The following is a 72,089-nucleotide window of genomic DNA, read 5'->3' as shown; positions in this document are numbered from 1 at the left end:
CAAAGTCTATATAGCAAAACGACTTTTGTCTCAAAATAGGAGATAGAGTAGATAGACTTTTGAGTGATAGATAAGTTCAATTCTCCACATACCTTTTAGTCGATGAAGTTCCACCATTTCCTTGAGTAGTCCTTCGTCTTGTATGATGATTGCCATGGAGTTCTTGAGCTCAACTACGCTTTCTATCCTAGTCCGAGACTTAGCTATAGTAGACTAGAAATCAAGACTTATAGTTTTGATCACTAACATTGATAAACATGCTTGAGATAGCAACACATGCGAGTTTGACCGAGCAATGCTCTAACAGATACAACTAATATCAGGGAAATTTTTCCAAAATTCTATCCTTGAGGACAAGAATCTTTTAAGGAGGAGGTATTGTCATGTAACGGGCTAGCTCCGAGTAATAATGTGGGGTGCACTCATCTACATGGTTAGGGCTACGTATTAATTAGGAGTAAGTAGTTTAATTAATGTTAATTAGTCGTTTAATTGGGTAGTGAAGAACGACCAGGATCTGCGCATCGTGTCGGTCAGATTAGGGTTTGAGTTCTGTCACTACTTAAGTATAAGTTGTACGCATTGTTTTGGACAGATAATGAGAAGATAAGAGTACGCTGAACTCTCAGGAATGAGCCAGTGAGCTTTTGTGAATTAGGGTTGTTATTTCAGTGTTCAAATATCATCATATTTCTATACCATCTTGTTGAATCATAACAAATACCCTCACCCATATAATATTTTTCTTTATTTCAAAATGGAACAGATTCCTTCCTCTACCACTTCACCACCACCACTAGCACTACCGCCACCAACATTTAACTACCATTTCACCACCACCGTTCAACGACCACCACCTACCAACCGCCATCACCACCATTCAATGACCACCACCTACCAACCGCCACCACCACTAATATTCCACCACCAACATTACACCACCACCAGTCCTCCACCATCACTAGTCCGCCGCCATCACTACTAGTCCGCCGCCGCCGCCACCGTCACCACTGGTTCAGATATTTTTGTATCAACAACAGTCTTCAAATAAAAATAGAACCAATAATAGAAGTTAATCCAATTTAGGGGATCAACAATGGTAGTTGATCCAAAAAAAAGGATCAACAGTAGAAGTTTATCCAATTTAGGGGATCAACAAGTTGATCCATGTAAATGGAGTGAACTTGGCGTGAGTCGAACACGCATCATCTGACATGGAGTCAGTCATGCTACCATTGCACCACAAGTTCAAGATTGGAAGAAATTTACATGATTTAAACTACAAGCATGATTTAAACTACAAGCATGATTATACTTATTCAAGGAAATATTGTCAACAATAGGAATTGAAAGGACCGACAACAGTAGTTGATCCCATAAAAAATTGGGTCAACAACAGGAGTTGATCCCATAGATGGACCCCTTTTTTACAAAAATGATCTTGGAGATCGTGTCAACAACAATAGTTGATCCCATAAAAAATTGGGTCAACAACAAGAGTTGATCCCATAAATAGGATCAACAACCGTAGTTGATCCATAAAAACCGAAGTCTATCCATTTACTTCTCACTTCCAACATGCATCTTCGGTGTTCATCACCTGCAACACTCTTATCTGCAGCTCAGCCATTTCCTTGCTACTGAAACACTACCAGCGTACACAGCATCACAACCACCATAATCTCTGTAACCTTCTTGTTCCCGGCTCAACCAATTCTCAATTCACCATTTCCAATCAAATTCATTAACAACAGACCATCAAAACTCCCATTCAATCACCACAACAAGACCTCAATTTCACATCACATTCATCATGGCAGCAATAACTGGTCTTGCAACTTCATCACCACCACCAGCTACAATCAAATCCATCTGAATCTTCAAACAACAAAACCACTTCAAATCCATAATCATGTGAAACCTTAACTTCCACAAACGAAATTAATTCCTTCTGAATCTCGAAATGAACCAAAACCCATCCTTCAATTTCATAAACCTCTTCCTGTTAAACCTTAATCTATCTCAAACCACCATCAATTTCTTCCCAATCTGTAGCAGCAAAACTCTTCCTTGATTTCTTGTTCAAATCCTTTGTAAATACCACCGAACTTCATCATCTTCTTTTCCAATATCATCTACAACAGCACACTCAAAACCCATATCAAAACCTATATCCACCACCACCATCTTCAATCACTTGTTAAATCTAAATCGACTGTTTAGGTTGTGGTGGATTTAATGGAAGTATATAAGGTGATGGTGGAACTGGTGATGTTGGAATGTGGCAACGATCGAAGATGGTGGCGGTGGCTATCGTTGGGAGAGGAGCAGAGAAGAAAAAATACGAAACAAGTGATTTTCTTTCGGTGGGGAAAGTCTTAGATCTAATTTACATTGTGGGTAAATTTGGAATTATTAGTTAATTAATTTCCTTCTCAAAAAGTAGGGATATAAATATTTTTGGTAAGTATATTTATGAGGGCCATCAAAAGAAGGGACAGTTGTACAATTTCCACTAACCCTTAGGGCATACTGAAAAATTTCAAGGCATACAAAATAGTTTTCCCATCCTAGGTGACCTGATAAGGAGTATCTATTAGGTATCCCAATTACCCATATACCCTTAAATGTTTAAATTACTTATATACTCTTACCTTTAATATAAAAATTCAAAACCAGTTTAACAAAACCCAAAATCAGTTGCTATCTAAACATCTCTTATTTTTCCTCTTCTAGCCGAACTCCTTTTGCAAAGGTTCTTTTTTTCATCGCCGTGATTAAACGTCGATTCGTGAAAATTTGATTGTCGATTAAACTCAACTACATAGTGGTTCACACAAAGAAAAAAGCATGGAGTAGTCATTTTAATCGTCTTCCAAAAGAACAAAACAACATGGAGATGAAGTTGTAGAAACTAAAATCGAATCAGAACTTCAACCAAGTGAAGCACTAACTCCTGAAAATGAGGATAAGAAAGTAAAATCTATGAAACCATCTCTTATTTGTTGTTTTTCATCGATTGAATAAGTTTAATTCCTGAAAAATTAGGGGTTTTGACGGTTACAGTATTGGGTTCGGCTCAAAATTGAGTAATATTATAAGCCGAACTGCTTTTGATATTTCACTCTGAAAGTGTGTATGAACAGTTCGGCTTAAAAGTTCATATGAATTTTATGCCGAACCTACTTACATATATGAGGTATATTTGTTGTTTGGCTTATAAATTTGCGTCGAATATTGTTCGTCTAGTTTATGAAATGTATATAGGTTTAGAGGTTCGGCTGATTATGATATTTTAATTATAAGCCAAACAACTCTCTATGATTCATAGTCAAATGAGAGTTATTAAGTTCAGCTCATGTTGGGTATTTCGGGTAGCCAAACTCTTTGATTTGCTATCTCTAACAGTCATAGACTTGAGTTAATTCACCATTTTTCTTTTTTATTCAATCTATTAACCAAGATTTACACTTGTTTTAGGAATATCAAAGTTAAAAAGAGGAAGAAGATGGAGGTTACGCCTTCTAATTCTAAAACTCCCGATCCTCAAGGAGGAGGCAACAAAAAATTAAAATTCAAAGACAGAGCAACAGATAAAGACGTCGCTCTAGAAATTCGTGAACCTCTGCCGGAGATACTAAGAGAAAAACAACGAACACTTGGAGTTCAAGAAGAAGAAGGAAGAGTTGGAGGAAGAGATGGTGATGGTGATGATGAAGAGAAAGGTGATGATAATTAAAAACCTCAACATCAATCAAAACCACATAAAGAGAAGAAGCTTGTTGAACCACGGCTTACATGTTTGCATATTCCTCATAAGTTAAACGTAATGGAAGCTCGAGAGGATGGTTTCCCCCATGTCTTTCGGAAGATGGAGGAAGGATGTTGATCGGTTACACCAAAATGATCTTGAAAGGGAAATTTCTTTTCCTCGTCTTTGTCCTATTCTTTCACCCAGTCTTCCCAATATATACAGAACCCGTTCTAGCCTTGCTATCTATGGTTCCATTTCTCTCACAAACCATTTCAAACCGATCTTATCGGCTTTGTTGTCCACAAACTAGTACGCAATTTATTTTCGTTGCGTGTTCCTCAGCCCAAGCCTTTGCTTAAGGGTTCGGTTGACAAACTAAATAATATGGTTCGGATGATAAACTAAATATCGAATAAGTCGAACATAAAGGTTCGGCTTATTCGATATATAATGTATGATCTAAACCCCAAAAAGTGTATGGACTTAAAATTTTTTTATCAAATATCCAGTAGGGGTTCAGTTGACACGATAATCAGTATATAAGCCGAACCCATTGGGATATATGGTTCGGCTGATTCAGTATTCAGCATATAAGCCAAACAATTTACTTTTTTTTTTCCTATAACTCTCAGGAAAAGGTTCGGCTTATTATGAAAATTTAAAATAATTCGAATATCTAACTAGCAATTAGGCGGGAAGCTATAAAATGAAAGTTCGGTCGATAACTTTCAATATTCGAGTGAGCCGAACTGTTCATCGTATGTAGCATACCAGTTAGGTTCAATTGATAATTAAAAGCCGAACCTATACCTGGTTCGCCGAACTAGGGTGGAAAAAAATTAATTTTTTGATGATTTCGACTTACAAAAATAAAATTAAACATAATCTAGAAATATACATGTGCATTACTAGTATTGGGTTCCTCATTGATGTATTCATCATCTGTATTTGGCTCGTAAAAATCATTATTATGAGTTTGAGTTTGAGTTTGAGCTTGACTTTTTGGATAAAATCATTCTCATAATCTAAGAAATCAGCCGTTTCGGATCATTGTTGTAGTTGATGTGTATTTTCCGATCTTTTTTAGATGAAGATTGTCCCTCATAATCCTTTGAGATTACTTGAATCAAAATATAAGTTTTTTTCCCCACTTTCCATTCTCCTTCTCCAAAAAGAACGTAATTTATTTTGTCTTCCCCCACATTTATCAACACAAAGTTTTATAATTACTTAATTATCCTAATCACCAATCATTAACATTAATCACTAATTAAAATTATTAACAACTATATATTTTTATTAACATTAATACTAAAAGGGAATATTTTCCATTACAAAAAATATCTGGTCAAGGAGATTTTGGATTTACTATTTAGTGACCCAGTTTTGTCATTGCTTGATATGTCTTGAAATTTTTTGGTATGCCCTAAAACAAGTTTCTATTCCTAGGCACCATTGTAAAACTGTCTATTTGATATACCGGGTGGCATGGAAAATGAGTTGTGCTACTATGGTAAAAGAGTGAAGCTATGGAATTCCTAGCAAACGACATTGTCAATAACGACGGCGGTTAAGACTTTATCGCTGGATATAATGATAATATCGTTCGATTCAATGACTAGCGCCAATGGCTAGTTCTTTCTCGCCTATAAATAAGAGATTTTCAAATCGAAATTTTTACACAATTTTATTCTCTATTTCTCTCTTTCTCAATTTTTTTTCTTTAAAGTTTCTCAACTGGCAGAGCTTCAAACCCAACTTGATTCGGCAATGTAGCCTGAATTTTCTGGGGTAGTACTTGAAGGTGTTGTTAAGAAGATATGTGATAGTTATACAAAAATAAGTAAAAGAACAAAGAAGTCTTCAAGTTTTGGAGATTAACCAACTCAAACCTACATCTAAGAAAAGGCAACGAAAATCAAGGAAAAACAAATTTGAAGGCAAAGAAGAAGAAGAAGATTAACAAAGGAAACTCAGTTCATGAGCGCATTGATTGGAAGTTATGTGAAATGAAGAAGATAAACAAGATGAAGAACATTGTCTCATATTTTTATTTTTAAAGTATTATATATTTTAAATTGTTATTGTCTAGTTTTATGTCTTGTAAAATGACTATTAATGATTAGCTCAAAGTGTAATGAATTTGAAATTTTGACTCGTGTTGTTGAAAATTTAGCTTATATTCTATTCTTAATTCGGTTTTCTGGGGTAGTACTTGAAGGTGTTGTTTACAAACCCTCATAAAAAAAATCTATCCATGTTAACTAAACTTTCTTGGAGACTTTTACATTATCACGATCAACTTTGGGCCATTATTCTTAAGCACAAGTATTTTCCCAAAACCGATCCTCTGGTTTATTCTAGGAAATATAACAACTCTTGGATATGGAGCAGTATAAAAAAGGGTCTTAATATTTTAAACTCGAATTGTGAATGGCAAGTAAATGACGGGTCTAAAATAAAAATTTGATCTGATTTTTGGTTACCAAACCAAGAATCTCTCATAAAACATGTTGTCCTTGATAATAACATTCTTATAACTGTTAGTCAGTTAACAGATAATCTAGGGAACTGGAATGATGAGTTGTTGAAAAAATACATTCATCCGGATATGCATAATATGATTAAGGCCATAACTCTAAACCCTGATAATGTTGATAGGATAATAAGATGGAAATTTCTACAATTTCAGGAGAATGCCCTACTAATTCTGCTTATCATTTTCTTTCAAATAATGTAAGTAATAACGCAGACATGAGTTTCTGGAGAACCCTTTGGAAAATTGATTGCATTCCTAGAATTAGATTTTTTGTTGGAAAATCGTCTTTAATGTTCTTCCCTTAGGAAAAAAAATGTCTTATTATAATGACATGCTTATCCTTGTTGTAGTCTTTGTAATGATAGTCAACTGGAAGATGAATTTCACCTGTTTTTAAACTGTGGATTTGCAAAACGAATTTTGTTTGCTTTTTCTTATTCCAACTTAGTTCATAGTTGTAGTGTTACTTATTTTAAGAACCGGTTTACGGATATGTTGAATAATGTTGACCTAAAGTATGAAATTCCTAAAAAAATAATTATTATGTGGTCCATTTAGAAATTTATAAATGATGTTGTATTTTAGAAGGTTAACCCAAATCCAACTGTTTTAATAAATAAAATTTATCATGACTATGTGAGCATTTCCACTTACAGACCAATTCAGAATGTTAATCCCATTCAGCTTAACTCTGCAGAAGATATTTGCTTGGAATATGACTGGATTGTGAAATTTGATGCTACTTTTAAGGAACATAATCATTGTATGGATTTTGCTATCTCTTATTGTTAATAAATCAGGCAACAGAAAGGACCTCTGAGCAGGCTCAGGATGGGGAACCAGTCCCTTAGATACAGAGGCCAAAGCATTTCTTGAAGCACTCAAGTGGATTAAAGAACTGAGGACAAACACCTGTTGTTTTTCAATGACTGCAACAATCTGTCTCGGCTATTAATGGAGATCTTACAACTTAGTGTCATTGGAGAGAGCAAAATACTATCTTGAAATGCAGAAACTTATTTAGTTCTTTCAGCAATGTTTGTTTTATTTTTAGAAATAGAAACTTACTGTTTTCAGTAGATAAAATAGCTAAAGAAGCTAGAGTGTTAAGTGTTAAATGATTCTCTACGGAATCTCTCCCTAATGAACCAAAAGCACAGTTTTTGGAAAAACTGAGAAGGAACCTTTTCCCTTGCCTCAGTATTGTAACCTTTGCTTCTTCTTAATAAAATCGGCAGTTATCATTTTTTTTAAAAATTTTAACTAATAAAGTAAAAAAAATATTAATTAAAACTTAATACTTATACTTAAGTTGACAACTAGGAAATTAAAACATAAATACTGGATTATATCAGGGCAACCTTCTTAAAATCTCAAAACAACTTTCAAATTGGAAATCTTTTCCATTGATCTGACGATGTTCCGCACGAGACTTTATTCAAGGTCCATCATGGTTTCACCATCTCTCGTGTTTCGACCCGCTTGCTGAATTAAATCAACATACTTGATAATTTACTTATTGATTGTATTTAAGCGCTGATTCAGCCGGTGGGCGTCGCGACTGTTGTTGTTCATTGATTCTTCTTGAAATCTCTCAAATATATTTTTTCAAAATGGTTGGGAATGGAGTGCACTACCAATGATAGGATGATCAGTAAAAAAACATAATTCCTGCAAATTCATTCATCTTCCGCAATAGTAAATTTTCGACTTCGCCTTTTTATTTGACGCCTAATGTTTTGATGCCTTCTTATTTGATTTTGCACATTGGCTCGATTAACAACTCTTTGATTTTCGACAACATGTTGGTTTACTATGAACTCGGCCATGTTAAAATTTTCAGTTATGCTCTTTGAAAAATTTGAAGAGTAATGAAAAGTATGGAAGATGTGTGAATTTAAAAAGTCCTAAAGAGATTTAGAAATTCTGGTGTGAGTTGAAATGAAGTACAAGTGTATATTTTATAAAGGGGGAAATTCTAACCGTTGGATCATGAACGGTTGAACGATGATCAAACTGACGAGCGCTAAAAAGACTAACGCTGGCATTTTTCTTCCCTTGAGCGATTCGACTTTCTATCGCTCGATGGAATGTATGTCGCGTATGCTTAAGTGGTATATTTGACACTTTGACACATACATTTACCACTTTGCCATAATAGGTGCAAAAGTGACAAACCATTATCTCTATGATTTCAGCAGTTTTTCCTCTATTGTGGTACTTGAATGTTGGGAATTCTCTTGATTCTCGGAGCTTCTGGCCCCACTTTAAGAAAATTTAGACCAATAAGGAATCATGGGACAGAATTTAAAACAACATAAAAATCTTTGTCCCCTGTGACATATAATTTAGGCCAATAGAAAATTACTAGAGAAAATTTAAACCAACGAGGACTTAAATGTTTTTATCCCCTTAGATTTGTTAAATCTTAATCCCCAAAATTCCGTAAATACCACAAAAAAAACCTATTTAATAAAAATGAAGGTTTCGTATTACTGATATTTGTAAATAAAAAAAAATACCATAGTTATTAAAAAAGATAACAAAAGAAAAACGTACTTAGGAATATACCTATGCACATGCCAAAAAAACCTGTTTGGCATACCAGGTGGCATGGCAAACGAGTTGCACCACTTTGGAAAACTACGGAGCGACAGAGTTTCTATCGACCGTTATTATCCAGAAAGCTGGCGATACTTTGAGTATCGCTTGATTCATAGATCCCATCGCGCGTTATAAATAGTATCACTAGCGATATTAAGATTATCGACCAGAAGTTATTTTGCAACGGCTATTTCCCCCCTGCTGGTTCATATATATACGCCCTTGTACTTCTCCAAGTTACTCACACCTACTTCACCAATTTCTCTATCTATATTCTCAATTTTAAATTTCGTAATCATCAATGGCGATATTCAATGAAGAGATGAATGTTATTATGAATCGGTTTAGATTATATCAAGAAATGCATCAACGGAGGTTGCAACAACTTGATGATGAGGAAGAGGAAGGTAATAACCTAATCGACACTTTGATTCTTTTACATACGGGCCAAATACCTAGAGTTCCAGAGCCACAAGAAGTACTCTCAAAAAGGTATACGTGTCGAGGGAGGGAATTTTACCATCAGAAGTTGGTGCACGATTATTTTCTTCCTAATTGTGTGTACTCTGATCAAAATTTTCAAGGTCGATTCCACATGCCTCGTCATCTGGTGAAAAAAATTATTGAAGAGCTTTGTCGATTAAAACCTCAATTTAATTATCAGTTTGATGCACTGAATATTAAAGATCATAGTCTTGAACAAAAAGTTACTTCGGATTTAAGGATTCTAGGTTATGACATACCAGCGGATGCAAAGGATGAGTACCTTCGTATGGGTAAAACAACTTCATTCACATACCTTTCATTGTTTTGTGAAGTAATGATTAATCATTTTGGTTCAACATATTTACGAAACCAACTGAGGAGGATGTTAGAAAAATATTTATGGAGAATGAGGAAAGGGGATTCCCAGGAGTGTTAGGTAGTCTTGACTATATGCATTGTATATGGCAAGGATGCCCTGTTTATTGGGCTGGTCAATATAAGAGTCATTATCCTAAACCAACTGTTATCCTTGAAGTTGTCGCATCTTATGATTGTTGGATATGGCACAGTTGTTTTGGTCTTCCGGGTTCACAAAATGATATTAATGTTTTGCACAAGTCACCTCTGTTTGAAGATCTGAAGTATGGAATTTGTCCCCAAGTCCGTTTCACGATCAACGGACATCAGTACACTCATGGGTATTATCTTGCGGATGGTATCTACCCAAAATGGTCCACCTTGGTTCAATGTTACCGCCAGCCTCCTGTCGGTGCATTGGGCCGTTCACACCGGCATTTTAACACCGCCCAAATGGCAGCGAGGAAGGATGTGGAACGCGCTTTTGGAATTTTGAAGAGGAAGTTCACTATCATTTGTGGCCCATATCGTGGGTTGAGTCCTCGTGAAATGCGCAAGACTATGCTCATTCTTCATAATATGATCATTCAGGAAACCCGTCGTGATTCAGAGTGGACTAACTATGAAGATGAAGATTTGAGACCGGAGATTCACCCACAAAGAGGCGTCCCTGCAAGGAATTATGCTCAAATGACTAATTACATTCAGAACCAGAATTTGTATGACAGTTTAAGAGATGATCTGAGAGTGAATCTTTGGGCAGAGCATGGAAGACAATGATTATTAAGTTATGTAATTTGTTTTAATTATTAAGTTATTTTGGTTAATTATATTTAGTTATTTTGTTTTAATTATATTTATGTTTTTTGGTTTAATTATATTTAAGTTAATATGCGAAGCTTATTTAAGTAGACTTCAACAATATCCAAATTAATCAACTTTTTACTTCAAACTAATATTAAGTAGAATTCAACAACAACATATCAAATTAAAATGCAATACTTCAAATTAAAAATTAAATTAATACATCAATCATCTAGAGGAACTACTACATCGAACTCATCACTGAACTCATCATCATCACCACTAGGTTGGTTGTTAGTAAATTCAACTTGTTGTTCAATCTGTGCTTGAATCCTGTCGAATTTGATTTGCATACATGTTTTTGCTGGGCGTTCATAATTGAAGTGTTAGCTTGAAGAATGTTATGCTTGTCGTAGTCAAACCCAAAAGTTTCTTGAGAAAGACGACTTTTTTACTCTCATTATTTTGAAATTTCCTATCAACTGCTCTTTGCTTCTCGACTTTTTTACTCTCATTAAATCCATCGAAACTTGCTCCTTCTTGGGCTAATTTTCTAGCCAGTGTTGCATTGTTCCTCCCTGGAAGTTTTTCTTACTACCATCATCATCTATAACTAAGTTCACATTTGGGTATTTTAGGGTATTTGGTGAAGAATTTGATGGACCCGGTGAAAATGGTGAAGAGTTTGGTGTTGAGGGAGAAGAATTATATGGTGACCTTTCAGGTACTTGTTGATTGCCTGCTAACACTTCTGAATTATATTTTTTCATCACCTTTAAAATATGATAAAAACTTTCAAAACCATACTATTTGCCATGTTTTCGGTGCCAATCCGCACAAACCTTTCTTTCAACATCAACATCCACAAGACCACTCTCCCGACCTCTCTTGGCTTGCCTTATCAATCCAACATAAGTGGTTAGTTCCATGTTGATTACAATGAAGTGTTCTGCCAACCCTTTTGCATCACGAGAATTGATGTTCATGGTATCTTCTTCATATTTACGAAATATATTCTCCCACATGGTGTTACCATGTTGTTGTGCACCATTGATACAATCTTGGGTAAAAAAAACATAATTACGACAAATGCATTCATCTTCTGTCATGGTGTATTTTGCACCCCGGACTTTGACCTTTTTACCTTTACCTTTGCCCTGGCTTTGAGATTGTGAATCCATATTACAAGAAATTAAGAATTCTATAGAAGGTGTGATTGTTTTAGATTTGAAGAAGATTGAGAGATTGAGAAGAAATTTTGGTGTGAGTTGAAATGAGTTTGAAATTGGGTATTTATAGAGGGGAAAAATTGTAGCCTTTGGATGAGGAACCGATGAGCGATGATCAAGTCAGCGAGCGATCTAATGACCAGCGTTGGCGCTGAAATGACCAACGAGCGATATTATGACCATCTAGCGATGGACACTCTATCGCTCGCTGGAAACTCCATCGTGTATGCCTATATGTTATAATTGACATATAGGCATACACGTTTGACACTTTGGCATACCCACAGTGGATGCGTATATGGCAAAATCTGATGTTTGCCATATGCATAGGAATATGCCTTAATAAAACCAATATTTACGGGAACAAATACCATAATTATCTTTTATTCAATTGTGGTAAATATAGGAAACCAATATAAAAAAATAACAAAAAATAAAAAGTATTTAATAAATATAGAAAAAAGAACGTGTTTAAAAAAACTGAAAAATTCCGTAAATTAAACAAAAAACGTATTTAACAAAACCTACAAAAAAATGACAATTTTTTTTTCTTCAATAAAACCAATATTTAGGAAAAAAATACGGTAACTATCTTTTATCTAATTGGGATAAATATAGGAAACCAATATAAAAAAATAGTTATCCCAAGTCTAAGAAATTGCATGGGCTCAAGTTCAAAATAATATTCCACGGGATCAAGTTCATATTATTTTGACATTTTTATTAATAAATATAATCAAACAATTACAAATAGTTAAAAAAATAAAACTTCATGGGCTCAAGTTCATATTTAAAAAAAATGCACAGACTCAAGTTTTAAGAAATTGCACGGGCTCAAGTTCATATTAAAAAAAAACTTCACGGGCTTCATATTTAAAAATTTAAAAAGAAATGCATGGCCTCAAGTTCATATTAAAAAAAAGACTTCACTAGCTCAAGTTCATATTAAGAAAAAAATTCACAGGCTCAAGTTCATATTATAAAAAAAATGCACGGACTCAAGTTTTGTTTACATTAGTTATCCCAAACCTAAGAAACCGGATCGACACAAGTTTAAAAAAATAAATAATTGCATGGGCTCAAGTTCATATTAATAAAAAAAGACCGATTCCTAAAGTTCCATAAATTAACATTTTTTTTCTAATAAAACCGACATTTATGGAATTTTTAAGGACTTAAACTAATTATTTAGGCCCGTGCAGTGCCCGGGCGCAACAACTAGTGTAGTTTTCTTTTTCTTTTTTAATCAAAGGATGAACATATATTAAACATTATGAAAATTTATATCAGAGTGTAAATGAGGAATTGACAGGTTAGGCGGGTTAGACCACCATTCCTCATCAAGACGCAACCTTCTAGCAACTTTAACTAATGCATCAGCTGATTTATTACAACACCTATAAACATGAAAAAAAGACTAAACTAGATTACTATTATTACACAGTTTTGTACATTTCCTTAAGAGGGGTAAACTCTTCCAGGGAGGAGGAGGTTGCTGATGTTAAACAAACTTACAGAGATTCAAGTTATCTAATTCAAAGATAACTTTATGCCAGCCATGGGAAAGAGCTAGATGCATAGCTTCAATCAGATTCCAAGCCTCTGCTTGAAAAGCATTTACAGTCTTCTTCAATGTTCCTTAGGAGGCCACAAATCGCCCTGTATGGTCACGAATTAAAATTCCAGTCTCAGCTAAATAAAATTTAGGATGAAACGACGCATCTATGTTAATCTTCAAAAAAAAATCGGAGGAGGAGTCTGCCAAGAAAGATGGATTCTAAGCTTATGTCTAATAGGCCGAGCAGTATTTCAGAAATATTGAGATGATGAAAATGCAAATATGCAGTAATGTTATGTATGACTACATTATGATTAAGAATAGTATTATTAAAGATTATCTGACATCTATGTTTCCAAGTGGAATGCAAAATACAAGCAATGATATGAATAATTTGAGTAGATGGTAGATACTAATATTAGAGTTTAAAGATTTCCAAGTCTGAACCCAATCTATGAAATGTTGATGCCGACTTAAGTCTCGATATATATGAGGAACAAAATATCTCCATACTGTAGCAGAAAAAGGACATTGGTAAATCAGATGATCCAAATCTTCAATATGATGGTTCTTGCAGAGAACACATTGAGAAGAAACAATCGGATTGTGAAATAATTTTACCTTGACCGATAAGTAGTTCTGAAAAATCTCCACGAAAACATCAACACTTTATAAGGTATCCGTATTTTCCGAAATTTAAGCCAAAATTTAGGAGATAAGAAAGTAACATCAACTGTATGAGAATGTTGATCTTCACAAAGTTGATTATAAGTAGATCTTGAAGTGAAAATGCCGGCTGCAGTGAGAGGCCATATTAAACAATCTTGTTGATCTAGCTGAAGAATAGTAAAGATGGAATCAACTTGAGAAGAACTGAATAATTTCCTGAGTAAAGGGATATCCCATTGAGCTATAGAAGAATCAATAGGTTGAGAAACCCATTGATAATCACTGAGGTGTAAATCGGACCAGTCTTGCAGGAGAGAATCAAATTCCAGTATCTAATTGTGAGTCCAAATATTGACAGTAGAACCACCACCAATTTGCCATTTTTCTTTTTGAAGAATTATTTCTAGATTATGAGCAATGCTTTGCCAAATCCATCTGTTGTTTTTTGTAGAAGAAGGTGGATGATATCTTAAATCATGAAAAGGAAAATATTTTCCTTTCAAAACTCGAGCACATAAAATATCTTGATTATGTAACAGGTTCCACATTAACTTTTCCAAAAATGATGAATCGTAATTCTTAAGATTTTTAAGACCTAAACCTCCAAGTTTTTTAGGCAATCTTACTTTATCCCAAGATATTATGCGAGGAGACCTATGATTGTTTTAATTATTCCACCAACATTGTCTTTGAATTATATCCATTTGATTAATGGTAGTTTCAGGTAATTTGAGAACCTGCATTTGATACATTCTCATAGTACTAAGGACAGAGTTAATCTGAGTTGTTCTACCTGCCTGCGTAACCAATTTACTGTGCCAACCCTGCAATCTAGCATCCATGTTGTCTAGAATTCCTTGACAATTTCTGTGTTTTGATTTGTGCATAAGTAAAGGTATTCTCAAATACTTTTCTCCGAGACCCATTGTTTTCATTTGTAAAATGTTACTGATGTTATTCTTATGAGAAGGAGAAGTATGCTTACTGAAGAAGATTGTTGATTTCTGCATATTAATGACTTGTCCAGATGCTTGACCAAAATAGATAAGAAGTTTTTGAAGATTACGCATATGAGCTGGTGTAGCTTGCAAAAATAACAAACAATCATCTGCAAAAGACAGATGGTCAATAGAAGGATTATGTTGAGCAATTTGAATACCTTTTAGATGACCAGAAGAAATATTTTGTTGTAGAAGTCTCGAAAAAGCCTCCATGATGAAGAGAAACAGATAAGGGGACAAAGGATCCCCTTGTCTAATGCCTCTAGAAAATGCAAAGGTGGTTGTGGGAGAGCCAATAATCAACAAGGAGATGTTTGTAGTAGAAATTCACTGCTCAATCATTGCACTCCAATTTGAATGAAATCCAAGTTGCTTGAGAACAGAAAGTAAAAATGGCCATTCAAGTCTGTCAAACGCCTTGGACATATCAAGTTTCAAACCAACTAAAGCATCTTTGTTTTTCTTAGTTTTCATTGTGTTGAGAATTTCATGTGCAATGATAACGTTATCATGAATGTATCTGCCCTGAACATAAGCTGTTTGAGTTGGAGAGATTATTCTGGGAAAAAAGACTTTTAATCTGTTGGATAAATTTTTTGAAATGACTTTGTAACTGACATTACAAAGACTAATGGGTCTTTAATCTACCGATGTTTGAGGTAAGGAATTTTAGGAATTAAAACTTGATATGTATGATTAATAGCTTTGAGCATATGATGAGAAGTAAAAAAATGCCGAACCATAGCAGTTATCTCTGAACCACCCGTGTCCTAACAATGTTGATAAAAACAGCTTGGAACCTATCATTACCAGGAGCATCCCAAGGTCTCATCTGGAAAATTACATCTTTAATATCTGCAACATCAGGTATAAAAATAAGTCTTGAATTCTCAGCATCTGAAATACAAGAGGAAAAGTTATTTAAGATATCCAGATGTTGGAGAGGCCTTATAGTGATAGTGATATCAGAAAAATGTTTGAAACATTTCTTCAATTTCTGATCTAATATCATACCAAATATGAAGAGGACCTTTAATTGCTTGAATACTAGATTTCCTCTTATTGAAATTGTCCATAGAACGAAAATAATTTGTATTTCTGTCTGCCTCATTAAGATGAGCACCTAATTGTTGCATATAATAATCTTTTTGAATAGTTAACCATTCTTGAAGAGACGTATTTAATTGTTGTACCTCAGGATGATTGGTAGACATATTATGATCATGACAAAGCTGTAGACGTTGATGCATATAATGAATATTGTTAGAGCACTGCTCGATTGAACCCACTAGTGTTGGTATGTCAAGTTAGTTTTCAATTTAGTTTCCAAAATGCATTCTTGATTTAGCATACTAAAGATAGTTTCGGACTAGTTTAGGTCTAAGAAGTTGAATCGAAGCTATCCTTAAAAGATGAAGATTGAAGATTGAAGGATACAAGAAGACATCAAATAGAACTTTATCAACAAAGGTATGTGATTGATTTCAATTGTATTCTTGTACAATTCTACCTTCCTAATCTATCGAGATAAATGCTCACTCTATGGAACAATTCCTATGACGGTAAATATACATTTATGTATATATACTTGAGGTTATTTGATTCATGACCTTTGTGACAATAACCTTTGTCCCTATAAAGTATCTCATGTTATAGTGAATGAACTTGCGAATCCAATGAGCCAAGAATCACTCAATTCCGAGTTATAACGACAAAGTTATGAGTGATTTAAGTTCATTAGTAGGAAACATTCCATGGGCTTTGGAGTGGTCCGCGAACTTGGGCCCAATACGTGACTAAAATGGATTTTTGGTCAAGTTGGTGATGTTTTCTTATCTAGGCAAGTTGGCTATTGGTCCAAACACTTTTGATTACCATATTAAAGTGTTTGTGATTCCTGCCTAAGTTAAAATGTGATTTATTCACATAAATATAATTTTTGCTAAATAAGTTATTTATTTGATTATTTTGGCAAGAGTTTTAACTTAGGAAAGACTCCCATATTTAGAAGAGTCTTGTAAAAGGAAAATAGCTTTGCTTAGCTTCCAAGCTATTGTTCATTATAAATAATGAGTTCGCGAATTTACACGTTTTTTATCCCTTCGGAAAATTGGCGTAAGCTCTGCAGGTTGATTTCCACGTCTTCCGTTCTTCGTGAACGAGAGTGAGATAAAAGTCTTTGTATCAGGGATCACAAAGCCAAGTTGGATTTAATATTCGTGATTGATCATAAAACTTGTAATCTAGGTTTTTCACCTCTTGTCTATTCTAAGGTTTTCTCTTCTGATATAAAACCATTCAAGAGTTGTTGATCATAAACCCTAGGTTTTGATAGATTTCAGTTTCCGATCGTATACCAACACTTGTTAGTCGAAATCGAAGACTAGAAAGAAAAACTTCTTTTGAGGCATCTCGTAAAAATCCTTGAGAAGTTTTAAACAAGATATCTCTAGATTTATTCTAGTTGTTCTTGTGGTAGATTTATTAGGGTTTTCTTAACTTGGAAATTGATCTTTGGAATCACCCAAGTTTACTTACGAAAATCAGGTTCACGGACTCCTTGTGTGTACGCATACTGATTGTAAGTTAAAACCCTAATCTACAAGTTTGTTTTGATATTACTTTTACCTAGTAATTGTTTTTATCAAAATAAACATAAGATTTCCAAAACCTTGATTCACATCTAAAGGGAAATCAAACTGGTGTTTTGTGCAAACAAAATATCAAATCGTATCGATCGTTGTGGTGTATCTTCTAAAGAGAACTTTGGGTTCTGCTAGAAGATTTGTGTGAAGAGTTCCTAAATAGAATCGGTATTCTGCTAGGAGTTATACAAGTGCTGAAGAAGGTATTACATCTAGTCCGAATAGGTAGTAGGAATTTGGTGTAACAGCTTATTAGCAGTGTGTGTTTATTCTGGACTAGGTCCCGGGGTTTTTCTGCATTTGTGGTTTCCTCGTTAACAAAATTCTGGTGTTTGTGTTATTTCTTTTCCGCATTATATTTTATTTATATAATAAAAATATCACAGGTTGTACGTTAAGATCAATCAGTTCTTGTAACCGGCCTTAGGGTTGTTGAGTGAATTGATTGACACTTGAACATTGGTCTTTAGTACCGTTCAAGTTAAACCTCTTATATTCAATCGGGCTCGCAAATCCCTATTTGCTGATTGCGGATTGAATCAAGAGATAGAGATATAAAACTCTTTGATATACTTTTGATAGATTGAGTCTAACTGTCTAGTTGATTCTCTTGAAAGTATATTGGAGTTTGTCTACTCAGATTGTTAAATGATAGATGTCATAAACACTTTCATTTATATCTATAATTTATGCTTTCTTTGTTATTTTTCTTGTGAATTATGTATCTTATGTGTGAGTTTGAGTTTATTAGGTGCAATGAACTCATTTGGAGCAAAAGAAGGAAGAAAGCACTCTTTTGGAGCATAAAGGGCAGAATCGTCGTTTCACAGGCAGGTGTTATCTGGAGCCAGTCACAGGTTAAGGGGATACTACTGGGTGGCTCGTATCATCAGTGGGTGCAAATAGCAATCCCAGTTCACTACACAACCCTATATCGATTCTCTTCTCATTACAACTCACCTGAAATTCAGAGATGAAATTTGAGGTAGAGAAGCATACTGGTTGCAGAAGAGGAAGAAGAGATGAAGGATTCGGTTTGCTGTGGCTGGTGGAAGAGATGATGACACAGAAAAGGGGATCTGAGATTGAAGAATTAATGGAGGCTGCTGTGTAAGTTGAGAGAAGGAATCGACAATTTATGAAGAATTAACAAATGGGTGTTTTGAATTGTTGATTTGTGTTGATTATTACATGAAGTTGCAGATCGATTGAAGGGTTATGGAACGATTTTGATTGACTCAGATCGAGAAAGTTAGGGTTCTGTTTCTTTTGATTGAAGTTTCTTGTTTGATTTGATAAAGATAATCATGGGTTTTGTGGCCGTACAGTTGGGAAATAAAGGTTCCAACACATTTGAGAAGATGGGTGAGCTGCTGTGAGGTGATCTGACAATGGGGTTGCAAGTCAGATGAAGAATAGTATGGTGGTAAGGTTTGGTTTGTAGTTGAATCTATGTTGGAAACTGAAGATGGTGAAACTGAGTAGTGTTGTTGTGTGGAGATGGCTGTTGGGATTTTGCTGGTGCTGCTGTGTTATGAAGCAGTTGAAGGCCGAGATGCTAATGATAGTGGTTATGAGATTGTTGCAGGTGATGTTACAGCCAATGGGAGAAAAGAAACTGATGCTGAGTTAGACCTGGTGCCATTGGTGAAGGTCAGATGCAGGTGGTAATGAAACTGAAGAGGGAGCTACAAATGGTGGTTGAGTTTTGAAGTGAGTAATGGGGTTGAGATGTTGTTGTTGGTGCATAAGACAAGGAAGTGATGGTGTTGGTGGTGGTATCTGTTGAAGAGAAAGTGGAATTGAGGAGTTGTTACCTTGATATTTATGGGTCTGTAACTGGTTGTTGATCTGATGCAAGTGGTGTCTGAGTTAGTGATTGCAGCTGTAATATGGTAGCAATGGAATGGTTCTGGTGGATGGCATGTAACCTAGATGTAACCTTGTAGTGATGGAGAAACAATATGTTTCAACATTTTCGAAACAATGAGATATCCTAGTGATGTCCACTCTTGTTTCTCCATTGATGTTATGGATACTTTGGCACAACAAGTGTTTGAATTGAATGGTGTTGATGCTTTGGAAACCGTTTTAACTACATCCATGGATAATGGTGTAGAGTGTGGTAATGAAGTCAAGGAAGCCCTTGGTGATCTTAATTCACTACAAGGATGCCCGAAAACTCATAATATCTCTTTCATTCTTTACCATGCAGTGATGAAAAGCTTGTACCTTCCATTGTTAAATCTCCAAAATTAGAATTGAAACCTCTTCCCGATCACCTAAAGTACTTGTACTTGGGTGACAAGGAAGACTTACCTGTGATTGTTTCTAACAAGCTTAGTGAATTACAGGAGCAAAAACTTCTAAGGGTGCTAAGGAAGTACAAGACGGCCATAGGATGGACAATTACTTATATCAAGGGTATAAGCCCTGCCGTGTGTATGCACAAAATCCGTTTGGAGGACGATGCAAAGACTACAAGGGAAGCGCAACGTCGTTTGAACCCTCCCATGATGGAAGTTGTGAAAAAAGAGATACTAAAGCTTTTGGGCGTTGGTGTTATCTACCCCATATCCGATAGCAAGTGGGTGAGCCCGGTACAAGTAGTACCAAAGAAATCAGGTGTGACGGTGGTGGAGAATGATAAGAATGAACTTGTCCCAACTTGTGTGCAAACCGGTTGGAGGGTTTGTATTGATTACAGGAAATTGAATGCCACCACTAGGAAGGATCATTTTCCATTGCCTTTTATTGATCAAATGCTTGAAAGTTTAACTGGACACTCTTACTATTGCTTACTTGATGGCTATTCAGGTTACAATCAGATTGTGATAGCACCGGAGGATCAAGAGAAAACCACTTTGACTTGTCCTTTCGGTACTTTTGCTTATAGAAGGATACCTTTTGGCTTGTGCAATGCTCCAGCTACCTTTCAAAGGTGTATGGTAAGTATTTTTTCAGAATATGTTGAAAACATAATCGAAGTGTTTATGGATGACTTTAGTGTCTTTGGTGATTCATTTGACCTTTGCTTGCACAACTTGTCACTAATCCTTGAACGATGTGTTGAAACAAATCTTGTGCTTAATTAGGAGAAGTTCCATTTCATGGTAACTCATGGCATAGTTTTAGGCCATATAATACCTTCTAAAGGCTTGTAAGTAGATAAATCTAAAATAAACCTTATTCATGCTTTAACCCCTCCCACTACGGTGAGGGAGATACGCTCTTTTCTTGGTCATACAGGTTTTTATCGTATATTTATCAAAGACTCTTCCAAGATAACATCACCACTTTGCAACTTATTGCAAAAAAATGTGGTTTTTAACTTTGATGAAAAGTGTATGGCGGCATTCAATCGTTTGAAAGAACTTTTGATTTCATCCCCTATCATTAAACCATCGGATTGGAGCAAGCCTTTTGAGCTCATGTGTGATGCAAGTGACTATGCGGTTGGTGCGGTGCTTGGGAAACGTGTGGGGAAGATAGCTCATGTTATTTATTATGCTTCTAGAACGTTAAATGAGGCCCAACAAAACTACACAACCACTGAAAAAGATTTGTTGGATATTGTTTTTGCTTTGGAAAAGTTTCGCTCTTATCTAATTGGTACAAAAGTTGTTGTCTTTTCTGATCATGCAACATTTGGGTACTTGCTAATGATGAAAGAAGCGAAACTGAGGCTTATACGATGGATCTTACTCTTGCAAGAGTTTGATATTGAAATAAAGGACAAGAAAGGAATTGAGAACACCGTTGCGGATCATTTGAGCCGTCTTGCTGTGGACAAGGAAGCTATCCCATTGCGTGAAAGTTTCCCGGATGAGCAACTATTCTCAATTGCCTTTGGAGAACCATGGTATGCCGTTATTGTCAATTACTTGGTGTCTAAACAAATCCCAAAGAACTTGTCTCGTGCTGAGAGGGACAAACTTAAGAGGTTAGGGAACCAATACATATGGTATGATCCATACTTATGGAAACAAGGTAGTGACCAAGTATTACGAAGGTGCGTTCCCGAATCTGAATTTAATTCTATCTTGTCTTTTTGTCACTCCTATGCTTGCGGAGGACATTTTGGGAGTAAGAGAACCACTCACAAGGTACTTGAAAGCGGTTTCTATTGGCCAACCTTGTTCAAGGATGCATATATATTTTGTACAACTTGTGATAGGTGCCAAAGAACAGGCAATCTAGGTGCCCGAAATCAAATGCCACAAACTTTTATTCAATTTATTGAAGTTTTCGATGTATGGGGTATTGATTTTATGGGTCCTTTTGTCAACTCTCATGAGAATTTTTATATCTTACTCGCTGTTGATTATGTCTCCAAATGGGTGGAAGCTAAGGCCACCCAAACTAATGATTCTAAAATGGTTTAAGATTTTGTGCAAGCTAATATCTTTGCAAGGTTTGGAATTCCAAGAGCCGTAACTAGCGATGGGGGTTCTCACTTCAAAAACAGGATCTTACAAACTTTATTGAAGAAGTACAATATGTCGCACAAGATTGCAACACCTTATCATCCCCAAACAAATGGACAAGCCGAGGTTTATAACCGGGAGGTGAAATCCATTCTAGCGAAGACGGTGAATCCAACAAGGAAAGATTGGAGCATGCGACTTAATGATGCTTTGTGGGCTTATAGAACCGCATACAAGACACCTATCGGGATGTCTCCCTTTAGGCTTGTGTATGGTAAACCTTGTCAGTTACCCGTTGAAATTGAGCACAAGGCGTTTTGGTCTATTAAGCAATGCAATATGAAGATGGATGGGTCTGGAAAGCAAAGGAAGTTACAACTCCAAGAGCTAGAGGAGCTTCTCAATGATGCATTTGAAAGCTCGCACATTTACAAGGAAAAGACGAAAGCATTTTATGATAACAGGATTTCTAGGAAACAATTTTGCATTTGGCAGAAAGTGCTTTTGTTTAATTCTCGTTTGCATTTATTTTCGGGTAAATTAAGGTCACGTTGGATTGGACCTTTTATTGTTACTAATGTGTTTTCTCATGGTGCAGTAGAAATTTGTAGCATAGCTACAGGCAAGGAATTTAAAGTTAATGGGCACCAGTTGAAACCATATTATGAGAATTTCACTTCCAAAGTGGTGGAAGGAGCTAATTTTGTGGATGCACTCCCTCTGGAGGAGGCATAGAAAGCAAGGAGATAGTCGGGCTGACGACTTTAACCAAGCGCTAATTGGGAGGAAACCCAAAGGATGAGTATTTCTTGTCTTGTATTTATTTCTTGTCTTGTTTTTAGTTTTTCTTGTCTTGTTTTGTTTTTATTTTTTTCTGATTTCTTGTCACATGTCATGTTAGAATTTCCCACCTTGACTTACTTTGGATGACTCAATTTACATTGAGGACAATGTAAAGTTTAAGTGTGGGGGAGTGGTTAAGCATTTCCATTGTAAATTTTTCATGAAATTTTCAACTTTTTTGTAAAATAGCGAATAAGAAAACTCCAACTTGTAGTTAGTTTAGAGTCACATAGTATACATGTCGCTAAGATTACATCGAGATTCTCATAAGAGTCACTGAACTTAGAGATGATAGAGAACATGATCGGGTTTCTTACTTGTACGAGAGTTAAAGTTGGATTTAACCATCCCAGTGGCAAATGAGGTGCAGACTAAATTCGGTAGTAGAGTAGTGATCCCCTATAGTGGAGACTACCCATGTTACATCATGAGAGGCACCGACCTTCAATTCTTTGTACCTGTCTAAATTTGTGCTTTTAGAGTGTGTGTCACCGTACGTAAACTCCGGGTAGAATGGTGAGCTACCCAACCTCCCACCAATAGAAGCACTATTTTGATCTCTTGAGTGCTATTTTATCAATCATGAATGGTGACATCGAATTGCTAACTTACATACCACTTATAATCTTGTTCGCAGTTAGCACCATCCACTTTATCTCTGTCTACACCAACAGGTCCATAGGAACACCATCATCATCAACAAGAGGAGCATCACAAATTCAATGGAAAGTTGAAGACGTTTAAGGTTTACAAGCAACGGTACAGAAATGAGCAAATTTCAGATTTAAGTATAGCAACAAGACAAGGAGCAGAATTTTTACAAGTTGAAGACTATTGTACGGGAGCAAATATTATCAAGATGAGAGTCAAGAAGTTTATGATATCGAGACATACAAGTTGTGAAGAATCGAGCGGTAAAGTACTTACACCGTGGCCTTTGTATTTTATTTTATCTTTATTTTTATTTGTTAATTTGTATTTTATTTTCTCTTGTCTCAAAAAAAAAAAAGACAAGAGAAAAGTTTATTAGTTCCATCATTAGTTTTAATTTTTTGTTTTTACTTTATTTATCTTGCAACTTTAAAAAAAAAAAAAAAATCTTTGCATCATATTTTGGTTTGTTTAGTTCGTTTTTGGTTTTGTATTCATTCAATAAAGCCAATGGAAGAAGAAATATCCATAATGAGGTTTCAAGCAACAATGAATTAGAGGAAAGAATCACATTGTCAAGATTCTACGAAGTTCAAGATTTCATCATCAAGAGTTGAAAACCGAAGACGAAGATGAAGACAAGGATTGAAGACCGAAGACGTTTCTATGGATGCTGTGAGAGTGGTGCTAACTGCACGCCGAACGGATAACGAGGTAACTAAGCGTATTCCCACCTTCGTTAAGTGGTTGATTTCCTTTCTTAGAGATCGTCAAAAAAAAGGGTTTTCAAAAATATTAAAAGATGTGGGTTTTCAAAACAATTCGGAGGATTTTTCCTTCCTACCATTCAACGTGTCGCAGAAATTCTCTCTTCAATCCTACCTGGACACATGTGTGACCCATCAAAAGCTATTTGTTATTGAGAGCAACTTCATAAAACCCTTTCTTGTGAGGCAGAGTCGAGACTTTTGATCACTCCGAACCCGAATTTCTTTCGAGAAGGGATGGCTATTTCTCTCTCAACTTTTAAGGATGAAATTGTGTTCATTTATGTGTCTAACTTCTTATGCCTAGTGTGCAGAATTTCTATGTCTTCTTAGCGCGTTGGATGCTATCATTACGGAGAACTAGTAAGTTGGAAATGTAGGTTTTGTGGGTATATCTCTAGTAAACCCTCGTGTGAGTTGTTTGTATCCTTTAGAATAAGTTTTATTTCATTTGCTCGAGGACTAGCAAAGTCTAAATGTGGGGGAATTTGATAGGTGTCATAAACACCTTCATTTATATCTATAGTTTATGCTTTCTTTGTTATTTTTCTTGTGAATTATGTATCTTATGTGTGAGTTTGAGTTTATTAGGTGCAATGAACTCATTTGGAGCAAAAGAAGGAAGAAAATACTCTTTTGGAGCATAAAGGGCAGAATCGTCGTTTCACAGGCAGGTTTTATCTGGAGCCAGTCACAGGTTAAGGGGCTACTACTGGGTGGCTCGTATCATCAGTGGGTGCAAATAGCAATCCCAGTTCACTACACAACCCTATATCGATTCTCTTCTCATTACAACTCGCCTGAAATTCAGAGATGAAATTTGAGGTAGAGAAGCATACTGGTTGCAGAAGAGGAAGAAGAGATGAAGGATTCGGTTTGCTGCGGCTGGTGGAAGAGATGATGACACAGAAAAGGGGATCTGAGATTGAAGAATTAATGGAGGCTGCTGTGTAAGTTGAGAGAAGGAATCGACAATTTATGAAGAATTAACAAATGGGTGTTTTGAATTGTTGATTTGTGTTGATTATTACATGAAGTTGCAGATCGATTGAAGGGTTATGGAACGATTTTGATTGATTCAGATCGAGAAAGTTAGGGTTCTGTTTCCTTTGATTGAAGTTTCTTGTTTGATTTGATGAAGATAATCATGGGTTTTGTGGCCGTACAGTTGGGAAATAAAGGTTCCAACACATTTGAGAAGATGGGTGAGCTGCTGTGAGGTGATCTGACAATGGGGTTGCAAGTCAGATGAAGAATAGTATGGTGGTAAGGTTTGGTTTGCAGTTGAATCTATGTTGGCAACTGAAGATGGTGAAACTGAGTAGTGCTGTTGTGTGGAGATGGCTGTTGGGATTGTGCTGGTGCTGCTGTGTTATGAAGCAGTTGAAGGCCGAGCTGCTAATGATAGTGGTTATGAGATTGTTGCAGGTGATGTTGCAGCCAATGGGAGAAAAGAAACTGATGCTGAGTTAGACCTGGTGCCATTGGTGAAGGTCAGATGCAGGTGGTAATGAAACTGAAGAGGGAGCTACAAATGGTGGTTGAGTTGTGAAGTGAGTAATGGGGTTGAGATGTTGTTGTTGGTGCATAAGACAAGGAAGTGATGGTGTTGGTGGTGGTATCTGTTGAAGAGAAAGTGGAATTGAGAAGTTGTTACCTTGAGATTTATGGGTCTGTAACTGGTTGTTGATCTGATGCAAGTGGCGTCTGAGTTAGTAATTGCAGCTGCAATATGGTAGCAATGGACTGGTTCTGGTGGATGGCATGTAACCTAGATGTATGCATAGGATTGCAGGTGCAGTTTTGTTAGTGATGCATTGATACAGGTAATGAGCTTCCGGGTCGGAGACTGAACTGTGAGAAGTGGAGCTGAATTGTTGGATTGCAGTGACTAATATGGCAGCAGTGTAGCAGGGCATTGCAGGTTGCTGTGATGTTAAACTTCAGGGATGATTGTGGTGATGGCTTGATACAAGAAAATAAGGGGTGATTGAAGCTACAGTTCAGGTGGTTTGCAGTTATGGCATAAAACTGATGCTGAGATATGGGAACTGGTGTTGTTGTTGGATTTTAAAAGAGAGAGTTGCAGGTGGTAATTGGTGGTTGCGGTCACTGAAGCTGAGTTGAAGTCCTAAAGCAGCTAAACCATGTTGCAGGTGGCCTGTGATGGTGCAATGGATCTGGTAGCTGATGGCTTTGAAGTGTTGGCTGCAATGGAGCAGCTGGGAGTGTGGCAGAAGTATGGCAAGAGACGAAGCTGTTGGTGGAGTATGGAGTGACAAAATGGTGGTATTACTGATGATAAAGCACAATGATGGTGCAACAGCAGGTTATGGCATGTGCAATGTTGCAAAGGCACATGCCTTGACAGCTTTGGCTTAAAACTAATTCAGCTGAGTTAGCTTGAATGATTCAGACCTGACTCGGTTCTGACTGGTCTGACTTGAGTTGACTCGCCTGACTCACTGAGCTTGACAGGGTTGACTCGTTGACCGGTGACCGGCTGGACTTTGCCTGTCACCTGAGACACTTTTCCGGTCATTTCCGGCCGGTGACCCAGTTTTCCGGCAACTATCTTTTGGCTAAGAATTTTACTGGGCCATTTTCTACATGGCTATTTTCTACATTATGGGCTTGGTGGACTTCTTTTTATTGGATTTTGGGCTTTGAAGACCTAGTTTTGGAAACAAGAAAAGCTACAAAAAGAAAGTTTTCTACTTCTTTCGATTATCACGTATTTTCTACTTAGAGTTTGGAGGAGAGCGGAGACTAGGGTTTGCTTTCGTTTATTTTTCATCTTCTTCAATTTATTTTTGATTATGATTATGATGAACTCAAAAGCTATGAGTAGCTAAACAACTATTATTGGTTATGGGATAAAATGGATTTCACAAATGATATTTGATTCAATGAATTAGTTTTGTCTCAACTTTATTGTTTATAATTCATGGTTTATATTGTCTTATGATTTGATTGTTTGTTTGGTGGAATCCGGAATCAATCCGATTTGCATTCATTTCTAAAGCTATATTAGGGTTTCAATACGAAAAAGTTGTTTATCCTTGATTCTTAGTAGCATAATTGTGGGTAGTGCTTCTAGTGATATATCCTACTAGTCACAAATGAATCATAACCTTGGTTAAATCGAATTAGTGCTTTTACACATTTGATTGCCTTGATTAGTCTTATTCCATAGAACTTAGTGCTTTTAGGGAGTTAAACTTAATTGTGCTTTTACACTTTAGGTTGCTTTCTAGGAAGAATTCACATATGCATCTTTTAATGTGGTTGTGATGAAATCAGGGAATTAGCGGGATATACTTGCGATCAAGGTATCCTAGGACTTTTAATAAATGAGAGATTAAAATATCAATTCTAGTCATTGATGAAAATACATGTTTGTGAATGATACTATTCCGTGACCAATATCTTCCTCTTATTGATTACTTTCATATTTTATTGCTTTCAATTATTTTTATTGCTTTGCTAAAGCAAAAAAAAAAGTCCCCCCTTGGTTACTAAGAAACTGAAATTTTATAACAACAAAAGCCTCTCTGTGGGAACAAACTTTTTCTTACCACGTACTTCATTTATATTAGTAGAGTGAGAAAGTGAAATTATATTTGACGCATACGACAACGATCACCAAACGAAATATTGGGTGGTGTTGTTATACCCCCGCTTTTTCAATTGGTATCAGAGCAGGCAAACACGCTAAGACCTCATAAGTCTGTGTTTGTAGCAATCTGATTCTATGGACAGAGGTGCTATCTCTATAAACGTACCACCAGCCTTCGATGGCACTAATTACTTATGGTGGAAAATTGTTATGCGAGCTTTTCTTCAAGCACGTGATTTTGAATCATGGGTATATATAGTTAATGGCTATGATGCTCCCATTGTGGCAGTTGGAGATGTAATCGTTCCCAAGAACATTGGTGAATACAGTCCTGCCGAGATACTTGCTGCAAAGAAAAACTCCGGCGGTTTGAATGCTATCATCCATGCCATTATCCCAGATATGCAGCACCACGTGACCACGTGCAATAAGTCTAAAGATGCTTGGGATATCTTAGAAACCGTATTCGAAGGGAATGCCGCAGAGAAAGAAGCAAGGCTTCAAAATATAGCTTCTGACTGGGAATACCTTCGCATGTCTGATGATGAAACATTTGATGAGTTTAACCAAAGACTTTCTCAAATAGTTAAATCCTCTTTTTCATTAGGAAAAACTATTCCGGAGAAAGATATTGTGTGCAAAATTCTCAAGTCTCTACCATCAAGATACGAGTCTAAGAAACATGCCATTGAAGAAGGAAACGATCTTTCCACACTCTCCAGAGTACTCTTGCTGGAAAGTTAAAGATCTTTGATAATGAACACACAAGAAAAGAGGTGATTTCTCTTAAAGCTGCAAACAATTCTGAATCCTGTAAGGATAAATCTGGTTCGCCAGATACTAAGGATGTTACTCCACGACAATTTAGAAAATTCTTGAGAGACAGGAAAAAGAGTTTTTCTAAAAGTGTAACATCTCCTAAAGATGATGCACAATGCTATAACTGTCGTGGTTTCAGGCACTTGTCTGTAGTATGTCCTAGATGGAGTCGTAGAAAATCGGCATATGCAGCAGACTTGCCTATTCTTGATGATGGACCTGAATATTATAATCCTCAAGAGCTCATAGGCGAGGTTGCATTAGCTTCTAGAAAAATTCTTTCTGATACTGATTCTGATTCTGACGAAGAAGTGTTCCATGATGATCCAATAACTAATAATCTTCTTAAAGAAAGTCACCGGAAACTCTCGGAGGCTGAAAGCACCATTTTCAGTGCGAAAGTTAAATATGATAGACTTCGTAGTCGGAATAAAGACTTGCAAGACCAACTTGATTCTATTGGTGCAAGAGATTATCTCAACGAAATACGAAAGCTTAAAGAAGAAATTGCCGAAGGTCGAGATCGGGAAGTTACTCTTCAAGCAAAGCTAGATAACTTGGAGAATATTGAGATGAACTTGTTATTTGATTCGGAACGAGAAGATCTCAGAGTTCAATGTGAATCATCAAGAATGATCTAGTTATTGCACTTGAGAAGGTCAAAAGTTTGGAAGAAGAAAACTTGAGCTTAAAAGAGAGTTTGTCTAGAAATAGCAGCTCAGATAAATTAACCTCGATATTGGGAGCATGTAGAATTCATCGTGATACACGAGGATTGGGATATGAAGGAATAGACGCTCCTAGTATTTGCAAAGAGGTAAAATTTGTCAAAGCTAAATATTCTTCTCAACCAAAACCTTCCACGGTTGACAAAAGTAAAGTATCTCTACCAACTACGGATGGCGAAAAGAAAAAATCCTGCCAAGCTCCAAAGCAAGCACATACACATTCAGGTAATACTAAACATAACTTTTTCCATTATACTAAACATTGTTTTTATTGTGGAAAACCAGGTCACTTGCAACGGAATTGCAGATTTCTTAAACGAGATAAAACCAGATATGATTCTGTTAGGATGACAAGATCTGATGTTCCAAACTGGAGAAAAACTGAGTCTCATAATATAAGTTCTTTTAGTATTCCCCCAAAGAAGTTTCACAATTATATTGGGGAGAAAAAGAAATACGTTGCTCCAAAAGCTACTCAAAAATGGGTACCAAAGAAGACCAATAAAGTAACGAGTTCTATTAAGAAGCATATCCCAGACAAGAGTTTGACAAGGGATAACATCTTTAAAAGGTATGGAACATTTATTGAAAGTTTCAAGGAAGTTTTTAAATTCCTAGAGTCCATGCATGATTTTGTTTCGAATACCTGTAGTGAGCAAGATTTTGCTCACCTCAGCACAACCTGATTGTGTTGAAAGTGCATCCTCGCCAAGAATCCCTAACAAATGCGGTGAGGATTGCAAAAGAATTGGGGCGGACATATTAAGTTGGGAAAATTCTGAATATGTGGAACAATTTATTGTTTCGAGTTGAGTTTAACTCGCTTATATATTCCTCGAAACATGTGTTGGTAAGCTTTCGCTTCAATCAAGTTTATCTTCACCTAGTGACGAAAGTCATGAAAATTTTCAATTACTTTGAGAATTGTTCTGACGCGAAACGTTCTATGAATAACGGCTATATAACGTCATCTGAGAATGTCTCAATGATTGGAATGAGAGTTTAGATTACATAACCATGTATTCCTTAATCCGAAGTTTTCGAACTTTGTTGATTGAGAGAAACCGGGGGAATTGGCTTTGCCAAGTCCGCGAACTGACGGAAGTTCTCGACCGAGAATTTCTGCTGGGATTTTCCAACAACTCGTTTGCGTGTAAGTCCGCGAACCTAGTCCGCGAACTAGCGAAAGTATCCTTGCCGAGATTTTCTGATGAGTTTGGAAAACTCCACCAGTTGTCTTAAGTCCGCGAACTTGTTTGTGAGCTTAAGTGGTTATGATCCAAAGATGTGCTCTGAACATGAAACTTAAATTATTAAGGAATGCTTTATGCAAACCGTGGCTATAAAGTTCATGAGCCGATTCATCGAATCGAATCATCTTTTTTTCAATTGTGTCTTGTGTAGATACATAAGATCTCATAGCAATTGAACAACTCTCTAACTAGTTCATTTGAGTCAATTGAACTAGTTATGGTGAAGAAGAATATGGTTTATATGGAAGTGATCATATGGCTAGATACCACATGTATGAGTCTTAATTACCTAACTTGATTTGTGATTGAAATTCCTAAATTTAACAGGTTAGAAGCAATTATCAAAGCCATGGATGTTGGTTTTTATTGTCAAAGAAATTTTTTCATACTCTTATGGTAACCATTCTTGGTGTAAATCCTTGTGGAAAAGTTTATTCTTCCTTCTAAGCATACAAAGTCTTGTTTATACAAGTTTGTATCTTAGAAAAGATGATCACAATACTTGATCTTCATGATCACATATTGTATATTATTACCATGAGATAGTTCTAAACTTTTTTAGTAACAAGATCTCATGAGAGACTTTCAATGATTGGTTCTTAAATCATATCTCCTTGTGGGTTTTCTAAAATCCAATTTATAAATCCTTATCTCTGGAGTAAGGTCGCTCTTGTTGTTCTTCATAATATAAAACCAAGACAAAGGGAAAAATAATATTGAAAAATCCAATAAATAGAGAAGTAAAAACTAAAGGAAGTAAAAGAACAACGAAACCAAACAATATCAAAGATAAAAATTAAAAGGATAAAAACAAGTAAGTTTGAGGATATGTTATAAACAAGTACTTGTTGTCCATTATCAGCGTGGTTACGATTTAGAAATCGGGTCTCTTCAGCAATGTCCGACATAGTTGACTCAAAGTTCACATTAGTATGATCTTGGATATTATGGTCAGTAGTCTGATGATTAGTCGAATCTGTAGCAGCAACATTCAGTTGATGGCTTGTAGAAGCTTGATGACTAGTAGAATCTTGGACAAAATCATCGTCAGATAAGACAACAATGGTGAGATTACGAGTTCTTTTACGCCGAATGAAGGTACGACTACCAGAACTAGTGGTTGCACAGGATGCCGAAGATCTATTGTGAGGAACTGCTCTATTAGTAGGTGCAATCAAAGAGTCGTGTTGCGTATTTGTAACTGTAAAATATGAGATATGCATACCATCAGTTCTCGCAAATTAGATCTTCTTTGGTGTCCATGTTGTATAAAAAAGTTTGCAAGTTCTTGAAGATCTCTTTCTGGCAGAATAACAGGTTCAATAATAGGACCAAAGTTTCTGATAGTTCTTTCCATATTGAGTCGACGAGTCTTCTTGTCACTGCAAAGATTAGTATCATGATCAGGAACTTTGCATTCTTCACAAAGTTTATACAGCTGCTTTTTAATAAAGAATCCCACCCATCTAGATACTCCTGCAGCGTTAGCAGTATGCATACCCTTGATCATAGGAGTAGTAACATTCACTAGTGCAGTTTGACATGTGCATAAGAATTGGCCTGACGGGATGGACATTCTTAAGTCAAGCACGGAAGCCGCTGTTATTATTTTAACTTTCAGTAAAATTAAGAGCTAACCGTTGGTTCCAGTTAGCTGCGAGAGATATGAGTTGTCAAAAGAAGTCTTCGATCTTCGAAACTTCTAATCAAGAACACTACAATACAGTCCAACACAGAGGTAGGTAAAAATAAACCCTAATAACTACTGCTTTTACTCCTTCAAAACGAATCAAGCCAAATCAAGTCAACCCGATTAATTCCTTCTCTCCATATCTCTCGAAACCCTAAATTCCATCATTGTAGATCTTAATTAATGGCTTCTTCAGAGATCGAGATAGTTGCAGATACTCAAAACAACCACAACTCAAATCAAACCAACGGAAGTGCTATTAATGTAGTTGAGATTAATGATGTCTTCGCTGCGTCTGCTTACGGTGATTTAGAAAAATTAAAGAAATTTGTGGGGAAAGATGGTTGTTCTGTTTCTATACCTGATGGAAATGGTTATTATCCACTTCAATGGGCTGCCCTAAATAATTTCCCAGAAGTTACGCAATACATCATTCAGGTAGTATATATATTGATTGTATCATATAATTTACCATATTTGATTCCTTTTCTTGATTGCTTTTAACATTTGCTTTATTTTTGTAAAGCATGGGGGCGATGTCACTGCGGTTGATAATGCACAGCAGACGGCATTACACTGGGCAGCAGTTCGAGGAGCTATTGCTGCAGCTGATGTGCTATTGCAAAATGGAGCACGGGTTGAAGCTGCCGATATTAATGGATATCGGGTAAAGTAAATTAAGATGGGATTTAGAAGGGGATTGATGTGAATTTTGATGTTTGTTTTTTCTGGGAAATAGTTGTGCTAGTTGAGTTGATTGATTATATATGCACCAGGCAGTTCATGTTGCTGCTCAATATGGCCAAACGGGATTCTTAAACCACATTATGGCGAAGTATGGAGCTGATTTTGATACTCCAGATAACGAAGGGAGAAGCCCTCTTCATTGGTGTGTGTCACTAACTTTTTTGTTTCTCCATAGATTGAATAACCTCTTTGTATTTGCATAGGGTTTTCTAGTTTTCGTTTTGTTTATAAAAAAAGTTCATATGTAGTTTGTACTTCTAATTTGTTTCTTCTCCTTGCGTCATGTCACTAAGATTATTACCTTGTATTACAAGTTCTTGAATACATGATGCTTTAGACTAATTTGAACATTACCTGCCATTTGAAATGTGTACTACCTATAATTCCAAAATACTCGTATGATATAGGGCTGCTTACAAGGGATTTGTGGACACTATAAGGCTGCTTCTGTTTAGAGATGCCTATCAAGGGAGACAAGATAAAGAAGGTATGCCGTACACTAACTCTGTACATATTCGTCTAATTTTTTTCCCCCTGGTCTTTTAAAAGTCATATTCATGATCAATACTGCATGTATCTGAAGTAAAAATGCACAATTTCGCTTAGTTACCAACCTAGGGTCATGTTCATCAATCACAATTGTGGCATAACATGTCTCTTTATGGCACACAAATGCGATTTCATATTTGGCTGGAAATTCTTAAGCCTAGAATTCATGAGTTACAATCCTAAACACTATTAAGAACCTAACCTTAGTGTACTTTTAGATTGCCTTCTCTTTTTTGTGAGAATTTTTCATTAGAATACAGTTCACCCTGACCCGCATCTCATATTTCGTCACGATAATTTTGATTGTATTTCCTACATGAACCGCAGAAGAAAAACCAACTGTGCGTAAATTATTTGGCTACTTCATTAGTTCTTCTGCACTAACAGTATTCTAATTTTTTGTTTAAGGTTGTACACCTTTGCATTGGGCTGCATTACGAGGTAATGTGGAAGCATGCACCATACTTTTACATGCTGGTACAAAGCAAGAGTTAGTGGTGAAAGACAAAGCTGGACTTACTCCTGCTCAACTTGCTTATGATAAAGGTCATCGAAACGTCGGCTTTATCCTTGTATGTACTCTTTCCTTGAAATAAAATTTCTTTTATGTGTTTCGCACAAATAATAATGCAATGCATAAAAACTTTCATCTCGGTAAAAGCAAAAGAAGATAAGAGAAAAACGATCGATAATTCATGAATAGAACTATAGTTTGTTTGCATAAAGGCGGTCTTTTGGAAGAATCTTGCTTCGCCTTCCAGTAATTTGCATAACATGATTTGAATGTGCTGTTTAGGTTCTCTAGAGTTTCTAAACATGCCTTTCCGATCACTTTTCACTATACAGTAGCTCCATTTCCCTTATAAAAAATTTCCTAAATTTAACATTTAGTTGACTCTTCCAATGTCTTTTTATTGTGATCTTGGGTCATTTAAGTTTCTGTAATTGGTGTTGTCAACTTGTCACCTTCTTAAATCAGTTTCTTGAAAGACTCATCGATATCTTTTACTAGTTTTCATTTCTGTTTTTGATCTTGCTCACAATTATTGTTCTTTTCTTTGTTCTAGTCGAAGGCACAGAGGAGTGGAGGCAAACTCTGCGGAGGCAAATTTTTCTTGGGGAAGATAGAATCTGTAGGATATGCCCCTTTTCTAGTGCTCATTATAATCACTCAAGCCATTCTCTTTCTCAACTCAGTTCTTTTAGGTGCGTGGCAGTATGTTCAAAATCGTATATTAATATGTCTGGTACCAGTTCACAATATTTCAGAAATGGATTCCAGATTCCTAATTTATTCGTACTCGTTCTAGCTCCAAATTTCAGGAAAGTTACTGCTGTCGTCGGACTATGGGGATGGACTGCCATATCTTTTGCAGTTGCTGCACTTTTGATGCTTCACAGATGTGGCAGGTAACTCGCAAGGATTATCCATCACTCACAATTACCTTAATTCAGTAGCTTTTCAGGTCAAAGATATTAGTAATATTATTAAGAGACGCTGCAATTGTGTAAACTGTTTCTCAATGAATTCCCTTATTTTCTTGCAGTAAGGATCCAGGCTACGTAAAGAAATCTTCTGGAAAGTCAGATCCTGCAGATACAGAGGTATGTGATGGTTTCTGTATTGATTTTAATATACTGAAATATATTATCAAGCTCTAGATTACTTATAAGTACATGTGCATGATAAACACTGTGAAATATTTGGTTCTTTCTCAAGTGAGTACGTTGTAGCTGATTCGTAATGGTTTTCCTTATACTGAGGGTAAGTCATGTAAAGATGCGTGTCTCTTATACCAGGGTAACACCAATAGAAAAGTATATATCCTCTGGCATTGTTTGTTACTTCTCCACCATTTAATATTCAAGCCTCAAATTAGTGCACTAACTTATCTAAGCTAGGACCATTTTAATACTGAAAACGAAGTTCCTAAGCTCAAACTATTTGTATCTTATGAATGTCTATACTTACGAGAATTGTAATTAAACATATAATGTCTGACGACCCATTGTGCAATTACAAACAAAGTATTTTAAAAGGGAGAAAATATAAAGTTATTGATTATAGATCTCGCTATATTTCATTGGTTTGGGAGATCGAGGAATAGAGCTAATAAAAGTGACATGGCTATTATTCTGAAGGACGACGGTGTCACATATTTCGTCTATTTTATATAACATCCAATGACCTTCTATAGCAGGCCAACTGTCATTGAAAAGAAACCTTCTATCAATTTCTGATTCAGTATATTCACCTGATCTACCTTAGTAATAGATATTCATAGATATTTAGACTGAGATATGTTTGTTGTCTTAACGTCCATTTTCCCTTACCTGTGTAATAGCTTGGATTTTGTTACGGTTCCACACCTTTATGCTTTTAATGGTAGAAGTACGTGTTTTATAACATTTTTGAATGCATCTTTGACACGTCTTCAGACTACACATACAGTTGATTTCCTACTTTTGATTCTTGAATGTTCCAGGATCCATTGTTGAACATTGACCTAAACAGTTCCTCTATTTGGACGGGAAATTGGTCTCAACTTTGTCCTACTTGCAAGGTTTTTTCATTTAGCTCTTACTGTTTGGAGATATTTTACTTTTGAGTTTACTGTAAGTTATACGTCCTAAATCCCAAATTGTTTTCTCTACTAACTATTATCAGATAATCAGGCCAGTTAGGTCCAAGCACTGTCCGACCTGTAAGCGCTGTGTGGAACAGTTTGACCATCATTGTCCATGGATATCAAATTGTGTGGGGAAGGTAAGAAGCGGCAACTACAGTTTTCTATAAAATACAGCATTAATTTATTATGGAGCTGGAAGAGTTTATAGTAAGTGGTCAGATACAGTTGAGTAGAAAATGCCACATAAAATAGATGTCTTTTAGTAACTGATTTAGTGTGGTATAGAGCGCCCATGCTTAAAATCGACCATTAAAATCGCCCATGATTAAATTATGAAGACTAGCTCTTCTTTCTGGTTCTGTGTTTGCACTTGGATTGATGAACGATTCAGTGGGTTTCACTGACCTTGTCTCGCTAAATTGTGTCCGGTAGGAAGATATAATTCGGTTCCTTCATAATATTATCTTTGGGTAATTCATATCCGCAATTTGCCAACTTTGCATCATTTACTGGCTCTTTTTTTCATACTTGGTGTGATCATTTTGTTTAAGAGCTATGCATTATGGAATTGATTTCTAGAGAATAACCTTGTATTTTTCTTGACGGCAGAGAAATAAGTGGGACTTCTTTATGTTAGTTTGCATGGGAACCATGACAGCACTGATCAGTACTGTTGTTACAGTTCAAAGTACGTCCTCTTAAATAGAACAGTTTTCAATGTAACACCTGTTTGTTTTCACACGAACATGCCCATTTTAGGCTTATTGAATCGTACCCTTGTATTGTTATAGGAATTTGGACAGATGTACCTGCATCACCAACATCCGGAAGCTGGGTTCATCATGTGGTAGCTACACATCCAGGTGCTGTTGGGTTTCTCGTGATGGACTCTATTATTCTGATTTGTGTCCTGACACTGACTATATCTCAGTCATCACAGGTACATTGCTTTGAATCTATGACTTTTTTTTTCTCATTAAGCACTGTTAAATAGGGTGTTTGTTAGATATAATAAACCAGGTAATTTTGCAATTTATTTGCATGTTCTCCCTCTATATCGAGAAAACAAGCTGCACTTTTCTGACAGGCGTTTGTTTTGGTCGCTGTTAGTAGTTTTGCATAGTTAATGAATGCAGTAAAACAAGTATATATGCTAGAAAACCTCGGTTTTTAGTTGCTCTGATGTAAAAGTACATTGCATCTGAATTAGTTACGGGGTTTGGCGGTTGAAAGATCAAACAACAAGGTTGACTGACATTGTATGTTCTTGAAAATGAACAAAAGCAAGACAGGAAGGGGATTCTTAGAACCCTGAACTCCATCAGATGGCCTTATGCAATGTGCACAATTGAGATCATTTGTGGTCAGTTGAGTGCATGTAGCTGCGGTACTCATCTTATGTTTTCCAGTACTCTTGCATATGACCATGTCAATCAATCTCATCTTAGGAAACATGAGAAATATGGGAATATCTGTCATATTTATGATTATGCACTGCCCACCTTAATGAGGAACTGTAAATGGCTTATGCAGGTAGCACGGAATATCACCACCAATGAGTTGGCAAACAGGGCTCGCTATGGGTATCTTCGAAATCCTGATGGGAAGTTCAGAAACCCTTATAACCATGGATGCCGGAAGAATTGCTCAGACTTTTTCATAAATGGATATACTGAAGATGACGAGATTGCATGGCCGACTTTACAACAAGCCACCAATTAATACCACCATTACCAAGAAAGCTACTCAGATTTGGCAATTAGTAACTTACTCCATGAGAGGACCTCCCTTTCAGTTTGGAGATGGTCCCAAGAAAGTGACGCATAATCCACCAATACGTGGTACAGAGATTTGACAACCATTTGAGTAATTCGTCTTCATTGATAGCCAGCTTTGACTTGGGTGAATATACGATGTTCTGCTGCACGATTAAGGATGTTTGTAAATGTTATTCTTTCAACAGTTTCAGTGTTTCAGAGACTTGCTTATGTCAGGAACTGTTCAGGAAGCTGGCCGTGGGTTGTTAAGTGTCTATGTACCCTGGCATATGATGCTTCTCATCATTCTTATTGTGTAAAATTGTAATTCTTAAAACTGATACAACTCAGTATATCTCTATACTATAAATGTACCTTTGAAAATTCCATTTTTTAGTCACTGTGCTGATATTTTGTTACAGTTTGTATCTATTCCATTTCAGAATTATCCCAGTGAGGCAATGGGTTTCTGTGGATATGGTTGAATCTGTTCTAGAAAAACTGTGCGGGGGCTTTTGTATTCTGTCCAGCAGTAAGTAACGCCCTTGAATTATTGAGAGAGCACATTTTTTTGTATGAGCCTGAGAAGTTTCATTAAATTTATTGTATTAATGGAAGAGCGACTCAAGTCCTTGTCAAGAATCTTTCAATCTCACCACTGCTTAATTATAATACAAACTATCGTTTTTGGGCTGAAAAGATTATTCTAGGAAGGCTGTATTAGACAGATCATCCGACAGTTTAGTTCAAACTTTTTTTCGTTCTATATCACCTTAACTTGAATGAAGCGATCAAAGTTCGGAAGCATGGGATGAGTGAGGATAGGTACACATTATATACAGTCCTAGATATATATAACAGGTTGCCCGAAATAAAAGAAATGCTTTCTTTGATGTGTTGAACAGAGAATGCTCTTATTTCATAGGTGCCAACTCTTTCTCATCATGAAAGAAAAGAGTTTCTTTTACAAGTACAGAGCCAAGTACAATAGTTTGAATAGAAAGGTTCAAGTGGCCACCTCAAAGAGGAAATACGTGCATTAAAAGCAAATAGAAGGTGATTTTGATAATCAACACTGGTTGGTTTAGCTTTTCTGAATACCACTAGGCCAACTCTGATTCTTCACAGGCTGTAGAATGGTTTCAACCTCCAGCAGGGTATCTTCATCTTTCCAAACAGTTGTAAGCTCCACAGCAGCATCAACATTTTCCACTACCTGAGAGACACAACCCAATTGACACGGATATAAGTAGCTTTAATTTCTTTTGAAACCATATCCTACAACAAGTTATAGAGAGAATAAGAACCTGCTGAACAGAGTTCATGCCGACCAACACCGAGGAAATTTCTTTATTCGATAAGCTAAACTGCAGGGATAGCTTTGAAATATTCTTTCCCTTCTCTTTGCAATGAGCTGCGGCAGCTTTGCATGCAGACTGTCACAAGTATATAGAGGTCAGTCCCAAACCTCTAAGAATACAGATCATTAGTGCTGAGAAAGAAAAAGAGGGTATAATTTGAAATATACAGATTCATTAATCAAACTACCAGGCCTGACTAGGAGCAGAATATTCAGCACAAAATTCGGGGCATCAATCATTTGACATTCTACTCATTTGAACTAATAATATGCCTAAAAGAGTTCAAGGCTAATGAATTCTAGTATATTCCATAAAAACCATACAGCCACAAGAAGATCTACTTGCTCGTATGATAAGTACCACCCTACTATAATGGCATTCCATCTTTGTTCGCAACAAAATTAGTGTCTGTATTTTTATCATATTGTAGTTGTAACAAAACTGTTTTTTATCATATTCCCCAACAAAACTGTTTCAGTGAAAAGTCTATCTTAATACTTATCCCAATTTGCTTGTTGCATACGTTCTTCTCAAGCCAAAAATAATTGTGTCCAATCCCAGCAACCGACCATGCATGATTGAGTTGTGAATGTTAACATCAATCTATTGTTCGGTTCAAATTTTTAAAGAGATATCTAATAACGCATACAGCAAGAGTTTGCAGGTGTAACAAGGAATAGACGAAGTACGAAGACCCTATAACGCAATGCAATGATGATAAAAGTACAAAAAAGAAGAACCATGAGCCACTATAAAAACAAGTCAGAAAGAACTTGACCTTGAGTTCTGGTGAAGCTGGATGCCATTCCGGAGGACCTCTCTCCGTCAAAAGTCCCATTGCAAGAGGGGAAGCGCTAATCACTCCAACTCCCTTGCTCTTAAAGTAAGGTAGCATATCCTCAAGAGCTGTATCATTGATGCTATAATGACAGTATGACAAAACCACATCCACACTACCAATAGGTACTCTATCAAGCACATAACTAAAAACCTCCATTGGAAGTCCAGTTATACCAATGAAACGAATTTTCCCTTCTTTCTTTAACTTTTGAAGTGCAGGAATGGTCTCATTCACGATCTGTTACATTGATAATCAAGAAAAAAATTGATTAAAATTGAGTTGTAAATAAATAATTTTGACCTAAGAAAACACCAAAGAAGAAATCGATAATCACCTGATCAAGATCCCCAAATTCAATATCATGGCATTGAAGAATATCAACATAATCAAGTTTCAATCTGGACAGACTTTCATCAATACTCTTTGTAACTCTCTCAGCACTAAAATCAAAACCCGAACCATATCGACCACATTTTGTGGACACAATAAATTGATCTCTTGGAACTCCAATTGCTTCAAGGCATTTCCCTAACATTGTTTCTGATAAAGTATCCCCATAATACCTACAAACAAAAAAAAATCCCAATCAAATTTACAAATTCAAAAAATAAATAAAAACAATCTGGGCAATTGAAGAATTGCGGTTTAAACAACATACGGAGATGTATCGAAGAAATTGATGCCGAGATTCAAAGCTTCACGAACTGTATCAATGGCATCTTTTTCTGAAACGTTTCCGAAAACGTTTCCTAATGGAGATGCACCAAATCCAACAGAACTTAGCTTAAGACCTGTGTTCCCAAGCTCTCGCAGCTCAAGCTTTGCCATAATTGGTAATAGATTTTGAGAATTGGATTTGCAGAGAAACTTGTAGTTGTAGTTGGTAGTAGTTGAGTAGCAACTAGCAACAAGAGTGGACAGCGAAAGAATCTAATATAGTGGAGGACGAAAGATAATTCATTACTGAATCAGTTTCCTAATAAAATACTGAAAATTCCAGCCGTACATTATTAGGTGGATATTCGGAAACGTGGTGGGACCCACAAATTTGAAAAGAAACAGCAAAGTGGGACCCACAAAAATAAACACAAAACATCAAATTCTGCTATTCGGCATCTCAATTCTTACGGTACTCCAAACTCCTAAAATTCTACTCCAGTAAAACCTTGTCTAGGGTTTAGTGAAGCTTCTTAAAGCGGAGAAAACTTACAGTGGAATCGATTGTTTGATTGAGTGAATCATTAGTAAAGATGAAAGTAAGTTAACAAGTTTTTAATATTCAGTTTCGATTTTGATTTTAGTTGAATTTTTCATGATTTTTTTTGTTGTTGTTGTGGTGTTAAAAGATTGCAGTAGAAGGATGTATGCATGGAGATTTAGACAATGTCTATGCAACTCTATTACATTTGGAGAAAGTTGAGAACACAAAAATTGATTTACTTATCTGCTGTGGTGACTTTCAGGTTCAGTTCTATCTTTTTTTTTAGGTTTTTCTTTCGAAGTTAAAATTAGGGTTTATGTGATTTGAAATTTATTTGGTTATTTTCGTCTTTGATTTCTTTGATAATATTAGGCTGTAAGGAATGAGAAGGATTTGGAGAGTTTAAACGTGAAGCCAAAATACAGAACCATGAATTCATTCTGGAAGTATTACTCTGGTCAAGAAGTTGCTCCTTTTCCTACAATCTTTATTGGCGGGAATCATGAAGCATCCAATTACTTGTGGGAATTGTGAGTTAATAGTTTAAGGAATGTATGATGAATTTAGCTGGCTCACTGGCTGTAAAAAGCCCTTCATAAGGTTCCTGGCTTCCGGCCATCTCAAACAATAATAAGTTATGTGCTGTTTTACAAGTCTGTTATTTGCATGCTACTTAACAATAATAAGTTGGTGTTTTGTACTCCTCCATCATCCAGCTCTTGGGTTGGAGACCAGGCAGTTGACCGGGTATTGACACATTTCAAATGCTAGATGGTATTTGTCTAATATATGCTCTTGTAAAGTGTGTTCACATAATCACAGTTGTGTTACCAGATAATGTTTTTTTTGAAAGTTAAGATTTCAAGTACCAATACGAGGTCTTAAAATTATGTATTCTGTAACCCGTGACACTAATACTATTTCGTCAAAGAAATCCAGATATCTTTTAATTTTTTGTGCTCATGTTGCCAGAATTATAAGCTATTCATTTTGCATTGTTTTGGTAGGTACTATGGAGGGTGGACAGCGCCTAATATATATTTCTTGGGATTTGCTGGGGTTATAAGGTTTGGAACTGTAAGTATTGGTGGCCTGTCTGGAATTTACAATGCACGCCATTACCACTTAGGTCAATACACAATTTCTTTTCGTTCAAGTTTTGCATTCGTTGCCATGTGGGTTTCCTTGAAAGATCTGGCATATTTTTCCAAGTTCAGTTTGGACTGTCTTTTGTAGTTTCTTGCTGATTTCTTATTAGGTTTGTAATACGGTCTTCATTGTGCATGAAAGCAAATTACATGTTTTATGAACAGGGCATTACGAGAGGCCTCCTTATAATGAGAGTGATATTCGATCTATCTATCATGTGCGTGAGTACTATGTCTACAAGCTCATGCAAGTTGAAGAACCTATTGATATTTTCCTCTCACATGATTGGCCTGTGGGTATCACCGACTACGGAGATTGGAAGCAACTAGTTCGTTTCAAACCCTATTTTGAGCAAGAGGTAAGTCTTATATGTTACTATATCAGGTAGTTGGTAGTAATACTAATGGGATGCTTCCATGCTGAAAATACGCTTCATTGTAGAACTGTAACTCGTCGTATCTTGAGTTAATTATTCCTGGCCATTATTAACTCTTGCACTCTCTTGAATAGGATTCAGGCAAACATCATTTGCACTGTCACACTGCTTTCTTGTCCTCCACTTATCTGTATGACTTAAATGAAAATGTGTTCAGGCTGTCTGCACAAGTTGCGCATTCAGTTAGTTCTGGCGGCACAATGATTGCTTTGTATTTTGTGCAGATTCAGGATAAAACCTTGGGAAGTAAAGCCGCTGCAGATCTGCTGGAGAAATTGAAGCCTCCTTACTGGTTTTCTGCTCATCTGCATTGCAAATTTGCAGCATCGGTCCAGCATGGGGAGAGTGGTCCAGTTACAAAATTTCTTGCACTTGATAAGTGTCTCCCTGGTCGCAAATTTTTGCAGGTATACCTTCCTATGTTCATGTGTTTAACACTTTAGTTTTAATTTTTATGTAAGACATAATCTTATATTTTTCATTTGCTGGTGTTGCTTTATTCTTCAGATTGTGGATATTCCATCAGAGCCTGGACCATATGAGATTCAGTATGATGAAGAATGGCTTGAGATTACAAGGAAGTTCAATTCCATCTTTCCTTTAACTAGAAATACCACATGGTTGGGGTGTGTATCTCTAAAACATACTTTAAGGACTTCTCTATCTGTTTGCCTCTGTGTTTCTACTCTTGCAGTTGAAATAGTAGTTTAGATTTGTCTGACTTTCTGTTTGAATATAGGAGTGTACAGCTTGACAAGCAAGATCGCGAATGGGTTAAGAGTAAGCTGGCAACTAGAGGCCACAAGCCTTTCGATTTTGTGCAGACTGTGCCTCCCTACAATCCCAACCCCTCAATGTCGAGGGCATCCTGTTCTGGTAATGTTTCGAGATCTGGTATCCTCTCTTATGCCAATAAAGGTTATCGTATTGTCGTAGTTAATTAAAGCTAGTGCCCAGTGTTATGTGTATGCAGACGACACAGTTTTGGTAAATTTTTTTGAAGTTCCCGTAGCATAAATCCACTCCACAATTAGTTAATCTTGATAAACACCAAGATGAGATCCCATATTTCACGTAGCATACCTTCCTGAAGTTTGGTTGCCATTTTAGTAACTAGTAGAACTATATTGTTCTGTTTCCCTAAATCTTGTTTTTATTATTCCAAAGAGGATCAGTTGTTGTAGTTGCTTAATATTTCTTTTCAAGTTACCATTATTAATTAAATATGTACTACATTTATAAGATTGGTTTATTTAGAAAACCGTGGTGATGTTAATGTCATCGTTTTAAACAAACGGCATAATATAGTGCATATTCCTTTTGTACATATTGTAAGTGGCTTTTTCTGTTTTGCAGGGCAATCGAGAAACCCGCAAACAGTATCTCTATTGCAGCTTTTAGAACTTCCGTATCTTCTTGATGCTGCTGCGGAATCAAAACATAGTCCTATGCCCTATAGCTCAAAACGTAAGTATTCTTCTATCATTTAGCAATATCTATGGTAGACGGTTACTGTGCCGTATCTCTTCTTTTAATATTCATTTTTTGAACGTTCTCTTATTTATGGTGTTTGTGGTGCTTATACATATCAAATTGTAATCGTGGAAGTGGAATCATGGATTCTGATATTTCAACAAGGGGGAATTATGTTGCCACTTGCCAGATGATTAGATTCAATCCCAGAGGCCCTTTTCACCCAGTGTTAACTAATCCTAGCCCAGATCTGATCTGGCGTGGATTTTGTAAGAAACTTGGTATGCTTACCTGTTGAAACATAGAAAAGAAAATAAATATATTTAGTAATAGTGGTAACAAACTGCTGTGCGGGGTTTGTTAAGAACATAGGCTTCCTTCTGTGACCAATTAAAATGGAACAGAAAAGCAGAGAATATCTTGAGAAGCATCTTACAAGTTACGATATCACGTCAATAAGGCAATTAGTATTAGTATGTAAAACATGTTTCAGACGGATGATGATGATCTACTGCCGGTAGAAGAACTTTGGGCGTCAGCTGCTAAGTAACTGATAGAACTTTTTGTGTTAAAAAATGCTTCAAGGTTAGATGGCGTCAAAGTGTGAAATCTAAATGTGCTCGTGTTCCTTTGGCTGAACAAAAATCTTAAACAAACATGCTCCGGAGAAGTGCTTGTATGCTAGGATATTGTGTGCCGAGTACAGGATAAGGGTAAAGATGATTAACCACAAAGGCACATGTATGCTTGGATTTGTTTTTCAGGAACGTTGAAATTTAAGCTCTCTGTACAAGTTTGTATAACAACCTAGACATTGTTGTTTGCATGATAGTTTAAGTTTGAATCCTATCTTTAGGTCTATTTGATTTTTCGCTTTTTGTTCTACCGGTCTTATATGTTCTCTTCTTTAACTAATTAACAGATATAGATGAAGCTGCTTCTGATGGTGATGACGACGATGCTGCAACTGATGACGTGGACGAAATTGAACTTCCCGAAGGTGATGTGGATACCTAACATGATATGTAAATCTTGTTTTCGGTGATGTTATTCCTAATCTTAGATAGGGTTGCTGTTATAGCGTGATGTTTGGGGGGTATTCAATTTTTGACGGTTTACATCCCTCTATGAAAAGGTACTGGTGACCCTGTATTAGCAGTTGAGTCATTGTACATATTGAAAAGGTAATATTCAGCAATAGGTCTAATATATAAGACCTAATGAAGAGCATGACACAAATTTTTACGTGGTTGGCATAAAGCTCACATTCCTGGGTTAGTTTTACTGTTATTGGTTTCATTACGTAGTTGTTGGAACTCCATTAAAGAGTAATGAAGCTCAGTGTGAAATAGAGAGTGCTTTTTTTTCTTCTTGATTTCAGCGTCCAAGCCCATTTTCTAAGATAGTTACTATTTTGTCCTTAGCTTAATAAGTCAGCATCTAAGGTATTGTTGTATTGTACATCGTTGTAGCCTAGTAAGTTGCTTCCGCTTTAATTGTGTGCCATATGTTACTGCAGGCTTTTAATACTCACATGTTGCTCCTTTTTAAAAAAAATTGTTTGAACAACAGTCCTTAAAACAAAGACTTATTGCTTGCTTATCCCGCACTTTGGTTTGGTGACTTGCCTTTGCCTATGTAACTCTGGTTGCTCCTTGCTTTCATTGCTCCTTGGCCCTTGCTTAACTTTGAGTTGAGGAGCGAGGGTTTCCTCAACTCAGCCGAGGATTGTCAACATCCTTACTCGAGCGTGTGTCTGCGCTCTGAGTCGAGGAATAAAACCATCTTCACTTTAGCTGAGCGTGAGTTTCCTCACTTTAGAGCGTGCACATCCTCACTTGAGCATGTTCCTGCGCACTTACTTGAAGAATGAGAGCATCTCCACTTGGGGTGGAGGAGTGTGATCTTTCTTACTTGAGCATGTGTCTTCGCTTTGAGGAGTGCAGATCTTTTCGCTACACTTTGAGCTAAGGAGCTTGAGCATCCTCATTTAAGCGTGCATTCGCTCTCTAAATTGAGGTACGTGGGTTTCCTCGCTGCTCTGTCAGGAAGCGTGAGCATCCTCGCTACGGTTTAGCAGCTGTTGAATATGCTTGGAAGTGAGTTTTGCATATGATTTTGAGCGTGGAAGTTTTTTTCCGTAAGGATTCTTCAAACACTTCTAGAAAAAAAGGGTTGAGTACTAAAAACCCATATCAATTATGAACACCTAACGCGTGACTAAAGCTGAAGCAACTTAGTGTACTATAACAACATACACTATAAAAATACCTTATTAAGTTAAGAGCACAATGGTAATTATTTTCATACACTACAAAAATGCCTTATTAAGTTAAGGGCAGAATGGTAATTATTTTAAACCCATTTCCTTGTGAAGGGGATTAGGGGTGTAAATTCGGGCAGGCCGGGCCGCCCGACCCAAAAACTAAGACAGGCCGGGCAGGCCAGGCTTAATATTTCTGAGCCCGTAAACAAATTCAGGCCGGACAGGCCGGGCACAAGTAGATAATTTGCTACCCAAAGACCGCCCAAAGCCCGCTTTTTATACGGGCAGACCAGATCGCGCCGGACAGGCCACTATTTTGATTTTTTTTTTTTTTAAGTTTAAATTTTCAAATGAACGGTATTAAATACAATATCCTTTCCTTTCCAACATCGCATATCATAAGTGATAGTATTATTTTATATTTAAATTACACTGACAAATATTTAATTTTAGCCTATGATAAATAATTAATTAGAGTACAATAAACTTTCTAATAAGAAAATATATTACCATTAATGTTTTGAAAAGGTTAATTATAAGTAAAAAAGCAATTATATATTTTATTTTTCTTGACACAAAATTGACAATTATAAAATAGTAACTTTTAAGTCTTTTAAGAGGATATAAAATGATTAATGGCACATAGAAGGCTTTCAGGCCGGGCACCAGGCCGAGCATCATAATTAATCGCAAAGCCCGAGACCGCCCAATAAATTAATCCAGGCCAGGCCGGGTGGTCCATGACGGGCCATAACAGGCTTTGGGCTACTTCGGGTACAGGCGGGATCGGGCGGATACAGGCAGGCCGAGTATTTTCGGGTATTATTTACACCCCTTAGGGGATTGTGGTAGGTTAAGTGGCTTAGTCGGCTGAAAACTAAGAAAAACTTCGGGCCTGTTTGGTAGTGTTTTCCAAAACAGTTTTCACTTTTCAAAAACAGGGAAAACAGAAAACGATGGGAAAACGTGTTTGGTAGCAGTTTTTCTAAAAACGTTTTTTACCCGTTTTTTGTTTTTGAAAACACCTAAAACAAAAACGAGTTTTCCTCGTTTTCATTTTTTCCTTCTTCTCCTTCAGAAACGAGCGGAGAATTTCCCAGAGGAGGGTATGATTTTGTTTCGATTTCTTTTAGGCTATTAGTGAATCTCCCTTTGCAGTAATCGGGTGTATGATTTGAAGCAGATGGGTTGATTGATTTGGTATCAAGTTCTAGGGTTTGCAACAATTTTTAGGTATGAATATCTATTTCAATTTCTGGGTTGCATGTATGATTTCTTTTCGATTTCTCTACGATTATTAGCTAATCTCTTTCTGGACTAATGGGTATATGATTTGAAACAAATGTATTGATTGATTTGGTATACGGTTATTAGAAACCACCATTCCTGCATCTTTTAATTGTTTGTATGTTACTGCAGATTCGATTCATATTGTTGCATATCTGGGCAGTTACAATGCTCCTAATCTAGAATGTAATGATTCTGTAAGACATATTGTTAGTCATATTCCATAAATAAAAGTCTATGTTACATGCTCAGGGTTCTAGAATGTAATGATTCTGTAGGATTGTACAAGCATATTCATTCGAATGAAGCTTAACTCTCAATTTTCTAAGGGGTTCTTATACCATAATGATACCATCGAAATTATTATCATTCAAGTCAATTTATAATGCTAGAGTAATGCCAATATCTTGTGCTAACAAGGGCATAGGCCTATGGGCATCCATTTGTCTGTAAACAGTTTTTATAACGCTAATGTAGTTTAAAACTAACATACTTTTGTGTTGTACGCCAATTGATGCTAGAGTTTGTTCTTGGTGATTATACTTTCCAAGCAAAGGTTAGTTTATAACCGTTCCAATCCATCACCATGCTCTGCCACGCGTTTAATGCGCATAACTGATTTACAACTGTCAGCCTAGACCATTCTCGCATCATCATGTAAAATCCTTATGTAATAAGCACACACGTAAAATTCTCCTGCACGCACACTTGCAGATTTTAACCGTCTTAAACTCACTGTATTTGATGAGTAACCAAGAAATTTCCTTCTTGATTTTTATTCTGTGATTTTGCATACCTGTGAGCTTTAAGTTCTGTGATTTTGCATACCCGTGAGCTTTAAGTTTTATACGGTATGTATTCTGTAGAAAAAAAGATGGCTTCTCTATCAAGTGATCATAACGTAGATGATATCCGCACATGGCCACAGTATATTGTGGATTAGTTTGTTCAATTGGTTCATGATGAAGCCAAAAATGGGTTACAAACCACTACATTGGAGAAGAAGAAATGGGGAGAAATAGATAATGCTCTCTTTGCTAAATTTGGTAAGAGATACATCATTCCTAAGTTGAAAGCTAAATTCAATCGACTGCGTATAGAGCATAGGGAATTTGCAAGGTTAGTGAGTGATACCGGTATGGGTTGGGATCCAGTTGCAAACACGGTCACTGCAAGTGATGATGCTTGGAAGCGTTACTTGAAGGTATGCTCATAAATGTTTACACTAAGATATTTACTTTTACATAATATAGGTACATAATGTAGGTCAAGAGTATAATGCATGTGTAACATTCCCAAATGCAGAAATATCCTGGTGCAAAATCCTTCCGTAAAAAGGGGTTAGACAATTATTATATGCTTGGGGAGATATTTAATAGCACAACAGCATCTGGAAGCATGTCTAATGCATCAACACGGTCTCCTCCTGACTCAGACACCGAAAGAGACTTGGAAACAGAGTTCATTGGCAAAGGGGTACATGTAGAACCTGCTAGCTCTGGAGACACGAGTCACCCTTCATCACACACAAAGTCAAACATACAACGACGTGCTTTAGAACTTCCTATTGATCTTCCTCAGCGAAAGGCGACTAAATCATCAAGGTTTGATGATGCACTTGTAGCATGGACTGAAAATCTTAAAGCTAAAGCTGAAGTAACAAAAGCGAAGGCTGAAAGTAAAAAAGATAAGGAAGTAACATCTCCTCTTTGTACCAGCACCGAGATATCATCTATTGAAGATTGTATGGATATATTGGACAACATGGAAGGAGTGGAAGATGATGTATATCTCAAAGCCATTGACAAGTTCAGAAACCCTGACTATAGGAGAATTTTTAAGAAAATGAAAGAATCAAGGAGAATTATGTGGCTTAAGAGTTTGTAATATGTTTTTTTTTTAGAATCTGATCTCGGTTAAGGGTTGTTGAGTGTTGTGATTTAGAACTTGAAGTTACACTGTGACACAATATTTATGTTAATGTGAGCTTGGTTTTGTGTGAAGGAAAAATGGTCTAAAAAACTTGCGTTAAAATGTTATTTTGAAGGAAAAAACGTAAAATGCAATTTTATAACGGGTCTAAATAACGCCGTTATTTCCTATTTATCGGTAATATATAAATACAAATGTCGGCGACCCTCACGGACGCGCTATATATGCGTGTTTTAACGGGTGTTTTTTCAGAAATAACCGCCGTTTTTCAAACCTTGGAGTAGATTGCTGCTTCTTTATTGATTGGATAACAGACTAGCCAAACAAAAAGTGTGTGAGACACAAATTTGTCAAATCTTGCGGTGCTATTACCCACATGGACTGTTGTTATCCAGAGGTCCAGCAGAGTGATTGAGTTAATGAATAATTGAACGAATCAACAACCTAATAACTCAATACCATTCCTCACTCCAGAATAAAAATAACACTGGTGGAGCTTATCCTCTCTCCTATTGGTTGGTGAGCGTAACCTCGCGCTCTCATTGGCTAATTGAGAAACCATTCGTATTCGTCGGATGAAATTTCGTTAGATATGGTGCGTTGATCTGATAATGTGCGGTGTAGATTGGGTGGATTGTTGGAACACACGCGATGGACGACCCTCATTATTTAGAAAAAATTGTTATATTAATTTCGTGCATTTATTGTGAAAATCCAGAAAATAAAGAAAACTACTATATTAATTTCGGACATTTATGATTAAAATAAAAAAAAAACAATTCTGTTATAAACGTGTAATTATGTTAAGAATATCTAGGGCAAATCCCGTTTATTACTGGGATGCCTTTGTGTCTAGCCCTATAAATAGAGGCTCTAATGTATGTTTGTAATACACATGAATAACATTTTTCTCTCTTCTTCCTCTCTATTTTGTGTCTCTTGTTCTCTGTCTTCTATATCACAAGACGTTATCAGCACGCTCCTAACTGGGCAATCGCATCCATCGGAACAAACAAACAAAAAAACGAAAACTAAAAGTCAAATAAGAGTTCAGGGAAGGATTTGTTTTATTTTCTTTTCTTATCAACTGTTCATATTTACACGGTGAACTAACTTTGATTATTCTTTTGATTTTTGTATTTCATATGCGCGTCACCTAATTGGTCAATTGGGCTTTGGAGTTACAAAGTTATTCCAAGACGATTTTTACATGAATAGAGATCATAATCTGGAAACCATCTTCTGATGTACCAAGCTTGTAACGACACCAAGCTTTTAAGGGGTTTCCCCTTGTTATCCAGTAAAGTTCCGATATCCTATATATTTTTGTTATTATTTTATTTAACATGTTATGTTATAATTATTTATCGCATTGATTTTTATATTTTTATCATCATATCTTTGTATATTTATATGCAATGGGTAATTGACTTTAAGGTCGTTTTTTTCTTCTTCTCTAATTTTTTTTATAGAGAAAGAAACAAAGATGTGAAATCCATTGAAGATGGTTTGCAGTTTCTATTACTTTAGTGAAACTGTAATCACCAAAAATTGGTGTCATCGCGATTTAGCTACCTTTATGGTACTTAATCACATGCATGGTTGAAAAACCTACGACCAATTAAATTTGGTATCCTTGTCCTCTATACAAGGATCATATGATTTATCTATATGATTTCTATTTTTTTTTACAAGAAACCATCCGTTAGCCACAAAGTGGATTTTTTCATATGCGATGACTAAAACGATTTTCTTTCTCCCTATCGTTAAACAAATTTGGCATATCGTTTACACCATTTGGTATTGATTTGCTATCTGGATTCTGCGAGTAAAATTGGCATTCCCAAATTAGTTTTCTCTTAGCCAATTGATCGGGCAAATTCAATTTTTCTTGCTCATAATAATCTCCGAAATTTTGGACCGTTCCACTTGTAGTTGGAATACGGTTAGACACTCAAGGTTAATGGGTGCGCACCAGGCTTGTTAGCCCAAATCATTAATAAGTCCTTGTAGTGACTTTATTGATCTCAATATTAATTTCCTTGAATGAAATAAAGTGTCTATAATTTCATTCTTAGGTGAGGTCACTGGAGATTTATGTTTTTATTGCTCTAACCAACGATCCATGGTTGATTTTAAATTTGTAAGTCAAGTAGACTACAATTTTATTTATTAATTTGGACATTCTTTTATGGCTTTTGAAGTCATTATCTGTAGTCCAACTAGTGTTGTTAAAATCCATATGTTATTACGAATATATGTCCTCGGTTTAATCGGATAATACTCTGCGGACTTATTTTTGTATATGAAATGTTTATATTTCCGCCATAATCAGGGGGAGACTATGCATTAACAGACGTTTCTCTCCCATTTTGATCAAATTGAAAAAGTCTTCCATTAAATAGGCGTGAAAAGATCTCATTTAGCTTTCCAATAAGCTTATGCCATTTGAAAAGGTAAATCCAATCATATCTAGCAAGCATGTAGCATTTTTATGTAAGCTACAAATACGCTCCAACAGAGTCTATGATAATATAATTCACATTCTCAAAATTCATATCTCCTCATTTGAATAATAGGAGATTATAACGCCCGTGAGCACTGGTACCAGTAAATTTTGGATTTTTCAAAGTATGCATACATTTGGGAATTATGTGGGATGTAGTAAGCTATAAATTGTCGAATATTCGTTTATATTAGCTTTTGAAATAATAAATGATGGTGGTTGTGAACCCCGACCTCTGCAGAGGAATATCGACATATGTGATTGGTTGGCATGTAATCCATATTAGATTGGATTATTATAATTTCTCGATTAACGTAATTTTGGATCCAAGACTTAACACCTTAAAATTGCCAAGCCTATTACTTACAGGTTGGTGTAGTCGTAATGCATTATACGAGATATACGTTTGTTGTGAAAACGGTTTGAGGGTTTTCTTTTTGATCAGACCCTATGATTGGTTCAACAATTGTTCTTCTTATAAAACACATTTAGTGTGGTAGTCTTTGAAGGACTCGTATGTGGTCGAAGAACATATTCAAATTTGTAATCCTTGTAGGATTCAAATTATATTCTGGTAGCCACTTGACTTGATTATGTCAAGTTAACAATCCTTCATGTGTTTTTAGAAATTTGGTACAAAACCAAAAATCCGGAGTAATTAGTTGATGTTATCAACTTTATGGGTCTCTTGAGGAGTCCTTAAAAACACAAAAATCCACGCTTTAGCAGCATGAATCCTATATTTTTTTTCTTTCTCAAAACTGCAGTTGGAATTATGCTAGCTTAAACTCGTCTTTGAAATAGACTAGAATTATTATTTTGATGCTTTTATTTTGTAAAACTCGTATAATTGGGATAGCATCCATATTTACGTCAAAAGTTGTACTCTTTTCCCTTTATTTCAGGTTTTATCACATGTGGTTTTTCTGACAAGGTTTTAACGAGGCAACATCTCGTTGACGTTTGATTTTCTTTCAAAAATGTTGATATTTGTGCTCTTTTTCCTTCGTCCAAATTTTTTCCCACTGGGTTTTATTGACAAGGTTTTAGTGAAGCAGTTTATTCAACATCGTGGTCATCCAAGGGGGGGTTGTATAATTTTGGTTATTTGGTAGATTCCCACCATTAACTAGGTCATTCTGTTTTGTTAGAACACATCAACATAAGAACCCTTAGGAATTTGGATATCATTCTGATCCATATATGGTATAATCACAAACTTTACTCACCTATGGTACTATAACTGCATATTGGCACTTTGTTGAAGAAACTACATCAACTACTTTTGCAAATCATCTCCGAGAAGCTAGGAATCCAAGAAGCAAGTCCTCAATGAACTTAAAGAAGCATGAAGACTCGAGAACACTACCATTAGATGACTAACACAAAAGAAGACTTCATCAACTTGGAAATTTCTCACGAAAGCATTATTATCTTCAGCATTCAAGAAATTCGTTTACCGAAATTGGCTCGACTCGAAGATTTGCAAACCAAGATTTAACTAAAGTACTTATCAGGGGGAGTATCAAATTAGAATGTATTTTACTGGGCTATCACGTTGTACTCTTTTTCCTTCATCAAGGTTTTTCCCATTGGGTTTTCCTTGTCAAGTTTTTAATGAGGCAACATTTGCGTGTCCAAATCTTTTATAAGTTTCTTAATTGTACTCTTTTCCCTCCGATCAGGTTTTGTCCTTTTGGAATTTCCTGACAAGGTTTTAACGAGGCAATTAGCTTAGACACAATGTCATCAGGGGGAGTGTTATAAACGTGTAATTATGTTAAGAATATCTAGGGCAAATCCCGTTTATTATTCGGATGCCCTTGTGTCTAGCCCTATAAATAGAGGCTCTAATGTATGTCTGTTGTACACATGAATAAGATTTTTCTCTCTTCTTCCTCTCTATTTTGTGTCTCTTGTTCTCTGTCTTCTATATCACAAGAAATTCAACATATTTTTTTTGGAATAAAATAAAACAATTTATATTTTTTGTATTTTTATAATTTCATGTATTTATTATAGAAAATCTTGAAAAAAAATACTATATTAATTCTTACATTCATGAATAAAATAAAAAAATCAACTCAAAGTATTTATGGATAAATTAATGATATTTATATTTTTAAATCTTATTTAAAGAAAAAAAATAGAAATGACAAAAAGGTTACTATATTAATCTTTATTAATCTTTTATAATTTCATATGATTATTATAAAAAATCCAGAAAATAATAAAAAATTAATTTCGTACATTTATGACTGAAATAAAAATAATCAACTCAAAGTATTTATGGAATAAAATATAAGTTTTAAATTCGTAGAATCTTTTGTAAGAAAAAAAAATTCTGGAAATGGTAAAGAAAACTACTATATTAATTTTTGCTTTTATGATTAAAATAAAAAAAAATAATTCCACATATTTATGGAATAAAATAATAAGATTTGTATTGTTGAATCTTTTATAAGGAAAAATAAAATATAGAATGACAATATTAATTTTTAATATTAATGATAAACATCTAAAAAAGTTTATTAACAACATCTAAAAATTACTATATTAGTTGATATTTTAAATTAATATTTATGTTCAGAGTATCTGAAAATTTAATTATTTACCTGATCACAATCTTACGAGTTCCATTAATACAATTAATGTACTAATATAAACAAAGCCAATGGTTAATATGGTAAAGTTAAATTAATATTTATGTTTAGAGTATCTGAAAAATCTAATTACTTGCCTGAACACAATCTTACGGGTTCCATTAATACAGTTGATTTACTAATATAAACAAAGTCAATGGTTAATATAGTAAAGTTAAATTAATATTTATGTTTAGAGTATCTGAAAAAAATAATTATTTGCCCGAACACAATCTTACGTGTTCCATATTAATACAATTAATTTACTAATATAAATAAAGCCAATGGTTAATATGGTAAAGTTTGTAACCAGTGTTCAAGTCACATTAATTAAACCATATTTATGTAAATCCTGAAAATAAAGAAAACTACTCCCTCTGTTTCTGAAAGACCGTCCTCTATCCTTTTTCGTCAGTTTCAAAATTGTGTCCAGTTTCTGTTTATCGTCATACTTTTTCAATGAACTCTCTAATATACCCTTGAATTCTTTATAATCATAAATCCATTTTTAACGTGACCCAATCTAAAATATTAAAGAAATTAGTATAATTGAGGAAACAAATATATCCTTCATTCCTTTTAAGGAAATATACATTTAACTCTAAAAATTAAAATCCTTATAAAGTTTATACTTCATAAATTCGATATCTTTTAAATTTTCCTTTTATATTTCGTATTTATAATTCTCACAACAATTTTGCATTGTCTTTATTGCTGGCATTTTTATTAAAATAAAATAGGTAAGTAACTAAGGATAGTCAAGTAAAATAATATGGTCTCCTTAATATTTTGAGAAAGTCAAAGCGGACTGTCTTTGTGAAACGGAGGGAGTACTATATTAATTTCGGACATTTATGATTAAAATAAAAAAATATCAATTCAACATATTTATGGAATAAAATAATAAGATTTATATTTTTTAAATCATTTATAATTTCATGCATCTTATTATAAAAAATCCTGAAGAAAAAACTACTATATTAATTTCGTACATTTATGACTTAAATAGAGAAAAAATCAATTCAACATATTTATGGAATAAAATAATAAGATTTATATTTTTTGAATATTTTGTAAGGAAAAAAATCTAGAACTGACAAAGAAAACTACTATATTAATTTCGGACATTTATAATTAAAAAAATAATTAATTCAACATATTTATGGAAAAAAATAATAAGATTTATGTTTTTGAATCTTTTATAAGGAAAAAAAAATCTAGAAATGACTATATTATTTTTATTATTAATAATAAATATCTAGAAAATCCAGACATGTTTATGCATTAAAAAACTGACAAAAAATCCAAGCATATTCATAAATCCGATATAGAAAATAATTTCAAAGATTTTAACCATTTCAAGGGGTAAAAAAATATTTTAATTAATGTTAATATGGTCTTAAAAATGGTATGCCTTTGATATACACACGGTTATTTGGGGAAAAAAATATCAATACACGGATAATTTCTTTAATAATACTACTATCAAGTAAAAAATCAATTCAATCATTAAAATCAAGTTTTGGAGATTGCATCATATTCCGAATCATTGAAATTTTAAAGGAGTAAGTAATACCTAAATGGGTTAAACATATTAAAATTTAATAAAAATCTAACGGTAAAATCTCTATGTTTGATAATCATACATCCGTGAAACCTTAGTAAATACTATGAAAATGAAATTCTTTTATTAAAAGGAGAATACCTGGTAACACATCCATAATATGAAAACACAAGATCAAGACCACGCTAATATTCAAGAAGTAATCCATCACCATTCTCGAACGATAATTTTTTTTTTACATAGTTGATAGAGTCGTTCTGATAACATGTTGTAATATTGATAGGCAAGAGAAAGATAACTTCTTCATTAGAAATGAGATACATATCACGTAGGAATAATCCTTTATATATAGGCTAGAGTGTCAACCCTGGTTACATATTGATGGGCCGTACACATGGGCCAAAGGCCTTACAACAGAATTGAACCTTTTGGATTATTTTTTCTTAAATTTTTTTTAGGTTCCACAATATGCCGGTATAGACAGGAATGAAGACCGATTGTCCTTGAAGTTCTCTGTGGTTTTTTAATATTCTTAAAATTTTCTGGGTTCAAGAATAATCAACATGAATGATGACCGATTGTTCTTGAAATTCTTCGTGGTTGAAGTTATATCCGCCTGATTGTAGTTTTAAGTAAATAATTTTTCGGTTGGCTTTTTATGTTACATTGATGGACATGAATATAAACATTGGGGACATACTCGATCAAAAAGAATGAGTATGACTTCATACTCATCCTAAAGTCGAGTTTGATCAGTATGATTCATATTCATTCTTAAACCGAGTATTCCTAAGTCGAGTATAATCCATGCCCACCCGATCTAAGAGTGGATATGATATCATACTCATTTTTAACTGGAGTATGGATTTGAGTGTGTACGGTTAAATTGAGAATCTTCCAATATGTATATACACGATGACGGATCGTGCTTGATGTTTTTCAACATCGGCACATAATCGATAGATGTGAAGATTCATATCAACTGATTCTGGTTATATATGAACAAACGATCATTTATTCTGTTTGTTTTTTAGGTTATAATCGACCAATATGAATGTTAATATCAACCGACTGTAGAGGTGATTTTTTGAAATCGGTTGATATGAGTACTTGTGTACGCTCATTTCTCCCGTTCTTCGTAAATGAAGAACACGAAACTAGAATCGACATACTTGCATCAGCATATCCACTGATTTTGGGTTGGTGTTCCTCGTGTTCTCGGAGCACCATACTCTCATTTCTTCTTCTCTCCCCCTCCTTCTCCTCCTCACTTTCCAAAAAACCTTAACAAAACTTTCAACTCCAATGGCGAGTAAAATCAATAGACCACTTTGGGTTGAAGGTTATATTTAGAGCTAGGGGTTATGGATCTGACGAAACTTATGAGAATCATTGCTATTTCGATGGTTACTTTTTTTTTCCTTGCATATGCGATAAGACTTAAAATTTTCTTGTATGATGTCTAGAAGATAACATGATTATAACATGATTTTAGTTCTCTCTTGTAATTTTTGTTTCCTTAATAATCATATTATCCTTTTCTTGAGTTGTTTATTTATAGAGTCATGCACATATATATATATATCTATAAGAATCCAAGGTTCTGTTAAGAAACCTTATAAATTTACTAGATTCAGGTAAAATTATAACCTATTTATATACATAAAAATCTTAATATAATACACCCATGTTAAATCAACATATGTTGATTTTTGAGTCATATATCTGAAGTCACAATCTAAAATTTGGGTCACATGTCATTTAGTGTCACAATGTAATTTTGGTATTAATCTGCAATTATAGATCGTTGGACCCAACGAACGGTTAAGTAAAGATTGAGTGGGGATCTAGAGAAACTAGATAATGTAACCCTAATGTTATGTAAATGGAAATGTAGAACATCACTACCTTTGTTCACAGTTCATTTAATCTCCTCACAACTCTAGTGCTCCTATGATACCAAAGTTGAGATTGATGTTGTTAATAGTCTTCCAACTTTTGTTGCTAACTTTACTGACCTAATGTAACTGAATGCTAAGCTCAAATACTAGTATGAGGTAGAACATGATTATTGGGTCAGATGGGTCAAGATAAAAACTTGGCCTTTGGTGACTCTAATACAAAGTATTTTCATGAGAGCCATTTCTAGGAGGAGGAAAACTCACATAAAAACCCTGCAGAACAATATGAGTATATGGCTTACTAATAGACAAGAAATTACTAATGATCTGAAAAATCATTTTGATTTTATTAGTAGGTCCACCATGCTACATATTCCTTCTGATTTCATGGAAGATATCCATCCTTGTATTAGTGATGATGATAACATAATTCTGTTATTTATACCTAATTGTTGATGGTGGATTTTCGACAAGGAAAAAATCGTAAAATCATGATACTGCATGTTTCTGACCTGGATTCAGGAACGCATGTGACAATTCATGATTTACGATCCGTGAACCGTTTCACGATCTCTGACTGAGTGAGCATTCCTTTCAGAGCCATGATGAACATGTTTCTCGAAAGGCCTTCCCGGCTGAGCGTTCAATGCTGCACATTTCATCATGCCCTCTATGTAGAATAACATGATTGGGCGGTCCTCTGGACATAATTGTTTGTCAGAGGGTTCAACGCCTTCAGGACGTCGACGATACTAGCTGTTCCCCGACTACATAGAGATACCCAATTTACATAGAAGAATGATTGGGCGGTCCTCTGGACATAATTGTTTGTCGGGGGGCTTATCGCCTTCAGGACGTCGACGATACTCATTGTTCCCTGACTATGTAGAGAGACCGTGTATAGATTCATTCGGCTCTCTGGACATAATTGTTTGCTGAAGGGATAAACGCCTTCAGGACATCAACACTGCACGTTGTTTCCTGACTATGCACTCTTCAGAACGAGTATGATGCTTCAACTATCTCATATCTCGATTCTACAATAGATTAATTATACCGTGACATTCACCGAATGAATTCCTAAAAAACAATCTATTTTATCTCATTACTCCGTTCCATGGCTATCCCCGACTGATTCCATGGATTAGTAATAGATAACCATTTTATCTCATTACTCCGTTCCTTGAATTCCCCAACTGGATTTCATGGATTAGTAATAGATACTCAATTCATTTTGTTACTCTGTTTCATGAATCATTCTCCGCTGAATTTCATGAATTAGTAATAATTACTCAACAATCGGGCATCTGGACTATCACCGAGTAATCCCCAAGAAAATGGTACAAGTGTACTCAACAATGATGCACGAACGAGCATTCAAAAATATGGAAAAACGAGGAATCCTACAAAAAATAGGAGAGAGAAAATAATAATAATAAAAAAAGAGGCGCCTAGGGATCGGGCCCACCGGAAGGCCGGTCACGCCGCCGTGGCCTGTCCCCCACGCCTCTCCCTTTATTTTTCCTTATTTTATTATTTTCATAAACTCATGAGGACTCCTTCATTCGAGCAAATTTCCTTGTTTGAGCAAAACTCACGGTTTCTCCATATTTTCACGGTTTCATGAAACATAATAAAAATAGGGAAAGGTGTCACGGGACTGGGCTACCTAGCCGGCCGGCCACGCCTTAGCCATGTCCGCTCCCACACCTTGCAATCCTTTGTTTTCATAATTATTATTTCCCTCATCTCATGAAACTCTTCCGTTTGAGCAAAAACCTTGGTTTTTCCATATTTTCTCAAATATTGCTCAAATCATGAAAAGCCAAAAAGTCAGATGGTCACATGGCCGACTAGGCTACTCATAAAAAATATATTAAAATATTATTATTTTAATATTATTATTTTAATATTCTCAAAATGATCAAACGAGCAAAATTCTACTTGCTCATTCGAGCAAAATCAAGAATTTCAGTCAAGATCAAACTCTTCTGAAAATCCAAAATATTGCTCGAACGCACATCAGAAAATACCAAAACTCTCAGGACTGAGACACAGACATTATGGTGACACGGGCATGCCTCATTGACCGACCAAGGCCGGCCCTAGGGATTGTAAGGAGCCGGTCCCACACATCTTTATGATTTTGACCTAATTTGCTCAATTGATCATATTGGGTCCAGACTCTTTCCAACCGACTTGGAATTTGCTCAAACGACCATCATCTGGTCCCACGACCACCAAGGGATGGTCTCATTCCCCCTTGGTCGGTCCCTCACTTCTCCATAATTAGGTTTTATCACCTAATGCTCAATTGAGCATTATTTCAATAAATGATTAAACCTGCATTTAATCATCATTCCACCAACCAGTCAACAAATGACTCTGGTGCACGCTCATTCGATCACTTGGGCACCACATGGTTGTCCACCATCCCATGTGGTCGGTCCCTCCTTCACTCAGTGACCTATTTTCAGTAATTCATCAATTGACGAACAATTGATCAAAAATTAGGGTTTCGAACAAATGCTCTGCAAATCCCGATTTTGAGCAATTTCTAACACTAATAAATTTATGTCGACTCAGCAATCAACATGTGGATTAATTATATAATATTTGGTAGGCTACCAATATTTTTACTAATATTTTATTGGGTCACGTTACCAATAATTCATCGAATTGAGCAATACTTGCTCAGTTGTTTGAATATTGATCCAACTATCAATATTCAGTAATTTATCGAATTGATCAATATTCATTCAGTTGCTCAAATATTTATATAACTATCAATATCCGCCGAACATTACTCAATATTCAACAATTCGTCGAATTTACAGTATTTGCTCAGACTAGCAATGTCAACATCATTCAAGAACTATAACATGTTTAATCCATGAATCACTGAGCATTCGTCAATCATATTCAATTCAACAAAACTTAGACTTACTGTCTAATCGAGTCAACGACTGACTAATCAAATACACGTCTGCTTTGCAGACTCACGTTTGTGATACATCAATAATATCACATGGGGGATAACCATTAGGATTTTGGTCTGGCAGTCTACAACATGTGTGTTCATCCACGATGATAAATGTGAGTAAGTCGTGCAAATGGTTAAGGGAGTTAGAAAAGTAGTGGGTGGACAATCGACCAAGTCTCCACACGACATGAAACTGATTTTACCACGATCTCCCACTTTCCAACTCTTTCACTCAAGAAACCGTCACACTTACTGGGATCAACGTGTTCACTATTCTGACAATATAAATAAGTTCTAGATCGATGACTGATGACAACATTCGTCTACACAGAATTCTATCGATCGAGACTTATTTACAGAACTAAGCACTCAACAATTCATCAATTTACAGAAACCCACAACACATCCATAATCCTTGATCATCATTGATCCCACAATTCTCAGCTTCCCTCCTAAAAATCAACCCATCTCCCTTTTTATGACCGAATTGACTCTGGAACGACCATTGACTTGGTTTAAGCCGGAGTCCTACAGATTGATCTCTCAAACTCAAAGCACTCCTGTGTAGTGCATCTGTTTGAGGTTAAGCAGTTTGCTCGGTTGAGGAGTCTCGTCCGCACGGTGGTCTCTTCACTTTCCTAGAAAAACCAGCAAATCGTTTTTCCCCATCTACAGATTGGCGACCACAGTGGTAGTTTAATCTCTCGGTTGCAATCTCAACTTTCACAAAATGGTTGATCTTAGGTCATGTTCAGTTACAAATCCTAACACAAACAATGTTAGCGCTAGCAACAATGGTGGTACTCCAGAAACTATTCCTGCTTCCAACAACGGTGCTGGTGATACTACTCTTCCTCAAACTAACACTGGAAATCATCCTCTCCTCGGCCGGCATACCGAGGAAGTCAGAGAAAATCCACCCACCATAGATGATCTCATGAAGGTCCAGGAAGTTCTCGCTAAAAATCAAACTGATATGACTAATACTCAGAAGGAGTTATGCAATTATCTCAAGACTCTCACTGACAAGATGTCAGAGAAAACTCATGATAAGGGAAAAGCCAAAGAAACATCCTCAACTGCTGATCCTGAAGTCACTCCAATCCATGTAGTAGACGATGATGAAGTTCACAAGGCCGCAGATAACCCACCAACAAAGGAACCTGTAGGCTTCATCACTCGTGAAGACCTGAAACGCTTCATGGAGGATCGAGGGAAGACAAAACATCATCTATTCATCGTCATCAACCTCCATATCCTGCTTCTACGGAAAGAATACCTCTCCCGAAGGGCTACACTTCCCCAACGTTCACACTGTACAACGGAACATGGAATGCTCGAGAACACGTCTCTCGATTCTTGGAGGCACTAGGAGATCATGAACACAACCATGTCGTCTGTCTGTAGGAATTCTCGAAATCTCTGACAGGCCGAGCATACACCTGGTACAACAAAATTGCACCTGGGAGCATCGCTAGTTGGGGAGAAATGGTTAATGCCTTCTACAGGAAATACTTCTTCGTCTCTGAACAAATTACTCTAAGAATACTGAACATCCGAACGACTATGTGAAGAGGTTCATACTTCAAGCTTTGGATTGTCATGACCCTAATGTTACTGAACAACAATTGGTAGACTTATGCATCAACGGGATGATCCCAGTCTACAAAGCCTTGCTGAAAAATATCCGGTTCCAGACTTTCTCAGAACTCCATGAAGCAGCCAAGCAATCAGCAACTACTTCTCCAGCGTTGCTGGAAAGAACAAAAACCGTCAAAGATGAGGAGCCGCGAGATACTCTAAGCAGCACCAGGCGCCTAATCAATAAACAGTACAATGTTCAACCTTCCATGAATGTTGCTGAAGGGAGCAAAAGAAAAGATGATGCGCAACAACATAAGAACTTCCCTCCAGCATCTCACCCTACAAAAGCACCAAGGAAGGACAACCAGTCTAGAAATGCACAACCACCGGATCAGCGTCAACAGAATGACCAAGAAGAACCATACTTTCCTTTCCTCATTGAAGAGGTGATCGAGATGTTGGAAATCTGGATTCAAGATGGTGCGATCAAACTGCTTCTTGTCAGGAGAGAGCCGACAGAGGAAGAAGTGGAGAATCCGCGCTACTACCTCTTTCATAGGTATATCAGTCATTCGACAAGTGATTGCAGAACTTTGAAGCGCATATTCAAGGAAAATTCCGATTCAGGAGAATTGGGGACTGAATGGGTACACAAGAATCCTCTCCCAATCAGAACTTTACGTTCTCTGAACCACCAGTCAAAGAAGCAGTTTAATCATTGATCGAGCATGCATGCGAATTGCTTTATCTGTCAAAGGCTCAAAGGATGGACATGTTTGCGGATCTGAACCATATAGTGTCCGGGAAACAACTGTCCATTCCAAAAACGCCTTGAGCCTCCAGTCACTGACAAAGAGATGTACGACTGGGGACTTCTCACCACAGTGCACCTGAAAGGAAATGAATTCAAGCGAGCGTTGGTCGATGTTGGCACTGCTGTCAATATCATCCCTTTGAAAACTCTCAGAGCTCCAGGAATCACCCGACAAGAAGCCATTCATGTTCCTGTCTCAGTCAGAGATCATGAAGGAATCTCCAGGGATGCTTATGGTTACATCATTCTCAAGATGAAAACTGGCTCAACCTGGGCAGAAACCAAATTTCACATAATTAGGGAGGACCCAGGATATGATATGATCCTTGGACGAACATGGATTCATGCTGAAAAGGTAACTCCAACACCTTCAATTGCACATTTATCTGTTGAAGAAAGCTCCGACTCAGAAGAAATAGAGGATACTCTATCATTCGAGCATCTAGAGAAAGTTCAAGCCTTGATAGGACTTACACAAAAACCTGAAGAGAGCGCACATGAATTCGTCAAAAGATTTCGTACTCAGGCAAGTCTTATTCCCCCTCATGCGTCCATATTATCAACTTTCAAACATGCTACCCTGGTCCGGGGACTCAATCTTGCTAATAACCTAGCACTCACAAAACGCTACGAGTGGCTGGTCTCGCCTCAGCAATATTACACCAAATGGTTAGAAGCGGAGCCTCTCCGAATTCAGCGTTTCACTGATATGTTCATTGCTGGGATACTGGACGAACACAACAGTCACTATCCTAAGTACTCTCCTTTGCATGAATGTCCACATGTGCCGCAAGATTGGAAAGCTACACAAACATGGGATTCCACTGTACGAGGAATTCCAAACCAGCAGAAAATATTCAGAGGACGAACAATCAAACCTAACAAATTTCATGAAGGGGATTTAGTTCTCAAGGCAGTTAAACGTAATGATCGTTCAAGGAGGAGGTCTAATTGGGAAGGGCCTTTCATGACCACCAAATCCGTGGCCGGTGGATACTATAAGTTGATCAACATGGATGACAAAGCCATTGTGCCAGTGATGAAGGAGAATTGGCTCAAAGCCTTTGACACTTGACATATTCAACTGGGGTGTTATTTGTTCAAGGCATGAACGAGTGCTCGAGACACCCAATGCGTTTTAGGATTTTCTTTCATATGTATTTTCAATTCCTCCAAAACGTTTGTAATACTTGCATCCAATATTTGAATTCAACAATTTATCAAAGTTCTTTTATTTAAAGAAAAATCTCTATCAAATCTAAAAGAAAATCCTCAATCATTCACTTGTCCAAGACCAATCAAAAATCAAAACCAAAGTAAAACCTCACATCTCTCAGAATTTCAAGGTTCAAGAGATTATGGAAAGGAAAACTAAAGGAAGCCAGCAAAGTAAGATTTCTGCTTCTCTTCATTCTCTAAGACTTGCAAGGTCGCTTTCTCCAACTACAACTTCTCAGTCAATTCAGAGATCTTGGCCATTTTCTCCACCACAGCATCACTGGTAAAAGGTATATTGTTCTCTACTGCATTCTTGATGGTGTTGATCCTTTGACGAAGCCACTTAAAGTTGAAACCAAGTTCTTCAGATTTCTTTAAGTTGTACTTCCAATCAAAGAGTACATCTTGAGTAACAGTACTTCTCGCCCTGGTCCGTATATCATCTGTGACATGCAAGATAGTTCCTACTTGCATTGTCAAGAAGTAACTGCGTTTTGGGTCCCTGGAGACAACAATGTGACCATACATTTTCCACAATTTCTCATACATGGCAGCATACCCTATGAAAATGTTGAATCCACCAACTGATGTGTGATATGGGAGCGACTCGCCAAATGGAGGATCACAAACGATCCCTGCATTAGGGTATTCATGCACTATTATGCGGTTCTCAATCATTGGAGCAACTTCAGCATTCGTAGGAACAGTTTCTTCTATTGTTGGAGCAGTCTCTTCCATTATGGGTCCGGTTTCTTCTACCTCTAAAGTGGCGATGACTTGAGAATCATTCTCTTAAACAACCTCAGTAGAAACATTTTCATGACCCTGAGGTGAAGGTCTGGTAATGCCATCATCTTGATTCGCCGTATTGTTCAAATCAGCATCATTGGTTCAATTATTCTCAACTTCGGCATTTGGCACCTAATACGAAGATTACATGAGATAAAAGCATGGAAACCAAAGACAATCATAAAATCCATCGTGTAAGTGAACTAACATTATCTAATTTCTTTACTATGCATCCAAGACATGAGCAAATAGTGTGAAAGTCACAAAACACGTTTTTCAAAAAGATCGTCTGAAGAGATTTTATACTGCCCTGTATAAAACGACGAACTGAGATAAATTGGTAAGGAATATAAGGTTCAGTCATATACCATTCTCTTCGTATGGATGTTTTATACAACATATCAAAATTTCATAGAAATTGGATAAACGAGCAAAGAGTTGTGGCCAAAACATTGGACTACATGCCAGCTGCAAATTTTCTGAAGGTCTCCTGGAAGTTTACTGTTTCGCCGATTTCGGCCCCTAAACGTGCTCAAAACTTAAAAAGCTTCGTTGATAAATCTTGGAAATTTCCTGGGAATATAAAACATGGGTAGATCGCGAAATTCCGACGTCGGACGAAGATTCTACAACATTTTTGCTAAAAGACTGAGTTCTGAAATTTTCTGATGACGTATTTTACTAAATTTTTTTCATCCATTCATATGGATTCTCATTCATTCGTTCACAAATCAGCAATATTATACTTCTATGAAGGGAATACAAAATGAATACTTACTTGAGAGGTTTCTAATCATTCAAAGGATTAAGATGGTCGACATCAAGATTGAGAGCACCATTGTCTTCATTCGATCCTGATTCTTGAGGATTCTCCTTCTCACTACCATTCGAAGATGAATGAACAGCACGACCATGTTGGTCTTCCCCGTTCTCCTGGGTATATCGACAAAAATCATTATTATCTTACTCAAGAAGTATCATGATTGATTATACGAAGAAATACTTGCATCCACATCATCTTCATCTTCGTCACTGGGCTCTGGATCGATTGGAGCAAGACGGAGACCGTTAATACTTAATGGAGCAAAATTCTGGAACAACAACAAACATTGGTTTCATGATCCTAATTATGCGGAAAAAGAAAAGTCACGGAGAAGGAATATTAACAAGTCACCAAAGAAGCGACTGGGGACTGCACATTATTCGATATCATCCTATAATTCCTCCTATTTCTGCCTTCTCCACCCTGGGGACTTTCTTGCACTTCTGAGAAGTCTACCTGAATTCGAGGCCTCACAACATGGTCTCCCTACAATTTAATGAAATAGTTAAGATGCTATTATCATGTCTTTGCTGAAATCATAAGGAGAATACTTACATGTGAACATTCTGGAGGCGTTTTTCTTTTATTACCACTAGAATGATGCTTCAATATTGGTCGATCAAAGATCATATCAGCAGGAGGAAACTCTCGTACCAGAGACTTAACATCCATCGCAAAGTTATACAAGCGATCAAGTTGTTGGCCCCAGAAGTCTATATAACCCGGAGTTGCATAAGTAGCTCTGTCGGAACAGAGAAACAAGTAATCATTTCCTTCCATATGTGTGCAATCTAATTGAGATTTTAGATGCTCAACCGATGACTTATTCATTCGATGACCTGGTGAATACTGATCAAGACTCATTTGTCGATATGCTCTATCGATGTTGTATTCTTCCACCTGGAACTTCCCGTGCATTACTGACACTAAATAACCAGGAGTACAACTCAGTATAAAAGGTTTCTCTCCATCACTCAGACCGATGTCAGATTTTAACGTGGCATTTTCTTCAGCAGCATTGAAAGTGATCAATTGTGAGAAGAGAGGAGGAACCTACACCCAGGGGCGAAAGTTAAACTGAGACTCTATGTCCAAAACGCTGGTGAGACGTGCCTTGTGTCTTGGTTGCTTTGTAGACCAACGCATAATCCTGGCATTATCTTTCTCGAGGAAAGCATGATGAGTATCAACATTCGTCCCTTGCAAGATGCTACGAGGAATCAGAGCATAATTCTCAAAGTGCTCCCACACTAAAGCTTGGAGAAACATGGTATTAGCATATGTTTCAACCTTCATGAAGCCGTTAGAAACGCTGGAGTTTATGACTAAGGAGTCTAAATTGGAAAACAGCGAACCCAAGAACGGACTACCGATAGGGAGTTTCTCACCTTTAGCTGAAAATGCGGGGGGTCTAACAATCACACCCAACAATTCGTTTGTCAATCTGAGAGGACTTACTCCAATACATTTTCTAGAGATTCAACTAGACAATCAGACTTGAAAAGGCGAGGGTACCCAAATATACCTCAAGCTAAAACTTTTCCTACCTATAAGTCCTTTCTCCGAAAGTGATTGTCTATGGATTGAGTCGAGATAATGCAACAATTCGGTTCACACTTCGTGTGATCGGCTATGGATACGAGATCGAGACAATACAACAACGAAGTGTGTTTACTTGATAAAAAGGTTCAGACTTAACCAAACACAATAGAATTGTTTATCAAGTAAATAAGAATTATCATTTGTGTAATTTACTTTAATTATAATAAAAAAATTATAATGCGGAAATATAAAGTAAATGACACAGCAAGATTTTGTTAACGAGGAAACCGCAAGTGCAGAAAAACCCCGGGACCTTGTCCAGAATTGAATACTCTCAGGATTAAGCCGCTATACAAAATAAACCAACTTCGTATAGTTGAGACCAAGCAACTAAACCTATAGTTCACCTAGTTCCGTCTGTATTCCCACACATCCAACTTATAAATAAGTCACGTACTTGGAACAATTCCTTTGGTTCGTATTCCAAACAATAAAGGAACAACAAATCTGTTTGGTATCAACTCTCTTCAACCAAGTGATATGACTTGGACAAAGGATCTTCTATTTATCTTAACATAAACTCTTTCGTCAGGTTCTTAGATCTATCTTATGTTCAATTACCAAAGTAATCGTTAAGATTTTGCAATCAATAATTTTAATCACAAATAATTGTATTGATGCCGATCTACACAACAAATCAATCCAATCTACCACAAGGATAAACCGATTATAGTTGGATCCTCTTTTTACCGAAACAAGTATTCTGCACACCAAAGATTATAAACCCAAGTCAGAAATCTTCAATATATTCTTTGTCTTCAAATCTTCTTAAATCTTCAATAAACACCTGCACACAACAACTTGAATCTCTTGTAATCAATCACGCACAGAACGAAGTCTGTTAAAAATGGATTATACAAGATCGTCTTTAGAACTAACAACAGTCTAAAGATCCCTGTCGAAACTTCGAACTAGTTTGAGTGAATCTTATATCAGAAGAGAAGATTCTCAAGCATAAAAAAACTAGGTGCAATCAAAGTTAAACCACCGTTAGTCAATCAAATCAATCGAAAACACAAGATCAACCGCAATTATCTAGTTTCCCACCAACGGTACTCGTAGAGCTTCTCAATCCCAAAGAAGACTTTAAACTGAGCCGCCTTAAGAGATTTCTCCTAATTAGGTTACTCTCCTCTCTGAATGGGCGGCTTCACCAGTAACAACACAACCGATGAAGTTTGTTGTCACGAAGGATTAGTTTGATAGAAATGCAAACTTCAAGTATTTATAGAGAAGGAAGTTTGGACACCAAGGAATTTACAACACCGAAAATATTCTCAAAGATATTCAATATATTCCAAATTCGATTTCCATAATTCCTGGAAATGCTCTGTCCAAAATAATGACCGAAAATCTCTTTGGAAAATCTCAACTAGTAAATGCACATTACTAATTCTCATTTTCCTAAAATAAAATTAATACCTTGGTTAAAAGATTCTTAACTTATTTAATTTCGATCTTGGGATTTTCTTCCTGTAGCTATTAAGAAATTACTTTGAACAATACAAGATAAACAATACTGCATGTGTTCAAAGTGAATCGACATCCTTACTTTGTAAGTCCTCTTTCATACTTACACCCTTGAAACCGATTTGCCACACTTCCAAACAAATTTAGAATTGGTTCATATGACTTTCAAGAACTATGTGATTGATCAAGAAACACTCAATCACAAATCATTGGTTTAACGGTTCTACCAAAACAAGTTTCGGTTCTACCTCCATGTGAGTACTGTGCATAGTCATACTAACTCCAAAACTCGGTTGACTAGGTACTAGGATCGGTTCCCCACATATATATGGTATCTAACTTATATGTGTTGCACATGTCCATAGGATCGGTTCCCCGTTCTGCAATAAACCTTGCTTCACCTCATACAAGGGTCGATTCCCCTTTGTGATGTGTTGCACCTCTTCATAGGATCCGTTCCCCTTTACCCAGTTTCGGTTCAACAAATCACAAACTCGATCATACCATCTCAGGTGATTACTTAAGATAGGTTTCAATAATAAAAGTTATAGCAATACATAAGTCAGGCCTTTGTGAATAATAAAAGTTATAGCAAGGAAGTTTGGACACCAAGGAATTTCCAAAACCGAAAATATTCTCAAAGATATTCAATATATTCCAAATTCGATTTCCATAATTCCTGGAAATGCTCTGTCCAAAATAATGACCGAAAATCTCTTTGGAAAATCTCAACTAGTAAATGCACATTACTAATTCTCATTTTCCTAAAATAAAATTAAGACATTAATTAAAAGATTCTTAACTTATTTAATTTCGATCCTGGGATTTTCTTCCTGTAGCTATTAAGGAATAACTTTGAACAATAAAAGATAAACAATACTGCCCGTGTTTAAAGTGTGTCGACATCCTTACTTTGTAAGTCCTCTTTCATAGTTACACCCTAGAAACCGATTTTCCACACTTCCAAACAAATTTAGAATTGCTTCATATGAGTTTCAAGAACTATGTGATTGATCAAGAAACACTCAATCACAAATCATGGGTTTAACGGTTCTACCAAAACAAGTTTCGGTTCTACCTCCATGTGAGTACCGTGCATAGTCACACTAGCTTTCCAAAATTCGGTTGGCTAGGTACTAGGATCGGTTCCCCATATATATATGGTATCTAACTTATATGTGTTGCACATGTCCATAGGATCGGTTCTCCTTTGCCTAAAAACGTGTTGCGCATGTCCATAGGATCGGTTCCCCTTTCTGCTATAAACCTTGCTGCACCTCATATAAGGATCGATTCCCCTTTGTGATGTGTTGCACCTCTTCATGGGATCGGTCCCCTTTACCCAGATTCGGTTCAACAAATCACAAACTCGATCATACCATATCAGGTGATTACTTAAGATCGTTTTCACTAATAATAGTCATACCAATACATAAGTCAGGCCTTTGTGAATAGTTTTACCAAGAACACAAACAAGTCGTGAGCGGTTATACTAAATCACACATATTGGATGTTCACAAGATATGTAGTGAATAACAATCCCAATAACGCCTGGCGATTTCCTTTTCGATTCATAAACAAGTTTATGAACTTACTTCTTTAAAACAAATGTAGAACATTGTTTCCTAGGATGAAATCCTCACCTCATACCCATACATAATCACAATAGCATTTAAACGATTATGTCGATGTATTATCTACAAAGTTTGATGGTTAAGCAATAAACCTCGTATTGTCTTCCTTAATACTATGTTTATCTAGAGTGTTCATGCTTCGTAGTTTTGTTTTCAATATGCACGACTTGAAAGATACATTAGGGAATGAAACAGTTCAAGTCAAATATCACTAACCTCAAGAGGAAGGATGACGTTGTCGTTGTAGCTTCTTACTTCTTCACTTCTTCAAGTCTTCACAATACTTGTAATGTATCATATCCTAATACTTTCAAGCTAACCTATACGAAGTTGACTCTAGTACATAATCAAGCGACTCTTAAATGAGTTTTGATTCACTAAAATATGACAACCATACTTGACATACCAACGCTTGGTGGGTTCAACCGAGTTATGCTCTAACAATCTCCCCCTTTGTCAATTTTAGTGACAAAACTCTTACAATCAT

General features: G+C 36.1%; 4 protein-coding genes across 5 annotated transcripts; 3 read left to right on the top strand and 1 right to left on the bottom strand.

Moving 5' to 3' along the window:
* The first annotated feature begins 9,198 nt into the window (after positions 1–9,198).
* Positions 9,199–10,520, top strand: LOC113332932. Its single transcript, XM_026579428.1, has 3 exons — positions 9,199–9,304; positions 9,482–9,673; positions 9,853–10,520. The coding sequence occupies exons 1-3, from the start codon at positions 9,199–9,201 to the stop codon at positions 10,518–10,520; spliced, it is 966 nt and encodes a 321-aa protein (XP_026435213.1).
* A 21,874-nt stretch (positions 10,521–32,394) lies between these two features.
* On the top strand, positions 32,395–38,515 carry LOC113333197 (probable protein S-acyltransferase 23). The gene is made up of 13 exons (XM_026579712.1): positions 32,395–32,881; positions 32,970–33,110; positions 33,220–33,332; positions 33,598–33,677; positions 34,148–34,311; positions 34,807–34,945; positions 35,050–35,149; positions 35,287–35,344; positions 36,226–36,303; positions 36,408–36,506; positions 36,979–37,057; positions 37,161–37,309; positions 37,903–38,515. Exons 1-13 carry the CDS (start codon positions 32,627–32,629, stop codon positions 38,089–38,091), a joined length of 1,644 nt encoding a protein of 547 aa, XP_026435497.1. The 5' UTR covers positions 32,395–32,626; the 3' UTR covers positions 38,092–38,515.
* A 473-nt stretch (positions 38,516–38,988) lies between these two features.
* Positions 38,989–41,284, bottom strand: LOC113333373 (L-galactose dehydrogenase-like). The gene is made up of 5 exons (XM_026579884.1): positions 40,987–41,284; positions 40,663–40,891; positions 40,266–40,565; positions 39,434–39,562; positions 38,989–39,342 (listed from the first exon to the last, which is right to left on the bottom strand). The coding sequence occupies exons 1-5, from the start codon at positions 41,154–41,156 to the stop codon at positions 39,211–39,213; spliced, it is 960 nt and encodes a 319-aa protein (XP_026435669.1). The 5' UTR covers positions 41,157–41,284; the 3' UTR covers positions 38,989–39,210.
* A 179-nt stretch (positions 41,285–41,463) lies between these two features.
* LOC113332949 (lariat debranching enzyme-like) lies at positions 41,464–46,069 on the top strand. 2 transcript variants are annotated; one of them, XM_026579444.1, is made up of 11 exons: positions 41,464–41,584; positions 41,675–41,791; positions 41,902–42,059; positions 42,537–42,658; positions 42,843–43,036; positions 43,339–43,521; positions 43,622–43,740; positions 43,854–43,990; positions 44,471–44,581; positions 45,510–45,587; positions 45,723–46,069. In XM_026579444.1, exons 1-11 carry the CDS (start codon positions 41,579–41,581, stop codon positions 45,773–45,775), a joined length of 1,278 nt encoding a protein of 425 aa, XP_026435229.1. In that variant the 5' UTR covers positions 41,464–41,578; the 3' UTR covers positions 45,776–46,069. The 2 variants fall into 2 exon arrangements, with proteins under 2 accessions (XP_026435229.1, XP_026435230.1); XM_026579445.1 differs by having other exon boundaries at positions 45,510–45,832.
* Positions 46,070–72,089: the final 26,020 nt, after the last annotated feature.

This window comes from Papaver somniferum, unplaced genomic scaffold (genome assembly GCF_003573695.1).
Source record: "Papaver somniferum cultivar HN1 unplaced genomic scaffold, ASM357369v1 unplaced-scaffold_132, whole genome shotgun sequence".
NCBI classification, from domain to species: domain Eukaryota; kingdom Viridiplantae; phylum Streptophyta; class Magnoliopsida; order Ranunculales; family Papaveraceae; genus Papaver; species Papaver somniferum.
The sequence above is the reverse complement of the archived record's forward strand: the minus strand, read 5'-3'. Positions and strand labels throughout refer to the sequence as shown.

Excerpts from the sequence above, each read along its gene's own strand:
- LOC113332932 (XM_026579428.1), top strand. The coding sequence starts at position 9,199 with ATGGCGATATTCAATGAAGAGATGAATGTTATTATGAATCGGTTTAGA. Across the intron at positions 9,305-9,481 it reads TGATGATGAGGAAGAGGAAG|GTCGATTCCACATGCCTCGT; the intron begins GTAATAACCTAA and ends AAAATTTTCAAG. Across the intron at positions 9,674-9,852 it reads GGATGAGTACCTTCGTATGG|GATGCCCTGTTTATTGGGCT; the intron begins GTAAAACAACTT and ends GTATATGGCAAG.
- LOC113333197 (XM_026579712.1), top strand. The coding sequence starts at position 32,627 with ATGGCTTCTTCAGAGATCGAGATAGTTGCAGATACTCAAAACAACCAC. Across the intron at positions 35,345-36,225 it reads CAGATCCTGCAGATACAGAG|GATCCATTGTTGAACATTGA; the intron begins GTATGTGATGGT and ends TGAATGTTCCAG. Across the intron at positions 37,310-37,902 it reads CTATATCTCAGTCATCACAG|GTAGCACGGAATATCACCAC; the intron begins GTACATTGCTTT and ends TGGCTTATGCAG.
- LOC113333373 (XM_026579884.1), bottom strand. The coding sequence starts at position 41,156 with ATGGCAAAGCTTGAGCTGCGAGAGCTTGGGAACACAGGTCTTAAGCTA. Across the intron at positions 40,892-40,986 it reads AATTTCTTCGATACATCTCC|GTATTATGGGGATACTTTAT; the intron begins GTATGTTGTTTA and ends TTTTGTTTGTAG. Across the intron at positions 39,343-39,433 it reads GCATGAACTCTGTTCAGCAG|GTAGTGGAAAATGTTGATGC; the intron begins GTTCTTATTCTC and ends TGTGTCTCTCAG.
- LOC113332949 (XM_026579444.1), top strand. Across the intron at positions 41,792-41,901 it reads TCTGCTGTGGTGACTTTCAG|GCTGTAAGGAATGAGAAGGA; the intron begins GTTCAGTTCTAT and ends TGATAATATTAG. Across the intron at positions 43,522-43,621 it reads CTGGTCGCAAATTTTTGCAG|ATTGTGGATATTCCATCAGA; the intron begins GTATACCTTCCT and ends TTTATTCTTCAG.